This window comes from Cupressus sempervirens, chromosome 1 (genome assembly GCF_028749045.1).
Source record: "Cupressus sempervirens isolate cs-2001-9-10 chromosome 1, ASM2874904v1, whole genome shotgun sequence".
In the NCBI taxonomy this organism is placed as follows: domain Eukaryota; kingdom Viridiplantae; phylum Streptophyta; class Pinopsida; order Cupressales; family Cupressaceae; genus Cupressus; species Cupressus sempervirens.
In genome coordinates this window covers 95,631,733-95,703,821 of record NC_143118.1, presented here as the reverse complement: position 1 = coordinate 95,703,821, position 72,089 = coordinate 95,631,733, and the positions used below count along the sequence as shown (strand labels likewise).

General features: G+C 36.4%; 1 protein-coding gene and 3 long non-coding RNA genes across 4 annotated transcripts; 1 reads left to right on the top strand and 3 right to left on the bottom strand.

Annotated features, from left to right (window-relative positions):
• Window positions 1-22,785: 22,785 nt before the first annotated feature.
• Window positions 22,786-24,852, bottom strand: LOC149576398 (uncharacterized). The gene is made up of 2 exons (XR_016361499.1): window positions 23,929-24,852; window positions 22,786-23,796 (listed from the first exon to the last, which is right to left on the bottom strand). It is a non-coding gene; the product is annotated as an uncharacterized LOC149576398 (long non-coding RNA).
• Window positions 24,853-25,100: 248 nt separating this feature from the next.
• On the top strand, window positions 25,101-27,869 carry LOC149576397 (cyclin-dependent kinase inhibitor 5-like). Its single transcript, XM_089817149.1, has 4 exons — window positions 25,101-26,246; window positions 26,342-26,391; window positions 27,085-27,312; window positions 27,414-27,869. Exons 1-4 carry the CDS (start codon window positions 25,671-25,673, stop codon window positions 27,484-27,486), a joined length of 927 nt encoding a protein of 308 aa, XP_089673275.1. The 5' UTR covers window positions 25,101-25,670; the 3' UTR covers window positions 27,487-27,869.
• Window positions 27,870-31,079: 3,210 nt separating this feature from the next.
• Window positions 31,080-65,450, bottom strand: LOC149576395 (uncharacterized). The gene is made up of 2 exons (XR_016361497.1): window positions 65,243-65,450; window positions 31,080-31,367 (listed from the first exon to the last, which is right to left on the bottom strand). It is a non-coding gene; the product is annotated as an uncharacterized LOC149576395 (long non-coding RNA).
• On the bottom strand, window positions 35,097-57,240 carry LOC149576396 (uncharacterized). Its single transcript, XR_016361498.1, has 2 exons — window positions 56,420-57,240; window positions 35,097-35,731 (listed from the first exon to the last, which is right to left on the bottom strand). It is a non-coding gene; the product is annotated as an uncharacterized LOC149576396 (long non-coding RNA).
• Window positions 65,451-72,089: the final 6,639 nt, after the last annotated feature.

Genomic DNA, 72,089 nt, shown 5'->3' with positions numbered 1-72,089 from the left:
TCATTTCCAAACTTAACACTACTTCCATTATAATGTTCTATCTTCTCAAACTTACTTGTATCACCAGTCATATGATGTGAGCAACCATTGTCAATTATCCATCTATCATTCTTACTCACATCTTAGATCAATGCATTTTTCTCATCTTTGCCAGAATCATCTTTCACTACAACATAAATAACTTCTTCTTCATGATCATTAGAATTACTATCAAAACCATCTTCTTCAGCAATGTAACAGGATTTCTTACCTTTATCTTTATAGACTTTGTTACCTCAATTTTATCTATTGTCTGTCCTTCCTTTGTACCTGAAGTCTTTCCTTTCCTCCTTGTCATCTTTATCGGGACATCTGGCAACAATATGGCCAACTTTGTTACATGTAAAAAAAATTATAGGAAGTTTACCTTTGTATTTTCCTTTTCCTCTAGGTAGTCCTCTGGCCAGTAATGCTTCAAGCTCATCAAGATCATCATCGGATCCACTATCATTTTCCATAGACTTTCTTTTCTTCTTTCTCTTAGATCCTTCAAGGGTCATTTTTGTCTTAAATACAAATTCAACACTAGTAGGGGAATAACTATCAAAATTTGACAATTCAAATGTAGTGAGTCTACCAGTTAGACTATCCAAGGTCAAATCATTACCAAGTGTACATTACAGTTCTTGAATTGTTGATACTCTAATTGCATAGATAAGAATTAAAGTCCTCGATACCTTACTTATCACAGTTTCATTAGATATTATTGATATGAGATTGTTTTGAAGAGAAGAACCTGTAATGTTTCAATCATTATTTTGTCACTGATGTCAAACTTGCTACTTGCTAGTAAGACAACTGCTTAGTTGATTTGAGTACTATCATTTGTTTGACTAATGAGGAGGATTTGATCAAATGAGATAACAAGAGCACCTAGAGGAAAGATTGAGTTATAGTATGAAAAAAGTACAAAGATCAATTAAGACAGTGATGTTATAGTGTATTGACTATCTACTTAAGGTTGCAAATGTTGGATACATTGATTAAGTCTAGAAGAACAAGTAAGAAGAATTGAGTCTATCAAGCTTGACCGAGTGGATAGTAGGTGTCGAGAAAAGTTAGTGCAAGTCAAGCAAAAAATCAATTGGAGCCAAGCAAAGTGAAGATTCAATGTATGCCAAGTGAACTTAGTGTAAGCCAAGTAAAGTTTAGTTGATGTCAAGCACCAATAAACTCTAGTGTTTGCTGAGATAACCAATTGAAGATGAGTGGAAGAACAGTATGGAAGCCGAGTAACAACATATTGATGTCGAGTGCCAGTATTCATGTTAAATCATAGATTTGATGAATATGAGCCGACTATTTTGTTTTCTTGAATTATGTGAAGTGTGTGGAAGATAACAATGATGAGTCAATGGCACAGAATTCAAGGTAAACTATTTTGAGGCAAATTCAAAGAGGATTGAGGAAGAATTTTCTAGAGGAACCAAATGGAAAAGTGGATAGATTCATCGTATCCTACCTAACCCTAAAATGGATGATTGAGCTTGAATGAAAAAATATCTTAAATCTCTATTTATAGAGAGAGTTGGTCAAAAGCAAGGGTTGTCATGTGCGAGAACCAAAGGAAGACAAGGAATCTAGGGTAGTGCTTCATTCAGTGGTCGAATAGAAGAGACTGCTATTGGCAAGCAAAGCAAGAAGGCTTAAGAGTATGAATGCTTGAAGGGTGAACAAGCTATTAGAGCTTAAGTGTGTGAAAGCCAAGCAAAATGAGAACTGAAATAGAGATCTATAATCTACAAGTGAGTTATAAATTGTTATCAAATGAAGCCTTACTATTACTTTCTAATCATTGTATTAGTCTAGGGTAAATCCTTTGGATTAAGGTTGACCTAATAGTCATTTGTAAATCCTTTAACTGGGTGACATTCCAAGTGAATGGTCTAAAGTCCTCTAACAAGTCTCACTCCTAACAGGGTGATTGAAATCCTCTAACCAGGTCACATTTAACAGTGTGTATTGTAACCTTCAATAGGGTTGACCTTTCATAAGGCATCACTTCATAAGAGTGAGAATTAGTAGCATGTTACTAGTGGTTTTTTCCAAATTGGGTTTCCATATAAAATCCATGTGTCAAATGTGTTATTAAATCTATTATGTTTTATGTTTACATTTCTACAAAGACGTTTTGACCTAGGACAGTAACCTACAAAATTTAAGCATTGTATGATCTAATGGATGCATGCATAATAAGTTTTTATGGATATGGGTTCACTAAGCTATGAAAGGGTTTTTGTACATCTGGACCTTGGATAACTGATCCCCCCCCCCCCCCCCCCCGCCTCTCATTTATTCTAAAGAATTCCAATAGATATTTCTCCTCCAGATCCTCCAATACCATTGACCGCTTCTTTGATTCAACCACAATATTGTGCAATAGTTTCACCTTCTTTCATTCTCATGTCATCAAATTTTCCTATCAAGTTTTCTACTTTAGCTCTCAACACATTTTTATATCCTCCGTGGATTTTTGTCAACTTATCCCATATTTTCTTTACAATAGTGTATTCCTTCACATCATCAAATTTGGCATAATTTAGGGTTGTTGCAAATTCAATCATTATTTGTTTGTGCTCCTACTTCTCTTTCATTTGTTCAATTCTCATAGGTTTGAGTACCTCAATGTATTCATTGTCCAGGTAGTATGATGTGGAATATCCAATACCAAATAAGTGTAGTCTCATTAGTCTTTTCCATGTTGGAAAGTTCTCCTTGTTCAGCTTGGGTATCTCTCTCTCATACATCTTGGTTTTTGGCTATAAGTCCTTCAAACTTTCCTTACAAGCACCTATGCTTTGATACCAATTATTATAATGATTTAGAATATCTGAAAGGGGGGGAGGGGTGAATCAGTTTTTCTCAAGTCCAGATGTACCAAATCAACCTTTAACAATCTCAAATAATCTCACAAAACAACTCTGCGACTTAGCATTCTTTAACTCTTTGTTTCCTATATGTGTGTCAACTAACAATAAATAAACAACTATAAAAATAGCCCTCATAAATTAACATCCACATACAAATAACACTTTTACACCAATATTTAACATGGAAACCCAATTTGGGAAAAACCACCAAGTAACATGCTACCAATTTTTCATTCTTTTGAAGTGACTCGATTAAGAGCCAACCCTGTTAAAGATTATACAACACAATATTAAATGTGACCTTGTTAAAGGATTTCATCACCCTATTAGGAGAAGCCTTGTCAGAGGAATTTGGATCATTCCATTAGAATGTCACCTTGATTAAAGGATTTACAAAATGACTATTATAAGGTCAACCTTGATTGAAGGATTTCAACTATCACAATGGTTAGGATACATAACAATAGGTTTGATCTGTAAAACATACAACTCACTTTGCAAATTCAAATCTCTATTCTCTCATCTGTTGGTTCATTGACTAGCCTCCATTATTATCTATATCACTAATCTGCTTGGCATCCCTTAAGAAATCATACTTCATCAAACTCTTCACACTTCTCCTCTACTACACTGCTCCTCATATCTTCTCCTCCTTAAGATTTCCAATCAACTATGAACCAACCTTAGAAAACATCTCTTATGTCTCCTTAAATAGGTAATTTTGATATATTTCTACTTAAACATCACTATAAAATCTTAGGCTTAGGTCAGATTCATTGAATCCTTCCATCATTTTATTCTCCTTCTCTTTTCTTAATACTTCTAGAAACTTCTGATCAAATCCTTACCTTTGATCACATAACAAACTCTCTTCATGAATTAAATACTCCAAATCATCAATCATTATCATCTAGCACTTTGACCAATCCAAAATTTCAACTCTATCAGCCTCAAACTTGATTCTTTTATAAACTCTAACCTTTTTTGTCACTTGGCAATCACTATGTGCTTTTTCTCGGTCATCATTGTATAACTCAATATTCATTGGCTCGCTCAGCCATTGCTACACTTGATTGCTAGTAACCTTCCTTCATCAACTTTCTCATCAATATTTATCACTTGACTTGAATTGTTTGTTCGGCTTCTACTTAAGATCCTTAATCTTCTATTCAGCTTCTTTGTTGACTAAACAACACTGATACTCGATTATGCTTAGAGTTTAACTAAACTCTTGTCATTTTACTTATACATTAATTTTATTTGTCTTCTTCACTTCATGTATTGATTAAACAACACTTTATCCTATCAAGGACTAACATATCATGTGCCCATTGTAATTCCATAATACTTAACTCCACATCACTAATCAACATCACTAGCTCACCTTGTTATCTCTTATTTTCAAATTCTCTTCATCAATTAGTAGATATGGCACTCTACATTGTTAGTAAATGTCTCTCTAGTGGTTAGACAATGTCTTACCAATAGGTTTGACATCAATGACAACATAAAAATTGTTCAAATTGTAGTTTCCAATAGTAGAGAATGAAGAGAAGCTTCAAAGGATCATTAAAATTTTGAACCCCTATTGAAGAACAAGACAAGACTATTCTAATCATGGGAAGTAATTATGAGGAAGTTAATAAAAAAAACTAAAGAGGTTATTGTAAAGGTTATGACAAAACTTTAGAAGACAAGATAATGTCTATTGCTGAGCCAAGCAAAGAAGAAGAAAGCACTAACTTAGGAGGAACAACTTCCACTCCCACTCCTACACTAGCAGTAGTAGAAGCAAAGATAGATATAGTGATGAGTGTAGTAGAAGCCAACAATTCATCAGAAGTGCCACAAATTACAATTGGTAAAGACATAATGAGCATTGACAATACCAACATTATTTTTGATACATCTGAAGATCCTTTTAAGGATTATGGCACAAAGATTGACAATTTGGATGGGTATACTAGTTCTAAGGAAGAAAAAGAGGAGGAAGAACGAGAAGTTGAGAGGAAAGAAGAAGAGAAGAAAGGTGAAGTAGAAGAAGAGACGAAAGATGAGGAAGGAGAATAGAAGAAAGATGAGCAAGAAGAAAATGAGGAGAACAAGGAAGATTAGATAGTGATAGAAAAGGAAAGGTTGAGCACAGAACAAGAGAACAATCAAAATCTGCAATTATAGTTAGTCACTCCAGCCAAGGAAATGAGCGAAGAAACAACTAATCCTTCTAAGTCACCACTGAAAATTATCTTGATTGCAAGCATGATGAGCACCACTCCACAAGCGGTAGCAGAGGACCCTAATATATAAATGCTCAATAAACTATCAACTTTGGATACAAGAAGAATCATTGAAAAGAGAAACGGGAATAAAGAGACTCATAAAACTCTTGTGAAAATGACAAAGAAAATGGAGAACCTGATAAATATTCATATCAGAGAGGACAATCCACAAAAGAAGGCAGTAAAAGTCCTAGAAGAATTTGATAGTCACTATAAGACTATGGTAGAAGTAGCTACAGTCAAGGCTCGAGCAAAACATGATGCAAACGAATTTAGAAAGGTATGCTTGAATATGAAAGATGACTTAGCTAACTTAGATATTTGTATTAAGGAGTTAAGGAGATGTATTCATGAAGGCAAGGAGCTATATGAGAAATGTGTGCTAGTGCATGAACGTATGAATACCCTTACATCTCAGATCAAGGCAAAAGAAGATGAATTGAAGAATCTAATTAGTGAGCTAAAGAATGTAAATGCTCAAGTGATTCACTTAAGACAAAAGATCAGTAAAATTTATGATGAAAGGAGAATAATGGAGAGTAGCAGAGAGCATATATTGCAAAGGTTCTCTTTGAGAGAATATCTATCTTTGAAAATAAAAATAGTTTAGAGATAGCTTGAAGATTATTAAAAGGCAAAAACATCATATGAATACTTCAGTTATCTGGATCTTTAATCAACTAAGTTAGCATCCTACGGATTGTGCATGCTTTGTATAGTGTCAAATTTAGTAAAAGGAGCATGGAATGATGGACTAATGAGCTTGAAGAATATTTGTGTTGATTGTATTGCATTGTTAAACAATTCATTAGCATGAAGGAATGAAAGGTAGATCCAAAATTTTGATTTATACATAATTCTTTGCTCACCTTTGTCATTGATGTCAAAGGGGTAGTATGGAAAATTGTATATTGTATATTGGATATAAGATAAAAGCATAATCAAAGGGGGGTAATATGAAAAGATCTAATTAGAAGATATAAGGATGAAAATATGGCATAAATAGAAAATGATCTATATTTTAAAATTTTGTAATGGTCGTGTGAAGAAAATCACAAATTTTGAGCTTTGGAGTTTTTGGGACTTGGCCAACTTTCGCATATGTTGTCATCAATGCCAAAGGCAGAGATTGTTGGAAATTTGGCTAGGTAGGTATTATGGAGTTATTATTTATGGAAACATATATTCATTTTTAACTAAGTAGATTATGAAGACGAAGTTTTGGGTTAAAGACTTAGAAAAATGTCTAAGTGTTATGAAGTTGATCTATTAGTACAGTTACAATTTTTGCTTGCAAAGTTGACAAACAACAAATTGGCACATGTGAAGTTACCTAGTGATAGTACCAACTATCGAGATACTATACATGAGTGCATGAGTCAATATGAGCAGTACGGATAGAGATATGAAGGGTTTATAAGTAACAAGTATGCACAGGCAAAACATGATAGAGATAAGGAATTGGATATTTTAAGTTAAGGAATTTTTTGTTTAGCAAAACAATTACTTGACTAATTAGGGACAGCATCCTAGATGTTAACCCTAAGTGAGGAAAAGATAGTTTTGCATTTTGGGACATGTGTGAAAGTATGAAGGCTAATAGAACAGAAAAATATGTTATAAAGGACAGATCTTTGGATGTGAAGTTTTGCAATTCTTTTATGATGGTTATGTTATTGTTATGTGGTGTGAATTTGATGTTGAGAGCAGTAAGATGCAATACATGTGAAGAGTGTGTAGTGTGCTACAAAGGTCAAATCGGATATTGAAGATAGCAGTATTAGCAAGAGGTTTTTGTATCTATACATTTTGTACTATAGATGTATCATTAAATACTACATGTTTGGGCAATGAGCTCATCTTGTATACATTATATAATTATAATAACAACTCCTAACAGGGGTTGAGGCTTTTAATAAGGCCTAGTCCTCTAACAAGGATTTAGACACTATACATATGTAATAGACTCCTAACAGGGTCAATATCTTTCACAAGATAGTTTTGATTAGTGAATCATTTTGTGGGTACCATCCACACTAGGGTTTTCCCTTGGCCAAGGTTTCCCTAATCAACAAATAATGCTGTTATGAGTTGCATTGTGTTACTGATATGTTTACTTTTCAGATTATTCACATGTGAATATTTTAAGACTATAAATGATATTCATAGTTGGGCAAAAGTTTTTGAAATACTAATTCATGCACCCCTTGCCCCCTCCTGCTCAATATTTCCTATTTCTAATAGACCACTAGTCATGATGACAAGTTTTGGTTAGCCTTACATGTGTTTGTGTGTGTGTGTGTGTGTGTGTGTGTGTGTGTGTGTGTGTGTGTGTGTGTGTGTGTGTGTGTGTGTGTGTGTGTGTGTGTGTGTCCAAGAAGGCTTTGTAGAGTATAGTTGGAAGGTTTTGATCAAAGATGACTAAAGAAATAATCAGATGGGTCTATAATTTCAAGGATGTGATATATGGGATGTATATGGTTTAGTATTATGCTTGTCACTTATGTTATGTGATATAGAAAATGCTATTATATCATGAAGTACCATAGGTCCAACAAGGTGGCAGTAAAGGGCAATTTTTTAAATTAGAATATTTCGCTAATTACTTAGAATTAAAGGGGCATCATCCAATGTCTTAACTGGTCTTATTTTGTTATTTGATATGAACATGGATGTGTTTGATTAAGTCCTACTAGAACTATCTAAGATAAAGAATTAAAGAGGTATAGAGAAAAGTATTTTGGCATATGAGGATATGTAATTGTGTTTCTACGATGTGTGAGCCTTTATGCTTGTTATCAGAGCATAGTAGATGCAAACTTACACTAGAACTAATCAGGCATTATGATGTTGTGTATGGTTCATTGTATATGATTCAAACTCTATGTAATATTTTATGTATTGGACAATGAGTCCTGAAAGGTGGCTTTAACCTTCATCCTCGAGCGGTAAGTTCCATTTTCATTCTCTTAACTCCTAACAGGGTTGAAGAACTTTAACAAAGTCTAATCTCCTAACATTGACTTATGTATTAGATGTATTGTGTCAAGTCCTAATAGGGTCAGGTCTCCTAACAATGACACTTTTATACTAGTACATTATCTTGTGAGTTCAATCTTCACTGGGATTTTTTACTTGGTCAATGTTTCTTCAAGAACAAAGAATTGTTTTATGAGTTCTCTTGCTGTGTATGCTTTATGATTTATGCTTGTATATGGTATTTGTGGTAAAAAAGAGTAATAATTTTTAAAAGTGTGACAACACTAGTTCACCATGTTAAAGGTCTGTGTTATGTGTAACTTATGTATTTAATGTTTATCTCTTATTTGGATGGGTTCATGTTATGTATAGTCTATGATTTGGTCTGGCTTCTAGCATGGGACCTTGTTGTTTGTTGTTGATATGGTTGGCTTGTAACTTAATTGTAATATGTTTTTTGCATGGATGACCTTGTTGTAAACTCTAACATTTGATCTATCTTGTATATAAGTATAGTGTGCATTCAAAAAGTGTAAGAAAGTGTGCAAAGTGAAGTACTAGAGACCCATAAATAGAGTTTCAAAATATCATAATTTAGTTTATGTAGTTGTGTTGTAGAGGTTGACAATGTTGTGTAGATAAATTGCTTTATCAAGAGAATCCCTCTTTATCTATTATGAAGAGTCGTATATGCCTTGTCCCTAGTATAGTTAGGAGCTTCCATCAAGTAGTACGAGTTAGGTGTGTCTTATAAGCAATACGAACTAGTACCATATTACTACCACCATATGTGTAATGTCCCCATTTTAGCAGTTGACCAAGTGTGTGTGTGTTAGCCTTGTTCTACATGGTCCTAAGGGCTAACGAAGGGTTTAATGGGATCTTGAAGTGTTTTGGCCTAGTCATTTCCAGTTTGGGCCAAAATGAAGTTGATTTACTCAGTTTCAGGCATACTTACTATTTTTAGTAAGTTGGCAGGACACAGTGCAGGTCAATTTTGATGATTGGATTCGATGCTCCTCGGTGAGAGCTTTTCGATGAGCTATCACTCGCATTATTCGGAGTCCGATTGCTAATACATTTTAATGCCTGAAGTTTTATTAAAGTAATGTCTAATTTAATTGTAAAATATTAAAGTGTTACTTTAATATTTATTTTATGGTGATGTGTACCCAAGGGAGACATAAGGGGTATTTTAATATATGTTTTATATTACACATCTTTTATCCCACATTGCCCATATGAGTTGAGCAGACCCGTGGGAATAGAATAAAAGGAAGCATTTGTGGCTTCATTAGGCAGGTTGAATATGAGAAGAAATTGGTGTGTGAGTTGCAGCTTTGTTCTTGGCATTTGAGGACGTCTATCCTCTCTTGTAACATTCTAGACGTCATTCCCTTGGGGTTTGGCCTTTGGAATTCTTTCTTATTGGCTTCATTATCAGGCAGTTTAGTTGCATTTTCGGCTACAAGCAGATTTGATATTTTGCTCATATCTTCTTCACTACTTGTCTGACGCTTATGCCGCTTGGAGGGAAGGGTATTATGAAGGTAGTGGACTGATTGGAGGACAAAGTATTGTAGCAGCAAGTTCGTAAGCATGGGCTGGAGTATTATGACAATATTGCTGAAGTAATTAGTGAGTTGATAAATCTGCCATGTATTTGGTTTTATGAATTCTGAAAATAACATTTTATTAGCAGCAGTTCATTTCCACTTTGCATATTATTGTAGTTTCTTTCTTGTTTATGTTGTACGATACCAATTCCATGCACGAAACACAACAAACAAATAAACGTTTGATTTTCGGAGTTATAAGGGATTTTAAGAAGTTGAATGCAAACTGTTTGACATAATTCCTTTCAGCAATTTGGTTTAGTTTTTTGGGACATCCAGGGGTGTCCATTACAGTGGTATCAGAGCTATAAGTCCTGCCATCCTGTGGAGGTCTTATAGGGAATTTGGAACAGCCGGATAGAGGGAAACAGTGTTTCACGAAATGTCAAAACACTAAAATCAAAAAAAAAAAAAAAAACACAGGCTAAGCATTTATGTTTGAGCATGCGACAGGGGTCTTATAATTTCCGCGATACTAGAGCAAGAAAAAATAGGATTTCAGACTTGCAAAGCAAACAGTCTAGTACATCCGTGTAGGGGGACATTGAATCCAACCATACAGACACAGAGGAGATATTCTGTGATCAGGACAATAATATGGGTGATCAAGATGACAGGAATACAGAATTAGGCGGAGGCAGAAATGCTGGTCCAGATCAGGGGGAGGTACTGTTTCGACAGTTACTGGATACATTAGAGCAGGGGCAGCGTATGCAGCAGGAGCAGAATAGGCGAATGGACATGATGTTGCAGCTCATGGCTAGACAGATGGGTGTCAATATTAATCCAGGTGATGCCAACAACAGAAACAATAACAACGAGGGAAACAATAACAATCGGGGAAACAATAACCATGAAGGCCAAGGCAACAACAATGGTCTTGAGAATAACATTAATGGTAATAATGGACACGAAAACAATGGGAATGAGGCTGATAACTTTAGACACGTTGCACGCCCAGCACAAACTGTGAGCTCGAGACCTCTTCTACCCACTTTCCCACCTAGAGATCTGGTTCAACCAGTAAACGAACCGCAAATTATCGAGTTACGGGATCAGTTCAGGAGGGACTGGGAGGCTAGTGGACCAGAGTTTCAGGCGGATATTTCTCTTAGATATTATATGGACTTGAGGATGAGACACATGCCTAAAGCAGGAGGGAGGAATCAAAACTTTGAGCTGAGGAAGAAACTTGGAAAACTTTCTTTACCTTATTATGATGCTTCGGGGAAGATGACTGCACGAGCTTGGGTGCAGAAGGTAGATACATACTTGCAGCTAAATCCTATGCCTGAGGAGGAGGCTATCAAGTATGCGGCTATGCACTTGGATGGCGTTGTACATGAATGGTGGCATCATGGCATGGTGACTTTGGGGCATAATCAGATTACATCCTATGAGGAATTCACCGAAACATTGATTGGGAGATTTGACACTAAGGATCCCGAGTTACATTTCAAGGAGCTAGCACAGTTAAAACAGTCAGGTTCTGTGGATGCTTACATTGCCGAGTTTCAGCGCTTGTCTGTACTTGTTACTGATATCTCTCCTAGGAGATTAGTGGTGTTATTTTGTGATGGTCTTGCTGATCCATTACGAGGTTGGGTGAAGGGACATGATCCACTCACATTAGCTGAAGCAACTAAAAAGGCACGAGATTTAGCCCCTTCGGTATACAAAGGAAAAAATCATTCAACAAATTCTTCCTACCGCAAGGACAAAGACAAAAAATCGTTTCAGAAAGAGTATAGCAAACCCAAAGAAGGATCAAAAGGACTAGACAATGAAACCTTGAAAGAACTTCGAAAGAAGAAGTTGTGCTTCCATTGTAGAGAGCCTTGGGACTTATCTCATAAATGTTCTCTCAAGGCTAAGGCAAATCAAATGGAGTATTTTTCAGTAGAAGAGTCAGAGTCAGAAGGGAAGGATCAGCACTCCGATTCAGATGAGGGTAACACTATAGAGGAGAGCAACATTCCTAAGGATGATAGATCATTGGCACGCTTGACAGGGGCCCAAAAGGCAATCACATTTAAGGTCAGGGGTACTATCCAGGGGCAGAAAGTGATATCTCTTATTGACACTGGGGCTACACATAACTTCATAGATGCACAGTTGGTAGCCAGGAGAGGGTTACAGATAGAGGAGCATGATGGGTTTAGAGTCATGGTGGCTAACGGTGATAAGTTATTATGCACTTGGAAGATATCTAATCTTCGCATCGAGTTTGGAGATGGCTACGAGTTGGAGGATGAGTTCTATGTTGTGGACATGGGAGATTATGATGTCATCCTCGGCATGACATGGATGGCTTCACTAGTTGAGTTCACACTCAATCTAGCGAAATTGGAGATGAGATTCCAGCATGAGGGTAGAACTGTGGTACTTAGAGGGCTTTCAGATGGAGGTTGCAGAGTAGTGTCCTTGAGGAGAATGCAGAGACTTTTTCGTCATGATGACATAGAGTGGGCGGCAGAGTGCCACATTATGCCAACTTCACCAGAGCCACAAGAAAAGAGTCATCCACTAGATGTCCAGAAGATACTTGATAGACACGCTAAAGTATTTAGCGATATTCCTCATGGGGTTCCTCCTGACAGAGGGATGGAACATGTTATTGAGCTCGAGGAGGGAGCCAAACCAGTTATGATTACTCCCTGTCGTCATCCTAAGAAACACAAGGATGAGATAGAGAAGGCGATTAAGGATTTGTTGGAGATGGAGCATATCAGGCCCAGTAAGAGCCCCTTTGCTTCAGCAGTAGTATTGGTAAAGAATAAGGATGGGACGATGTGCATGTGCATCGATTATAGGGCACTGAATAAGAAAACAATTAAAAACAGGTATCCCATTCCTAGGATTGATGAGCTGATTGGTGAGTTGCATGGGGCATGCTTCTTCACCAAAATTGATTTGCGATCCAGATACCATCAAATCAGGATGAGAGCAAAGGACACTGAGAAAATAGCTTTTCGATGTCACTATGGCCACTTTGAGTTCATGGTTATGCCATTTGGTCTAACCAATGCACCTGCTACATTTCAAAGTTGTATGAACCAGGTATTCAGGAAGCAGCTGAGGAGATTTGTCTTGATCTTCTTTGATGACATCTTGGTCTTCAGTAAGACCTGGGAGGAGCACTTACATCATCTGGAGGAGGTGTTATCTATTTTGGAGAGAGAGTCATTGTATGCCAAGGAATCTAAATGTGAGTTTGGCATGACTGAGCTCCTTTACCTGGGGCATATCATTAGTGCAGATGGCGTTCGGGTTGATCCCGAAAAGATTAGAGCTATAGTAGAGTGGCCTACTCCCACAAACCTTACACAGCTTAAGGGATTCTTTGGTTTATGTGGTTTTTATAGGAGGTTTGTTAAGGGATTCTCACAGATTGCTACACCCTTGACAGATCTTACAAGGAAAGGAGCCTTCGTGTGGATAGGGGCAGCACAAAGGTATTTTGAGCATTTCAAGCAGGTAATGTCTTCATGTCCAGTTCTAGCTCTACCGAATTTCACGAAGCCTTTTCAGCTTCATTGTGATGCATCAGGTGATGGAATTGGAGCAGTATTGATGCAGGAGAAGCATCCCATTGCATTCGAGAGTAGGAAGCTCTGAGGAGTTGAGAAAAGTTATTCTGTCTATGACCAGGAGATGTTGGCCATAATGCATGCATTGGCCAAATTTCGATCATATTTGGTAGGTGGACGTTTTGTGATCAAGACTGATCACAACAGTATTAAATACTTCATGAGCCAACATGATCTTAATGACCGGCAACAAAAATGGGTGACTAAATTGCAGGCTTATGACTTTGACATAGAGTTTGTCAAAGGTAAGAAAAATGTGGTGGCTGATGCCTTATCTCGGAGACCTCACTTATGTGCTCTGGCAGAGATTTCAGGAGATTGGAGAGATCGGATTATAGCAGAGTATGTCGGAGATGCTTGGGCTTCTGGATTGATTTCAGGTACCATACAGGATGATCGCTATGAGGTGATAGATGGATTGATCAGAGTTCAGGACAGGGTTTATTTGATTCCGTCATCACATTTGAGAGAGGTGATACTGAAGGCATTTCATGATGCACCCACAGCTGGACATCCGGGGGTCTTCAAGACCTACAGGCAGATCCGAGAGTGGTTTTCATGGAAAGGGCTCAAGGATGATGTTCAGAGGTATGTCAGGGAGTGTGTGGTTTGTCAACAGAATAAGAGAGAGCACACATTTCCTGCAAGTTTATTACAGCCCTTGCCCATTCCTAATAGGAAATGGGAAAGTATTTCGATGGACTTCATCACTGGTTTACCACGAGTGCAGGGAAGGGATTGCATCTATGTGGTGGTGGACCGCTTGACGAAGTTTGCTCACTTCTTTGCTATTCCGTCCACTTACACAGCAGCACAGGTGGCAAATCTTTTCTTTAAAGAGATATTCAGGTTACATGGGCTGCCCAGATTCATTGTCAGCGATCGGGATAGTAAGTTTATGAGTGTTTTTTGGCAAGAGTTGTTTAGGTTGTGTGGTACAGATCTTACACCTAGCACTAGTTATTATCTGCAGACAGATGGGCAAACAGAGATTATGAATAAATGGGCGGAAGGATATTTGAGGAACTATGTAACTACACAACAAAAGGCTTGGATCATATGGTTGCATATGGGAGAGTATTGTTATAACACCACTTATCATATGTCCATCAAGATGACTCCTTTCATGGCACTCTATAGTTATGAAGCACCTAGCTTCATGGATTTAGTTTTGGGGGACAGTAGAGTGCACAAAGCCAAAAACTTATTGCAAGATAGTCAGGACATCCTGAAAGTGCTCAAAGAGAATATACAATAGGCCCATAATCAACAGAAATTGTATGTTGATCAGCACTGAATAGAGCATAGCTTCGAGGTAGGGGATATGGTTTACTTGAGGCTACAACCATATAGACAGTCATCGCTCAAGAAGAGCGGAGCTAAAAAGTTGAAACCTAGATTTTATGGTCCCTACAGGGTGATTCGCAAAGTGGGCAAAGTCGCCTATGAGCTTGAGCTTCCAGAGGGCAATCGAGTGCACAATGTGTTTCATGTGTCTAGGCTTAAGAATGCCATTGGTCAGAGTGTAGTGCCTTCTGTAGATTTACTCCCTTTGGATGAGGAGGGGAAGCTTGTGTTAGTACCTGAGGCTATTCTGGATACCAGAGAGAGGAAGCTTAGAAACAGGATAGTGAAGGAGTATTTGGTCAGATGGAAAGACCTGCCGAAGGAAGATTCTACATGGGAGAGTGAGTAGGTTATTCAGCAGGCTGGACTGAGATTGCTTGAGGACAAGCAATTTCAAGGGGGGCGGACTATAATGTCCCCATTTTAGCAGTTGACCAAGTGTGTGTGCGTTAGCCTTGTTCTACATGGTCCTGAGGGCTAACGAAGGGTTTAATGGGATCTTGAAGTGTTTTGGCCTAGTCATTTCCAGTTTGGGCCAAAACGAAGTTGATTTACTCAGTTTCAAGCATACTTACTATTTTTAGTAAGTCGTCAGAACATAGTGCAGGTCAATTTTGGTGATTGGATTCGATACTCCTCGGTGAGAGCTTTCCGATGAGCTATCACTCACATTATTCGGAGTCCGATTGCTAATACATTTTAATGCCTGAAGTTTTATTAAAGTAACGTCTAATTTAATTGTAAAATATTAAAGTGTTACTTTAATATTTATTTTATGGTGATGTGTACCCAACGGAGACATAAGGGGTATTTTAATATATGTTTTATATTACACATCTTTTATCCCACATTGCCCATATGAGTTGAGCGGACCCGTGGGAATAGAATAAAAGGAAGCATTTGTGGCTTCATTAGACAGGTTGAATATGAGAAGAAATTGGTGTGTGAGTTGCAACTTTGTTCTTGGCATTTGAGGATGTCTATCCTCTCTTGTAACATTCTAGACGTCATTCCCTTGGGGTTTGGCCTTTGGAATTCTTTCTTATTGGCTTCATTATCAGGCAGTTTAGTTGCATTTCCGGCTACAGGCAGATTTGATATTTTGCTCATATCTTCTTCACTACTTGTCCGACGCTTATGCCGCTTGGAGGGAAGGGTATTATGAAGGTAGTGGACTGATTGGAGGACAAAGTATTGTAGCAGCAAGTTCGTAAGCATGGGCTGGAGTATTATGACAATATTGCTGAAGTAATTAGTGAGTTGATAAATCTGCCATGTATTTGGTTTTATGAATTCTGAAAATAACATTTTATTAGCAGCAGTTCATTTCCACTTTGCATATTATTGTAGTTTCTTTCTTGTTTATGTTGTATGATACCAATTCCATGCACGAAACACAACAAACAAATAAACGTTTGATTTTCGGAGTTATAAGGGGTTTTAAGAAGTTGAATGCAAACTGTTTGACATAATTCCTTTCAGCAATTTGGTTTAGTTTTTTGGGACATCCAAGGGTGTCCATTACAATATGTATGAGCTAGTACAAGCTAGTCGTGGGTCACAACATCCTTATTGTATCTTGCTACTTTGCTAATGAGCCTTTGTTTGTAATTTTGAAGCAATAAGCTTGTATCCACATTCAATGTTGTATGTCAATGAGCCTCTGGTTGCAAATCTAGAGCTGTCACCTCCTACTATCTTTATAATCAGGTTGTATACATCAAGAAATTAACTTTGTGGACAAGTGTTCACCGTAGTTTTTCCTAGTTTGAGTTTTTCACATATAAATATCTTAGTGTTCATGTGTTATTGTTTCAATTCATAGTTCACTGAATAAGTTGTACAATGAATAATATTGATGGCTGATTTTCTTAGGTTTTTAATTTATGTTAATTCATGCTCTACCTTCCCCTTTCCCTTCCCCACTCTCTCTTGAGCATTCGTTGTGCATTCAACAACAATTTGTAGAGGAATTTATAGTGAACTTGTTGTGCACAATTTTTGAGATGGTTGTAGTGTACAACAATTAGAGAAATGTGTATTGTATTAGTTGTGTTGATTTTTTAGTTGATTGTAGTGCACATAAATTGAGGCATATGTAAAAAGGTATTGGGTGTCACTCTAAATGACCATGTTTTTGGCAGTATCTACATAGACATATATTTAGCAAAAGATGTCAAGGAGACCTCCTTGTAGAAGGCACCAACTTGTACTACCAAGAGACATACACAAGCTACCCCTCTAATATTTAATTAAGTCTTTAAAGAAAAAGAATAATAACTTATTGGCCTACCACAAAAGAATTTTAAAAAGACGATAAATCCAATGTACCATCTAAAAACCTAGCGTCTAAGCGATTAATTATAACAAGTGTTGGGTATCGAGGTAGGAGAAAGGGACTTCCCAAAAAAGTCTCAATCAAAGGATTCGATGGGATTTAATTAGGGTTTCCCAAACAAAACCAAGACGAGCTATCTGAGATGGATAGAAATGGAAGGAGGAAAGTAAACGCTTTTATGACATAGGCAAGAGAGTTGAGATGAGAAATTTCTGCGTATTTACTTTACCCAGCCACGGTTGACTCCACTCGCAAATCGATTTCGTCTTCCTCTCGCTCGTCAAAAAATGCTGTTGAAAAAGCTGGTTCGCTTTTATTTTTTCGTGCAGTAGTGAAGGCGGCGACGGCAATGATGGCTCGGAAGGCACGGTGAAGATGAAGAAAAAGTGATGAAAATGAAAAGGGATTTACAGAAAAAGTCAGGAGAGTGGGACCAAATGTCAGTTCCTCCCTTGCTACACGTAATTTTCTCCGTCCTTCCTTTCAATGTATGTAATGGCTCCAATGTTTTATTGCCCGAAGCCAAACACATCCGTTCATGGCGGATATTTTGTGTGACAATAAATTTCGCTTGATTTCGTGGGACCGGCAGTTGAGGAGGTTATTCGCATCTCGAGGAAGCGGAATAATTTCCAAACGACTTTTAGCTAAATGTAGCGGAAGCTTTTTAAATGGTTGCAGAGACGCCAAATTCTAACTTCTCCGCCAGTGGATCGAGGGCTAAAAGTCTCGTTGCCTTTCGGCGAAAATAGCGGAGAAAACTGGCAAATAAACGGCTCTTTTGAACAGCTTCTGACATAGGACTCTCAGAATCTGGCAAATCGGGGGGCAATGATAGAAATGACTTTTATTTGACACACAAATTCGCGGATTCACAGGGGTTTCGAAGTTTTCTTGCCATGCACGTAAGGGTATTTCACTCAGAGCACAGAAATACACGGTACCTTAAAGGATTCCAATTATTCCGAGATTTCATTTCAATTCGGCTCGTTGAAGTGGGAGAAAATTAGGGTTCGGACATCGTTTGTTATTGCTGCACGTTGCTTTCAGACATGAGAGCTTTTTTCTCAGGGCACTGCAATTTAGTTATGGCGCCCTGAGCGACAATCTAGCGGATTTATTTATTAGCCTCCAGAGGTCCAAGATTCGTACAGCCTTTGCCGTGTTTGTGGCCTGTATACCCGCTGATTGGAGCACATTCATTGACAATTTCTATGATTTGGATTTGAATTTGGACAACAATTTTAGGGTTTGGATTCGAATTTGTACAGAGACCTTCCCTGTCTTTGACATCATAACTGTTTTCTCGTTCAAGAGAAGAGGGTTTTTCCGATCAGGTTGACTCTTAATCCTGTTTGTCCTCTGGATTTTGAGAAATAAAGACATATGCGAGATTTTCTCTGATTTTGTCATCATAGAATTAAAGAGAGCTGAAGAAAAATAATAATAGTTCACTTTTTAAATGAAAGATTAAAAATTTTGTCACAGTTATCCAGAGATTCAATTGAGACATGCGTTCCGGTTCCGGTCTGGATAACATTGGGAAACTTCCACCTGTTAAAAATGAGAAAACTTTCTATAGAACTTTTTGGAATGCATCTTTTGGATTCTATAGTGTTACAAATAAATAGATAGTTGACAAACTTAGAAAGAACTAAATAAATAAGGAAATTTTATTATTAAATCTCCAATAAATAAGAATGTAAATAAATGAATAAAATAAATAAATAAATAAAACTTATTATTAAATTTCAAATAAATAAATAAAATGAAGTCAAATGATACTAAGATGTGATTTTACATGTGAATATCATTGAATTTTAATTTGTTTTATAAAATTGATCTATTTTAATATTTTAAAATGTTAGTTTTATTTTGAATTCAAATACTTTAGCATTTATCCAAATATTCATATACATATTTATTATACTTTTAATAATAAATATGATTTTATATTTAGAAGGAAAATTTATTGATTTTGAAATTGGACAATATATCAAAATATAGGTTTCAAAATAATTTGATTAATAATATATTTTTTGAAGTCAAAATTTATTATTATTATGTGTTATAATTAATTATTGTTATTATTTATTAAAGCTAGTACAATTCAACTCAAGATCTCACAATTTATCATTGTGTTGTAGAATCTAATATTAATATTGTATACCATTATTAGATATCAATTATATGATATAATTTAAAAGAAAATATGGAAAAAAATTCCTTGTTATATGGAAAAAAACATCATTTTTATAAATTAAAATATAAAAATATATTTTACATATTTATTATTATATCATTTTAATTTGTATATTTAGATGAATTGTGTTTATGTATTATTATTATTGTGGTTCTCATATTCAACATCTATGAGCACTCCAAGCCAAGCAAGGGTCTAACAACCACGTCATGATGACTCCTTACGATTCGTCCCCCAATTTCATGCAATTCCATCGTCCCTTGCATACATCATCTAACTTAAGTGTGATTCTCGTGGTTCGAACTTTGAATCTCCCTATTACAACCGTTGTTTATTCGTTATTTAATTTAAATATAAACTATTTTTTTTTAATATTATATCATTTTGAAACTTTGAAATAATTAACACTTTAATTTATTTAAATAATTAATATTGATTAAAAAAAACTAATAAAAAAAAATTCAAATAGATTTGTTTTCACATTACTAATCAATAAAGTTGAATATATGACCAACTACAAATTTAATAGCAAGGGGCGCAAGCCCCAAAGTTCCTGCCTTTAATGTGGTGAGTTTTAGGGTAAGAGTTGAGTTAAGTTGTACATGTAATTGTGAACTTGGAACAAAAAGTCAGATGCCATGAAGGCTTTTTGAGTCTAGGTTGAGGATGTATGAAATATGTGCAATTAATTTAGATTGTGATAATTTGAAAAAAATAGGCACTAGACTTTGTCAAGGACTACATTTGGGAGAATTCCAAAATTCTAATTCTTCATTACTTTGTTTAGGTCAATATCATGTTGTGGCCTTTTATCATATACTCCATGTGTTTAGATACTCAATGTGTTTTGTTTGTGCCTCCACATGTCTTCATTCATGTAAATGCAGCCTACCTAAGTAAAGGGAAGTTGGTTGACAAAAAAGTTCAAAGCTCTTCTCTCCCCAAATTTCTGCTTTGGTCCTCCTTCAACGCTAGCTAAATTGCTTTCATTATTTTCCTTTGAACTTTGTTGTTTCTTTGTCCATGTCAATGTTAACATGTAATTGTTTACTTTCACAAGAATCAAGTGTGCGGATTGCATTGAAACATTAATTCCTTGCACCACTATTTTATTTTGTATGTCAAACATTTTTCATGAATCATAAATAAAATATATATAAGTAAATCATGAAAATATTTTATCAAATTACTAAAATCATATATTTGAAAATAGAACACATGTCCTCTAATAATCTATAAAACTCATAAAACTCCTCATTAAGAAAAATATTCTATCTCTATGTTATAAACATTTAATGCGTACAAATATCTTTAAATTTTATTATTAAAATTTATTACCTCTCAATTTTAAATTCTTATTAAATAGAGAATAAGCAATATTTAGAATTGATTTTATTATTTTGAATTATTATTAAAAAATTTAATCAATAAGCAATCTTTACAATTGATTTAGTTATTCTTATTAAAAATTTAAAGAAATTTAATAATAAATTTATTATCACAAATATTAAGATTATAATGACATGATAATTAAAAATTCATTATTATAAACATAACAATTTTTTTTGAAAAATTACTTAGTTTATATATATATATATATAGAGAGAGAGAGAGAGAGAGAGAGAGAGAGATTTGAAATTTAAACATATTGAAACAATAGCAATTTTAAAATTTCCATTGTTTCACTTTTTTTTACTTATAACATATTTAAATATTACTAGAATTGTTTTATATATGTTGCTTTACTTATAACATATTTAAATATTACTAGAATTGTTTTATATATGTTTCTTCTTGCACCGCTCAAGTTGGTCAATGATGTTGTCAAGTGTGAAATGGACTATACACATGTAATTAATTAAGATTGTGACTCATCTGAGTTGCCTCATACAACTAGTACATGAAAATTGTGTAACTATTCAATAGACCACGTGGATAGCATGATTGTGAATGCATTGAAGAAAAGTGGGAACCGTTATTGTGGCCTTACCCTACAACAAGGGTTATAATTAAAGACATCAATTTTCCACAATCCACCATGTGTAGCTACAGCTTCTGGAAGAGATTGTGTAAGGGTTTTTTGTGTCAATGTTTCGGATCACTTTGTGATCCATCATTAGGACAAAAGAGAGCTAAAGGATGAGTAAGAATATAGATTGCAAACCATGGTGGGGGCAATGGGGGTTAAAAAGAAGGGAAGGACCAAGGGCTCAGATCAAGGTCAAGGAGGGGGGAGAGGACAAAAAAGGATTTAAAAAATAGATCTAAAGGACAACTCAATTTTAATAACTAGAGAACTAATTAAAGAAAAGAGGGTTGCAATGTTCTTAGGGCGTAATTGATGGTGTTTTTGCATAGTTTTTTTGTGGTTTCAAGTTGTAGGCATATTATTTCAACACATATTTTCTTTCAAGCCTGGATAAGCAAGGGGTGATTGCCTGAGAGGAAAGAATATTTTTGGCATGGACAGCGGGGTTGTTGTTGTGATAATAAATGAGGCAGAGAGAAGAAGAAACAACAAAGTAGGATGAGGATCTTCTTCTAAGAAAGCGCATTATTTGATATTATTATCACTTTTTCCATTGCTAATTGTTGATAGTCTTTGGGGGTTTGTACATAGAATTGTTATTCATTGGCAAGGCAAGGGGCAAGGTTGTTGATATGAGATCATGTTGTCCTCAACTATCAAAGCAGATAGCATTATTATTATAGCAACAAAATTGTGAGCAGTGGAGATAATGGTTTGGAATCTCCACAAATGGCCAAAATAATATATGTTGATCCTACAATCTCCAAACCCCTAGTTGGGCCCTGCCATTAGAGTGTTTGACAGTCTCTAGGGCCCTGGCTTCACTATTCTAAAGTTAATTTGAAAAGCTCTGTAAAAATTTATAAAACCTCTTATTAAATTTTGGAGAGACTGTGGAAGCGGAGAGGTTTTTTCACAAGAAATGGAGTTAATTTTACTCTGTAAAACATCTTTGGTGTATTGTTAAACCCTGCAAAACATAATGTTTCGATTGAGTTATATTCTAGCTAAAATAATAGAGAGAGCTTTCTAGAAGAGAGTTTTCTCGAAGCCATGAGAAAAGCTAGATAGCTAGAGATTCATTGGAAATACACTAGTTCCTGCTAATTAATAATCATAAGGAAAATCTTTTTTCTTGTCAATTGAATTGATTACTTTTCTTATTCTATAAGTAGCTTCCAAAAAAGCAAATCTAAAATAATTTTGCATGACTAACGACCATAACGTTTATTATTATTAAATTTTGTTTTAATTGTTTCCAAATATTATTTTCCTTCCTTACCTTTTTTGTTGTGAGCCAATAAGAAAATAAATAAATACCATTTTTACAATTTAATAAATATGATAAATTTTCAAACCTATGAAAATAACAAAAGTCTTTAAAAATTTGTAAAATATAAATGCTATTGCATCGGTTAGATGCGATGCACTAAGCACCTGTTGACGACAGAACTAATAATCTTCGAATTAAGAACTCGATTTCTCCCTCCAAAGGAAGACAAACAGAACACTAAATATGATCCCCCAAGCTACAACTTGCCACCGACGTTTGAAATAGGTGAAACAAATAATCTAATTTAAAAGAATCTTCTTTTAAATCGAAGGATAAAAATATTGTCGTAAGGAATAAAATAGTACGTTCTTTATAATACCAGAGTCCAAAGGCAATCTATGGGAGGATAACTTTTACAATGAATCCAAAATTTCCACTCCCAGAAACCAACTCATTCGATCATTAAATTCAATTGTATAAAACTGTGTTATCCTTGAATGGCGAGCAAAGAGGCGTATTGGATCGCATTGAAATTTAAAGAATAGGTAGGTAAGATAACCCTAAATTTAGCTGAAGCTAGCCTACATGGCCAAGAGAAGCTAAGTTTATTTTTGACGTCATCAGAAGACTGACCTTGTACTGAACGCATTCATGAGAGAGTTGAGAAGCACGGGCAGATTACCAGAGATTTTCATCGGCCGCAAGAAGCTAAAGACCGATGGATTCTCCCTTCTCCGCTGATTTCAGCTCTTTCGTGTCATAAAATCTGCTGCCAGGGAAAGGAAGAGGAGGTTCGAACTTGTGACATGACACGGTGATATCACGGATCCGATATGACAGGCTCAGATTTAACCTAGGACGGCGAGTGAGACGAACTTTGCTTTGACATGGCAATTACGTGTGCAAGTAACGTCGATTCCTTCATTCTCCTACCATGTGTAGTCTTTTGCTGAAACCCTAGCGTCACTATCAACGGCTACCGGTTTTTCTCATAACCGATACATTCTTGTAAGGTAACTTAAGAATGACGCCAAGGCATCTCCATCGAAAACCAGCACTTTGCGCAAAGCTGATGCAAATCGATCCATCCAACCTCCATGAAAGCAAGCATATGAATATAATAATAATCGAATAATTCCTAATGACGCCAACGCATCGATAGATTCAATTAAGCCAGCACTTTGCGCGAAGCTGAGGTAAATCGAGTCAATCAAACCAGCATTTTGCGCAAAGCTGAGGTAAATCGATTCAAATAATTAAAACAGCATTTTGTGTGAAGCAGAGACAAATCATTTCAATTAAGCTCCATTGAAGCAAAAAGAGTTTAATAATAGAAGATAACTCCTTGAAAAACGGGATCTTTACCTAATTGCAGCTTTAAAATGAAACTTTGTGCAAAGTGCGTTAGCCGAGGGTTTTGCTCGCAGCTGGCCTTCGCAAGAGCATTTTCCGTTCGGTAAAACTGTTTGTTCTCCCGTTACAGTCAATATGCGTGAACATTTATTTACCTGGAAAGAGAGGCGCGCCGGGAGGTTATGTGTTCGAATCGCGGACTGACAACTCCGACAATAAAAAAACACGAGGTGAACTGCAAACAAATCCAAAACTTTGTTGCGTAGTTGTTTGGAGATGGATGCGGTGAATCAAAGCAATTTGTTACCATATTGAGCTCAAAAATAAATAATCCATGAGTGACCAGATCAAATTTTTTGTTAGGCGGGGTTTCAATCAATTTCTTTCCCTGCTTTAAACGCACTACAGATGCGAGAAAAGAAAGAAAGCCCTGCCTCAATGTGATCTGCGCGGTTAGAAAAGCCTTCAACGTAGTTGCAGGCTGCAGGTTCTTCATTTTCATTATTGATCTCGATTGTTTTGCAGGTAAATAGAGAGCAAATAATTTTTTTTTTTTTTTTTTTTTTCACTTTTTATTTTTATTTTTTATACATTTAACAGAGAGCCGTGGAATATTCGAAAAGCAACGAGAACATTCGGACCACGCGAATATGCTCGAATAATTAAGTGGTCTGTATTTTTACCAGAGTATAAAATGCTGGATGTGTAAACTTATATAGTTTTACTTAAACTAGGGTTAGAACATAGTGCTGACAAGGTTGGGTCAAAGCGCACAAGTCAGCTCGATTTGCAATTAGTGCAATGTTTGCGGCCCGGATCGATGACGTCATCAAAAGATGCCTTTTCAACGGTCGCGATGCATTCGCCTCCATTATCGCGAATCTGTCCGTCCAAGGTCGTCGGGCCGACCATGGCTGCGCTTTTGTTCCCCCAATTTCTCTAGACTTGAAACTCGTCGCCAAATGTGGCGGAACAAGAGCGAAATCTAGCGGGGTCCTCGTTTTTGTGTCTACTTTTTAAGGACACTGGCTCTCTAGTATTTGGACAATTAAGATAAAGTTAGCGGAGAAGATAGAGTAGAAGAAGACACAAAGCATAGAGAGTATCGAGGGTTAAATATTGAATCACGGTTCCCGAGGGGCGGAGGGCGTCCAAAGAAAAGGTATCCAACCAAACCGAAATACATGCTTTTTGTTTTTCCTCTTTCAACCTTTGGCCCTTTTTTTCCTCCGTTGCGTTTTTAAGTTTCGTCTTCCCTTTCTCCGTTGGTTCGCTTTCTGACAGTTCCGTTGTGCGACTAACAAAACCCGTTTCGGAGGACAACCAGGCTTCAAGCTTGTTGAAGACGCTTCTGGTTACAGATGTTAGAAATAAATTGTTGGGTGCAAGCTGGGCTAGTTCTGGTTTTGTTTCCTTGCCCAATTTCCTTTGGGCTTTCAAGTATTTGATTTTAGTCTTCAGAAGAAAAGATCACACGCCAAATTTTTTTGGGTGTTCCGCAGATTTTTTAAAATTGTAGGAGGAAGAATACAGGGGCAAAAAATTTGGGCAATTTTGAGGATTTGTGCGGCGGAAATTCTAGAGGAAGAAAAATTTAGGGCTCTGCAGAAAGCGGGGAGGAAAAATTGTTAAGCAGCAAAAGGTGAGAATAGGAGGAGTTTTTATTTTCCTCTCAAAAAATCTTAACATGCAGTAGGCTGAGAGCCGCGCTGTAATTGTAGTTAGTTTCAGCCGTGGCTCCGCGGGGTTTGAAAATGGGGAAATACATGAGAAAAGGCAAAGGTGTGGGGGAGGTGGCTGTGATGGAGGTCTCTTCGCAGGTGTCACTTGGAGTGAGAACGAGGGCCAGGACTCTGAGAGAAGATCACCACCACCGGCGGCTGCCCGTTCCCTCGTCAAAGACAACGAAAACGCACCAGCACCACCACCATCACCACCACAACCACACCGCCTCTGCGCCGGCGTGTTTTGACGGGTCCTCCATGCAAACAGCTTACCTTGAGCTACGCAGCAGGAAGCTTGAGAAAATTATTTGCAGGTGCCATGAAGAAGCAGCAACGCACACTGACCAGGAAGGGTCCAAGAGCTTTGAGGGCGAGGCTTCTAGAATGGCGCTCTCCGAAGGGGGAGCGACCGTAGGCTTAGGCACAGCTAGTGACAAAAGCAGCAGGAGAGTTCAGCAACAACAATCTTCAGTGGCGCATTCGAGGAACAATTCTGCAACTTTCTCCAACGCCAAGCCAGCTAGACTTAGAAGAAAAGATCAGAACCAGAGACACCACAATCAGCCGGCGCAGCCTCCAGAAAATGACCCCGAAGACGCCATGGAGGTGTGCAATTCTCTGAATTTCAATATTTTTTCAGCTTTTCCCTCTTCGTTGGTTGCCTCTTTGTTTCCCTTTTAACACCACGAAAAATTGGGCAGGTGGAGGTGTCGTTTGGGGAAAATGTAATGGATCTAGATTCCAGAGAAAGGTATCAAATTCATTTTCTTACTTCAAAAAATGTTGTTTTTCACTTTGATTCCATACAATTCGGGCAAGTAATTTGTATGCTAAAACTAACAGGCAATGTGTCGATTTTTTTATTTTATTTTTGGTAATAGGTCTTTATTCTAGTTTGAAATTTAATTTTCCACTTTCTTTCGCCCAATTTTATGCCCGTCTATTTGGGTTGAAAAGGGGTAAAATTCAGGAATTTGTTGAATTGTATTTGATTTCAGGAATATTTTCCACATCGAGACAGTAAAATTACCGAAAAATCCCCTGCGTTAGCGCATATTTTATCTCGCTGCTTTTGATTTTGTTTTTTTCGCTTCAAATGCAATGTTTTACTCTGGGCTACAAAACGTTAAGAAAGAAAATCATTTACCAGATCCCAAAAGTTCATGCTGCTAAATTTATTAAAAAAAATCCCCTCCAGAAACTCTAGTAATTCTGACTTTGGAATCCCCAAATTCGTAAAAGACGAAACTAGTTCCTGAGCCTAAAGAAGCAGCTGTAATTCGACCTCAAAATTGTGGAAATAAAAGGTTTATAAGTTGGGATATAAAAGCTATTTTTGGAAATACAAGGATATGATTCAGCTGGTTCCAGATAATTATCAGAAATGTATTTGCTTGTGCAAATCTCAAATTTATTCTGCGGTTGCTTTGTTATTTTTCATCAGGCGTACAACAAGAGAAACAACGCCGTCAAGCCACATGCGCGATGTGGAGGCACCGGGATCAACGACGAGGCCGGCCCCGCCTACCTCAGGAAGGAGAAGGCTACAGAATGAAGGGCACAGTCGCAGCCATAGTACCAGTCATCAGTTCCTTCACGTACCAACCTCCAACGAAATTGAAGAATTTTTCGCCGGTGCAGAGCAGCAAGAACAGAGACGATTTACAGAAAGGTAATAGTCTGTTGCTTAAACCTTGTTTTTCAGATTTCTGTAGCTATTTTTACAGTTCCACTGCTGAGAGTTTATTTTCGTTTCGCTTTTTTTGTCACCAGGTACAATTACGACCCTGTAAGTGATTCGCCTCTACCTGGCCGATTTGAATGGGTTAGATTGAGACGGCCTTAAAAAAGAAAAAATCTGTTTGTAAACAAATAATTGTGGGGCAAGCTGGCAGGCAGGCAGATGGGGATATAGTTTTTTTCAAATTGGACCATCAAAAAAAAGGTCAATACTGTTATGCTCTATTTCGTTGGGAAGACAAGGAGCCAACCCTTACAGAGAGTCGAAGTGCCTCAAGGCCATTTGGGTTGTGTACTGCTCTAGTGCAGCTTGTACAAATCGTTGTAAATTGTAGCCTTTGTAAAATATGAAGCTGGCATTAGCAAGGCTCCCTTGCAAGGGCACGTTTTTCCTTTTTTAATTTCCAACACAAATTCATACAGAAAAGCTTATTTTTGTTCTTGTTGGAATATTTTTAGGAACCTTATGAATCTCATGGTATTTAACAAGATCTTACTTTTTCCTACTGCTGCAGAAGAATATTTTTCATTTATCAGTGTATGCAGATGTGATTTCCTTTAATTTGCTAATTTTCTCTTAATAAGAGCTGGGGATGAACATTGAGGAACGGCTGATTTCTTGCTATCGTTTTTTGCGATGACACACTTTAACACAAATCGTGCCACGAAATTGTCTATAATAAGAGCTTAAGTAAATACTATTGGCAATATGTTGGAAGTGTGGTGTCTGTGATTTTATGTGCGGAAAACAAGCCACCGTTTCGGAGGCATATAGCCTTCTGGATTAGATTGTCTATATAATTTTTGGATCAACGAGCCATCGTTTATTTTCCTTTTTCTGAAGATGCCCGCTGGCTTTTTTTTTTCACTTTGATAATAAGTTTTTCATGGATTTTTCTTAAGCCTTTAAAAATATTGCCGAGGAAGGATATATCACGACATGGTCAATTAACTAAATCACATTTTAGTGATCCAGCGAAACAATGTGAATTACGCAAAATCCACGGTGTTGAGCTGCCCAGCAAAATGCAATATTGAGAATACTGAGCAAACAACTTTTGCGTGTGGAAACCTGCAACCGTTTTTATTTTGTTTGTTTTTTAAACCATGTTAGCTTAGCTTCGAAAATTGTTGAAACGTAATGAGTTCTCCAAAATCTCCCATAACACCACATTGGACTCGATCTCGATGTTATATTGAGAGGCACGTGTGTTTCTGACTCTGAAGCAACAGAGATACAGATAGAATTTATGACTTTACTGCGTTTATTCTTTTCACAGATGTCATGAGGGTATATGTACAACCGTACAAATTGTTTCCTTTTTCTTTCGATTGCTTATTAAGATGTCCTGATTGCAAATTTGGGAACGATTCTGAGAAACGTTGCGTTCAACTATGTGTTCGTCGACTTCTTAGACCGCCTTTAGGTGAGAATGGAGACAGACAGCAATCTAATGATAATATTTGCACATACCATTTCATTCACTAATGTGTGTTGTTGTATAGAAGAAAGTTGTGGAGAGAACATTAAAAAAAATGCGCTAGGAAATTTGTCATTTGGGCCCTGCTCTTTGAGTTGTCCCCATACAGCCATAGTAACTGAAAGCTGCTGTGTGGTGCCAAAAGCATGTTAGAAACCACTTAAAGAGATGCAAAATCATGATTATCTTTAAAATATGTTTAATGTTTAAAGTTTGGTAAAAATAAGTAATCACAGCAGCTTTTGGTCTTTGGCCCAAAGTAGAATTTTGTATTTGGTCAATTGACATCTTATATTTTTCCATTGGCTCTATAGTTGAGAATTATCATTCCTTTAAGTTTTTAAAGTAATTATTCCTTTTAAGTTATGAGCTTGAGGTACAGGACCCTTCATCACATCTCTGTTCACACTCGCACGCAGTTTATTGCAAAAATGGTATCAGCACTTAATCTATTTGACATGAGCAGTTAAGACGCTACATCTTGATGCAAAAGACATAAGGGGCTATTTTCCCCACGGATTGGGGCAAACAATTACATATATTCTAATTCTCTAAGTAGCTTGAATCGGATAAAATATCTTATTAATAAGAAAACATAAAAGGAAAAAAACAGTTCCTAGGTGAAAAACAATAAAATATCTTATTCATAAGATAACACATAGAAAACAGAAAAAAAAAGCAGTTCCTCCGTAAAAAGGAATAAAATATAATAGAACAGTTAGGGTTCAGATGTCTCAAACAGAATGTCAACAAAAAAGAATGCGTCATACTAGCTGAGTGTGTCTTGCAGTTTCTTACAGAAGGTCTGTTTTTGCTAATCTTTGCTTTCCCTCATCAGCACTATGATAAACTCAGATGATTTTGGAGTAACGGATACTTGGATGCTTTGTAGTATTATCCAAGATCATACTTAGATGCTTCCCCTCGTTTCATATATTTCCATAACCACTGGTCTGGGTGCAAGTCAAAGAAGACAAACGGAACCACTTGAGTAGTAATTATTAAGTTTCCCTATCCCATGCAAATCGTTCAAGGGTTTATCAGTTGTCAAGTTTTGACTAGTAATTATTAAGTTTCCCCATCCCATGCAGCAAATCGTTCAAGGGTTTATCAGTTATCAAGTTCCAAGTGACTGAATATTAAATTATTCATGGCTTTATCCCTTGCCAAGTGCCAAGTGACTAAGGATTAAACTGCCTTGCTACCGGAGAATGTCACTTCCAAAAATATTGTGTATTTGATAGCTTTAGATCTATAATATGGATATAACTAGCAAAGCATCAAATTCCAAGTCAAACAATGAATGGTAATCAATAACTACTTAAACTCGTCAGTGTGAACAGAAGAAGCAATGTGCTGAGGTATAAGACAATATTACAATAACATAGAAAGCATTCCAACTGGAGACTAAAAATGGGAAACCAAAGTTTGTTTCATATATTTATTTGATATGTTTGGAAACTACCAAGAATTACTGACAGGTATGAAAATGTTAACATAGCTTTGTCACGTAAACACTGTAACTGTATGGGGCTGTATAACCAGTTCATAGCTGCTCAAACTCTTACTGAAGCAACAAATATTCAACTCTGGCATGAAACATGAATTTAACTTGAAAAGGTATTGTTTGTCTGAAAATCTTATGCAAAAATACCAAGGAGTTCACATTGACCTGTTGCTGATATCAAGGCATTTATTTAAACAAAATGCATTTTCACTACAGCTGTACCATATGTCATTTCCTATACTTGGTCAGATTTTCAGATCAGCAAGGATGACTGATGGTTGGGTTAAACACTACAGTAGTTGCAGAATATACAAAACATGATCTTACATTCAGACCATAGTCGTGAATTAAATTGACAACGTGCTCACAAAGCAGCAGTTATAAGGCATGCAGACATTAATGAACATAATATATGACATTCTCCACAGTGTTTAAGGCATATAGAATAATGTTCAGAAACCTGGAATTATTGAACTGTGCGGATAATATTTATTCGGTTAACAGGTTGAAGAATGCGTCCAATCCAATCTAATTTTAATTTCTAATAACTGCTAAACCTTGAAATTTGAATCCCATTGTCAGACGGTCGCACCTCTTTAATTTTTATAACCAAATTATGTAACTAATACGATGCTGGATTTGAGAACTTAGAAAGAACAATCATAGTCCAAACGAAACTACAAAAGATATTTATACAGCCTGATCCAAAAATTGAATTACTAAATGAATTCCCTGGCATTATTTGAAATATTATAATATGATGGAACAAGGAGAAGAGCCAATACAAAGCTTTTTAAGTAAAAATGCAAATGAATATGAAAAATTTGGGACCCAATAGTTCCTTGCCAAGATGATAATTCAAGTTCTGTAAGCATATGAATTCTACGGGCACATACTGTTATACTTGGGACCTAACTATATGGTGCATAGGAAGAAGACTCGTCAAGAGAAACTAAAGATTTGAAGCCGCTCAAAAGCTTGCCCAGTCCCTCTTCTTTTCTGTTTAGTAAACAATGAGTAAGGTTAGCAAAAGATCTCTTCCTAATTTATTCACAGCTTCATACCTAGTATTTATAAGCCTTATTGTTATAGATCGTTAGAAGTTTAGAATATATTCAGGAAAATAAAACTAGAAAAAAATAGTCCATGCCATAGGGAGAGCTTTTAGAAGTTTAGAACATATTCAGTAAAATAAAACTAGAAAGAAATAGTCCATGCCATAGGGAGAGCTTCAAAATACTAATTCCAAGAAAAGAAAAGAACATGTAGTTAGACAAATTTGTTGAGCTACTCCTCGTTTAGGCCAAGCTAGGACTTGAACCTAGGACCTTCCAGTTGCTGTTGGAGTGCTCAAGCCACACTGCTGGCAATTGATGGTTGAAACTCCTAGCCAAGCTCTAATACAACATGTTGAGCTACTGCTCATTTGAACTATAGGACCCATCAATTTGCTGCTCGAGTGCTCTACCAACCAAGCAGCTGGCCCCTCTTGGCCAGCACATCATCAGTTTGGATTGGCTTATTTCCAATAAAATTTGGAAATTAACTTTATTTAAATACTAAACATTTGTCACTAAGTTTACATTATTGCATATACAAAACGATAATCAAACTTGGGGGTTAAGATGACGAATAATCATGAAATCATTCAAAATAGGCCAGAAACCCTTACCAAAAAAGGGGTTAAACATTCCTCAGATTGGGCAATGTGTTGACGAATATATGACATGATGACTCACTAATATTCTATTATTGTAAATAGCAAGCTATTATCCATTTAAGGAATTGGGCTCACAACTGATCCTGTCATTAACAAGCATACCCAAGAAATATCCACCAAAAGGAACAGTATCTACAGATTGAAAAAGATAGGACAAAGCATAAAAGTATAAAAGAAAGCAGTCCAACTGTCGAGAGTACGCTTATAAAATTAACAATTGATAGCTAGACATCTAGCAAGAAAGAAATCTTATGGTCGAGGAGCTTTCTTGGAAGAATTCAAAGATGCTTTACCTAGACAAAAAAAGCATATTATACATAATCCTCACCTCTGAGTTTTATTTCCATAGAAATGTGGAGGCCACATTAATTTGTTTTATAAACAAATACTAAACGGCAATGTTGTCAGCAGCATCTATAACCAGTAAATAAGTAATAAATCAAAATGTTTAGAGTTGTGCTGCATACGCATTTCTTGCAAAACTTATTAAGTCAAATGGCATGGTGTTCTAAAAATATGGTCTAGTTGCAATGCAAATAACTCACAAGGTACAAAACAGTAAACTGATATAAGACTTGTTAAATATGACCTTTATAACCAACACAAGCCATGGACTCGTATAACATTAAGGATATTTGACGAGAAACAATAGTGTATGATTTGCCTTCAATAAGCTCTTATGTTGCATTTGATTACTTATTCTACCATGCACTGCAAATAATTAAAAATTACATTGAAATATTGAAAATAGCTTAAAAAGTTTAAAAGGGACTTTAGATACTGTAAGGTGTATAATTCCTCCTTACAACTTACGAGGAACTAGACAGACAGAGAGAAACGTTGCTAGAAAAATTGCTGCTCAACTGGACACAATGATAAATTTAACTGGGACGTAACAGGTATAATATATTTCATGCATACAAGTACAGAACCTTACTCTTTGGCTGTTCTATAATAACTGTTAAAATTAATATAGCCAGATAGAAAATGCGTGCCATATCCAAATCATGCATTAATGTATCATATTGCAATCAGTGTTACATTGCCAAGGAACCAACCTACATTTTCCATATTTCGGGAAAATGTGAATCGGAAATATTTCCCACGAGTCCCCAGTTCCAGGGGAGAAGATAAGGGATAAGTTTTTTATGGACAAAGGATGGCCCAGGTTCATCAAGATGATATTGTCCGACTGCACCATGGCCTGGCGAATAGAAAGACAGCCTTCAACCGTAAAGGAAGCCTGGGCAATCCATATGGCTGGGAAATGAAAAACAAAACACAAAAAAAAAAGTGTAGAGAAAATAAGTTTACTCAATTGTAGAGACTTGTTTTATGTTTTTATTTGCTTAATGCAACTAGATGGACCAATTTTATGTCATGGCTGTGACTGCACATTGTATATAGTAGCTGACAAGCTGGAGTGGCCCAAAGTTTAATGTTATTCGGTTGAGGAGAAAAGCACATCATTTTCACTAGAATATTTTATAGGACCTCCTTTTTGTCTGAGCGAAGTAGCTAGTATTCTTTATAAATAGATAATTAAACTATCCTACTTTACAGGCACCCTATCATACCTGCTAAATGGAATGTTGCCACTTGGAACACCCCAATTGTCCTATCATGTACTAGCAGATCATATTGTATATAGTGGTGTAACACAGGGATGCATCCCTCAGGGATCCAACTTCATTTCCCACATCCTGGGAACATGGGATGTGTGGGGAATGTTCCTTACCAGTCCTTAGAATTTTCCCACAGAGAGTTGGCCCATATGCAAACCCCAAAATGATTGCCTGGACATCCCCGTGGCTAGGAATTTAAAAAATATAACACAGAAAAAAAAATTCAGAAACAGTTTAGTGCACCGGATCCCATCAGAACTCCACATTTATGCACACTTGGGCCAGAGTAGTACTGGGATGCATGACCTCCCAGGAAGTCCCAGTGTTGCACTCTTTTTTGTGTTGTAGTTGACGGCTTCATAGAGAAGTTTGACATTACGTCAGATGAGCTACAGTCAGATTCCCCTCACTCGCTGATCTTGGTGCCAGCATTAATTTAAATAAATTAAATTCTTACGCAAAGATCACGTTATCTAAATATAAATATTTTCTTCTTTTTCTTTAGCACTGTAAACCTCTCAGCTTTTGAACTTCTATCTCATTTACTATGTTTAAGATCTCATTGTATGTATATTTTCTTAGTTACCCGGGTTCAGCTATACACCCTCCGGACCAGGCCTGGGTTCGAACTGGTACCTGGTCTGGGTACAGTTCGAACATGGTTAGCTCAGGGTTTGAAATTCTGAGCCCAAGTTCAAAATGGTTCACCTGCTGATTGAACCCAGGTGAACTGCTCATGCATAGATCAAACCATGTTTCAAACTTGGTTGAACTGGGCCCAGCGAACAGCAGAAAAGTGGGTTTTTTTGCATATTTAATTATATTTTGACTTCCTAATGGTTTTACTTTTTCTTCATAATCATATCTTAGTGTTGAGGAGATGAGAAGAAACTGAACTCTCATGTCCAATATTTTTGGACCTAACGTCTACCTTGAGGTCAATTTTCAGAAAGAATACTATCATCTCCCTCAAACTCCAACCGGTATCTAAGCTGTTGTCTATTAACTTGCAGAAATTTAAGTCTCTCTCTCTCACTACACACACACACACAATCACCCGGCCATCCCTGAAACACCATGGAACTTTGTCCATCACAAAAAGTGAATTCAGCCACACCTGAAAAATCGTGGAACGTAATTTCTGACCCATTATAAAAAGTGAGTTCAGCCAATCCTGAAACACCATGTAACATAGTTTCTGATCGATCACAAAAAGTGCATTCATTATCTGACCATTTCATGAAAACCAGTTTATAACTGCAATGTGCTCCTTTGCAAAATAAAATCACCAGACCTGAAATCTCTTATAACTTCAATAAAAACTTTGCGAATCAATAGAACAAGGAAACTAGCTTCTAGGAATAAACACTGAACACCCCAAAATTGCAACAAACTTCATTCAGATGATATATTATGAAATCTCACTGATGTGTATTATGGACATACATAATAGTTGCTGTCATAATCTGTTATAAACAGAAAAATGCATCTGCTACAAATTATCCCAAAACTGAGAGCAAATATGAAGCCAGAAATGCACTGCAAACTCAGCTCTCAAGAAAAGTTTTTAAAACATAGAAGGGTTTCTTACTTTGATAAAATGACTGATTTTACAATGGAACAACAGCAAGCTACAGAAATCTGTCATAAATATCTGCAACAATTGAATACTCAAATCCCAAAGAACATACTTCAAACAAACTGCAGAACTGAATAAAACCTCTACTATTCAGCACACTGATGATCTCTGAATGAGATTATACTTTGTAATCCTTTACTCTCATCCTTAGATCACCTGGAAACAATGAACATCCCATCCAATGGTCTCTCTCTCCACTGGTTTGTAAGCCATTGAAGAACAAGCAAAAGCATTGAACGTAAGCCAAACATTCACAACTGGTAATCAATGTCATGGTCAAAGATAGCTTTCCCAATTGATGGTTGGAGAACATCCTTCAAGAAACCCCCCATCCTCACATTAGGATATTTTTCCAATGGCAAGGGTCCCAATGAAAACCCTTATTCCAAAAACAAAAATTACTCATCAGCTCTTTACTGTGTTGAGATCAGTTCAATAGCCAATAAATATCAAACATATTACACACAAGAGTTCAGTATTTGCACTCATGTGTATTAGCATAAGAAAAAATTTATAACATTAAGAGAGACACAAAAAGAATACCAACTTACGCTTTTATGGGAATGGACAATCTAACCAACCATAATACATCCACCACACTTCCAGTTTTTAATTTTAGATCTACTCAAAATTTAAGATTTGTTAGTTCTAGAGCTAGGTTGGAGCTTACAAAGAAGTTGTGACTGCCAATTATGAATGATTTATACAATAAAATTCACGTAGAATCTGTCCCCAAACTTTAAACTCGGAGCTTTTAGTAATTGAGCAAAATATACAAAGATAACTTCATGTCACCTTTGTTGATCAATGTAGGGATCTAATACTTTTAGCAATAGACAAGTGGGTGTATTTGAAACTATAAAAAATGCCTCAATTTGGCATTTTCTTTTCTGAAAAGTGACCAAAGACATAAAACTTAACCTATTCTAAGATGGTTGACTTGGCTCAAGAATGAGTTGAAACTTTTTTCAAACATTAAACACAAGATGTTCAGCAACTAAGAAAAACGTCAAAAGAAAAATGCATACCAACCTGATCAACCAATATGAGCCCTGATACACTTCTAGAAAAATATTCTTAACATGTTCAAATTGAAAGTCATCTAATAATTAAAAGCCCTCAATTTTGAAACATTTCTAGTAACCAACCGAATAGATAATAAAAAGAACATGTTCAGAAAAGGTTCAGTAGGCTCAAGGCAATCAATAATACTAAGCAAGGCTCCATCAGATTCGTGAACATTCAGCTTTCCAAAAAATCTCTGCAAAACCTTTCAAAACTCAAACATGCTAAGAAAATTAAAAGGGGCATAATGGTTTGCTAATATTTACATCAACTATGATGCTCGAGTCTCATTTAACTTTTCTACATCTACCAAAGTTGACACTTATGATCACTTTCCAAGACCATGTAAATTGACTCTGATAAAAAGATTACAATGGGAATGGAATCATAGACAAAGGGTCAAATGGACTATCCAATTAAGCAGCCCGTGCAAGAGATAATAAGACAACACAGAAGGAAATTGACCCAAAGCACAAGACTCTTCCCTAAGAAGACCTTAAATGAGGGAAAAACCCAACCTCCAAAAGATTTCCTATCATTATTTGATTCCTTAACATAATAATCAATATTCCACAATGGTTTCTTATAGACAGTAAAACATTACTTTGGAAACACAACTTCCTAACTTGCAAAAGTGACCACATAATGATTTCCAATAGAAAAACTGCCCTCCTACATGCCACTTTCACATTGAACCCCACAAATACTTGTTGTTGCTTCACTTGGCATCTCAATCCTCACCCGTTCATTGTTGTCCTAACCTACTACATCTCTACTCTTTTACATTATTCTTTGCTCACTCACAAATGACTTGAAACCACATGTATACCCTTCCTCAACTTCCCACAATCTGTATTGGCCTCAAGGTAGCAGAGAACTCAAAAGCACCTGAAATGTGTCACTGAATGAAATAACAAACTTGCAATCCAACAATGGTGAATCTACATGCAGTACAACACATCCCCCCTATTGGGACTCAATACTACAGTACCATTTTTTTATTTGGTCCCAATTTCCTTGTGCACTTAGGCCTCATCTTGCCCTTAATTTATAACTAATCTAAGACATTGTTTTGTGGTCTTTGTGATTTTTGGCCTAGGTGATGTTCTCTGTGTACCCTTCTAGTGTTGTTACAAAAGCTTCCAAACTCCGAAGTGTTGGGTCTATTGGGCCATTTTCTTAAGTTTCTAAAAGTTGTCAGAAGTTTCAAACTTGGGTTGTGTCCTAGACTTCCATGTCATTCATTTTTTTTCCTTCCCCTTTATTCTCATTGATTTGTTGGCCTTCTCCTTTGTAATACACATTTTCCCTTGCCCTGACCTCCCAAACCTTTACAATTGATTTTTTTGAAGTCTTTTGGACCATGCTTTATTTGTGTACATCATTTGGATATTCCCTAATTTGCCAACTCCAAACTCAATGTTTTCCTTAAATGGGTTATCACAATCAAAGTTGCAAGCTTTCTTCTACCCAAGTACCTTTTCCATGTCATCCCCAACATCCCAATCCACCACCCTCTAAAAGTTTACTAAGTCTACTTTTAGGACATTTGGATTTTCCTTTTCTTTCCTATCATAAGGTATGTACAAAATTTCACCTTAGATCTTTGCCCCTTAAAAATATCATTTTATCAACTTCATGAATTTTGGCACTTGAAGAAGCAATTTTTAAGTTTCTAACCATTCTAGACTCGAGGATGATGTTTGTTTCAATCTAGGATGAGCCATTTTTCCCACAGGTCAGATCTCTCAAAATTTAGATAGAAAGCTACAAACCTAGTGCTTTGATACCATGTTGGAGTTGATAGTGAACCCAATAGCTCCCAAATCTCACCTATAACCAAAATACCTATCACATCTAAAGAGAAAAAGCCATGATAGTGTTGTATGCAACCCTGAGAATAGATCTGATCCAAATACAAATTGTAGTTGTATTGATTGAATAAATCTGGATGAATACATCTAAATGATTAGAATGTACAAATCATAATTGAAAAACTTAGTCTCGGCAAGCCCAAAACTTTTCAAAACTTGAGACTCAACAATTACTCGAGGAAAAACTAGACGAAAAACTGAACAATAACTCGGCAGTCTTACCAAACATTTTAAAATAAATCTTTTCCATAAATATTCTCTAAAAATACATTACTAAATTACAGAATATATTATTTATGTCCATCATATATAAATCAGATTTAAAGCTAAATATATATCATAGACCCCAATGAGGTTGAGGGGTAGTGCCCTTCAAGAGGTTCTAGGGACAACGTATCCAATAAGGTTGAGGAAAGCCCCTCATGGGGCCTCGACAAGGTCAAGGGTCAATGCCCCTTATGAAGGTCTAGGGGAAACACTTCTAGTGAGTTTGAGGTGTAGTGGCCCTTGCGAACTTTGAGGCATTCATTTTCACAATTTTATCACTCAAGAGTAAAATTATTTGTTCCTTGCTTCTTTTCAAAAGTGTTTCCAAAATCATATTAATTTTTAAGATTACAAATTAAGGTGAAAAGACCATGTACAAACTAATTTAAGTGAGGTGTTTTGTGAAAAAACGCAAAGTTATTAGCGAGTTTTTGGCCAAAAAATCCAGCAAGTTTTTAGGTGAGCAACTTGTTGTGGCTTTTGGCTCACGAGTTTGGTAAGTGTTCTAAGATATTCAACTATGGTACAAATGAATGCTTATAAAAGAAAAACCATAGATGAAACCTTAGGTGAGGATTAAGTTAGATCATGGCAAATGTCCTCATTTTATGCTATTAGACAACATGACCTGAAAGTAGCTCAATCTAACTATGAAAAGCATTCCTAAGTTTAGCTAATTATAATATAGTAAAAGTGGAAATGGGGATTCCCTCTTTTCACTTGTTAGTTTTAGAGCTTTGATAGTAGGGTGCCAATTCTGAGCTTCAAGGATTGGGGAATAGTCAGATTTTCAAGTTGCCAGGTTGCAAGCACAAGCAAGTCTTAATAGTACAAGGTCATTAAAGCCAAAAAGTAAATAATTGTTAAATTCAAAGGGAAATTTCTGTAGTGTTGGGATGTTTTTGATTAGTTAGTTGGTCACCATGATGTATCAATGCCCTATTTCACTTGTGAATCTAGACTAAAACGATAAAATCTTGCAAGTACATTGCAAAGTCCCCATGAGAATCGATTTTCCACTATCCGTATGGAAATCGATTTTTCACAAAGTCCTGATAAAAAGTTTCTATGGAGATTGACTTTCCACTCTTAGGTAGTAAGAACAAGTGAAATTCAAGATGAAAACCCTTAGTCCACATGGAGGTTGATTTTTCACTCCTAGGTAGTGAGAAAAAGAAAAATCCATAAAGTCCCCATGGAGGTCGATTTTCCACTCCTGGACATGAGGATCAAGGTCAAAATTCTAGAAGTCTCTATGGAGGTTGTTTTTCCACTGGCAGACACTTAGAAAAATTTGGGAAAGGGTTGAGGAGGAGATTCCCTTATGCAAGTAGAATTTCCACTATCTTTATTTGGAAAAGAGTTGAGGAGGAAAGTCCCTATGCGAATTTCCTCTTTGTCTTTATAGGGATCTCCGCTTTGTCCTTATAGAGCCTAATTTTTCACTTTATATGCTAGGACCAAATATGTACAACAAATATGGATTCTCCACTTGTCCCTATGAACTTGAAATTTCCACTAGTCCCTATGACCTTTGATTTTCCCCTCGAGGATTAGAGTGAGCAAGAAAACATGGATTCCTATGAGAATGGATTTTCCACTCCCCTCCAACTATGTGCAAGAATAATGAAATTTCATAGGGACTGATTTGTCCCTATCCCAATCAAATTACCACTAGTTGGAAAGAGCAAGAATTGCTTTACTTTCATGGAACTATCTCTATGACCAATGATTTTCCATTGGGGGACTTAGCCAATTTTTGGATGGAAAAACAAAAGCAAAGTGAAGAATTTGATTTGCCCTTACGCAGATCAGTTTTCCACTTGAAGGACTAGGTGAAATTTTGAAGGCAAATTTGAAGACAAGCGTAAAGATCTAAAAGTCCTTATGTATATCAATTTAAGTAGAGAAAGGCTCAATCTAATTTCTTAAGGAAGCAACTCTAGAGACAAAAGGAGCATAGGAGGCATAAAACCAATGTAACAAGACCCGAACTCTGCTTGGACCCTGCAAGCTGACTTTTCACTCGAACTGGAACTCGGCATCTAGACTCATCAAAAACCTACCAAAGACTTGGCTAATCGAAAAACCTCAAAAATTCAAAGATATTTTGGGATTTAAAACTTGTTTCATGCATCATTTAATAAATAGTCTTAAACACGCAACAATCTCAACAAATAGAAGCTGCTTTGAACACACACACACACAAGTTTATATTGATTATATATGTATAAATGTGAATTCTAGGCTTTAGCTGGCTGAAGGAAATGAGTTAAACTAAATAACACATTAGAAATAGAAGGCGTCAAATGTCTACAATGTTCATGGACTATGAAACAATGGAATTGAAAGTTCAAAACAATATCAAAATAAAAGCTAGAGCACAGAAGACTAAGGCTTAGAGGAGCACATATTAGTGACTATTTGACCTCAGAACCCTCTTATGTGTAGGAGGTGGGTCCTAGGTCATTCTACAGCCATGATATCTGCCAGTGTCTCAGGCTCAGCGTCAGTGGCATCCACATCCTAATTTACGTCATCCAGGACCATATGTATGAGCTTGGTATAGATACAGATTTGAAGACAGTTAGAGGCAGAGAATTAAATTATATTTAGGACCTCATATTAGTTTCTTTTGGGTTATGTTGAAGCATTCCTTTTATTACCTTTATTTTGGGCAAATGGCATAATTTCAAAAGTAATTTTTATGATAAAAGGAAAACTAAAAAGAAGGTGATTTCTTCTGATTTGGAGTGCAGAGGCTTTCCATCTTAGTACTGATTATACATAACCCAAAAGAAACTAATATTAGTGCCTCAATATGGTTTAATTCTCTGCCTATAAATAGTTTAATTCTCTATCTACAATAGTCTTCACATTTGCATCTGAATTAAACTCCTATATATGACCAGTTGAGGCAAACATAAACATAAGATGGACAAGTGAAAACAATTAAATCTTTTTCTTACCTTTATTTACTTGCAGTTGTAGTAGAGTCTTAGGCACAGGACTCGAAAAGTCTATCCAGACTCACCCAAGGCCGAGTCCGAGTCCAAAGCTGAATAGACTGTGTAGAGTTGATTTGGCTTGGGACTCACAGAGTCCACACCAGACTAATAGAATCTCGCATAAATCTGCCATTAGAAGAAAGAAGATGAGAGCAGACAAGGGCAGAACTAAAGGTGAAAAATTGATCAGGAAATGAATTTGTTTTGAGATGTGGATTGCATTTGATGAACTCTTAGTTATTGCTTCCAAGCAAGGTAAAAAAAAAATAATCAGAGTGGGTCATCTTACATGCAATTAAAGCTGACCAGCCTCGGAGGAAATAACAAAAATATAGTGTACAAATGCAAAAATATAAGCAAGACGGCTGTCATGACAATTGAACAATAGAGGTTCAATCTCCATAAATGGAGAACTACAAGACAATGTGTCTAAATAAAACAATCGTTAAGTGAGTACAAAAAAGGAAACTAATAAAACTAAACCTACTAAAGATTACCATTAGAAACACTATATTAATATTCTAACATCCTCCCTTAATGGTCATCTTACTAACTACAGAAAAGGCATAGAATGTTGTCCCCTTCTCTTAAAAAGAGACTGCAACATGAGCCTGCTACTGATACCATCCCTAAATCTGTAGAACTTCTAGAATAGACCAAGAGTATCAGAATATGCCAAATTTGATGTTGGGTAACAAAACTATCCCTTTGAGATAAGCTGTTGAAACCAACAAAAACCTCAAACAATGATTTTGAGGAAAAGTTGATAAACCCTCTGTTGGTGGTTTTACACTATCAAGCAACAAAAATACTTAACACCAAGATGATAAAGATCACAATAACCTAAGGGTTAGCTACTTCCCATAAACAGTTACAGGTTCTTCAGATCTAGACCCAACTTCGACAAAATCATGAAAGATTTTCTACTCTTTTCACTCTGCAAAACCAAGGCGGGTGCACCTGAGGGATAAAAGATTTTCAAACTGATACTACATACACATTTTATTCATTCCATGGCATTTTATAACAATACACATCCATTATAGCAGATTCATCACAATTCTTCTTAGATCTACAGGTAATTCTAGGTAATAGCAGCTAACTAAGACTCAAAAATTAAATGTAAACAAGTGCTGACCAGCTTTGACATTCTTCAAACATTAAAGTAAAATTGATTTTGATTTTAAGATTGATGCTTATTCATGATTTCTCCATATGCAGATTGAACTAGTTGATCAGTGCCTCATACATTGGAATTCAGAGTCTATCCAATTTCTTGACCTAATTGATTGCATTACAATTAATATTATCAACAATTCTCACTGAAACTCATTCTTACACATATCCTCCCTACTACCATGGAAATCCTATCATATTCACTGAAGCATTTACCTAATTCATTGAATTAAAAGCAATAATGAAAATGATATACAACTTATTCTAATTGCATTCAATTGAACAAGCTTTGCTCATGCAATCTCAAGATAACCACATAATAAAAATGGAGACAAGATTCAAAAAGAAAAGATATGGGGACAGTTCGTCTTTGTATTAATTCTCTTTGAAAATTGTATAACAACTGAATTAGAACTCAAAATGACTCAAGATAAGACATTAAGATCCTGTAGCATTAATGTATTCTTAAATACTTGCAGAGAAAATACATCATAAAGCTTGCACCAAGGACTGGACCGAACAAAGCTTAGTAAAACTAAAATTATACAATGACTCAAACCCTTTCTCTAGCCTTGGGATCTCACTTATATAGTGTGAGATGCAACAAGCTTCAGGCATAGAGAAACTGACAATTGTCCTTAAGACAGAAAAGATATTTACATTGTTACTATCATAAAAGACAAAATTTTGTGCAAGAGAATGTCTCTCATCATGAATATTCTTTAGTGGGGACCAATTTCTGTTGCACTCTTTTATTGCTGAGGATTGCATGATTGGCTTTGTTGTTGTTGTTCTTCCTCTGAATGTGGGATAGTTGGTTCTTCATGTGATGAACCTAGCTCTGATTTTTGTAGACTTACTTTAACTTGAGGCTCTCCATCCATATTATCATGAACTGACAAGACAACAGTTATATTTGATTCCTCTACTGCTAGGTCATCAGTTTGGATTGTTGTTCTTGCAACTGCAATTGTTTGCTCACCTTTGTCCTCCTCTCTTTTTACTAATGTGTCAATTATTTGTACTTCATTTTGTTCCATTTCTTCATCATCAATTTCACCACATTCTAACTGCTTAGCATGAACAAAATCTGCCATCCACTTGTCAAAGAGTGTGTCATCTGGCCAATTAAATTCCAGAATATCATGCTATCTCTTAATCACATATTCTCCAATTTTGTTAATCTCAACAAAATCTTTGCCTTAAAGAATCAAAAAATAATTGAACTTTTACAACATCTTCAGTTGTAACTGCCCACCATGCGTTTCCTTTTTCATTTATGACTCTACTCATCCTCAGACACAATAGCTCATCTAGTTCTTGGGCCCATTCCTCCTTATTTTTTAATTTATCCTTTTTATCTATAGCATGTGGGAACAGTTCAAAGTTAACACTCTTATACTTATCAAGATAACTTATGATCCTTCTTTGCAATGCAACTCTTATTATCAAATTATGATAAATCACTAGTCAAATCATAAGTTTTTTCTATGTACTCACAGGATACACTAATAATAGAAAAACATAGAAGAGTAACATTTTTATTTCTTCTACTCCATTTGTTGACAATTGGCTTAAGGGCATCATCACTCGCTTTCAACTCCTCCCATGTATTTACTACCTTTGCTAATTGCTCATAGAAAGTTGGCCAATCAATTTTACCTATTAAATAGATAATAGCTTTCCTTAACTTATCCTCATATTGGACATCATATTTGCTCTTTTCTTCTTCAAAATCTTCTGCAGTGTAATATTGTGGCCTTTGTGATGTGTTTGGGATTTCTATGAGAGGAGCGGATTTAAAAGGCTCCACTAGTGGACGAGGATAGGTGATTCTTGGCCTAGTGGATTGTCCCCTGAATTTATTTTCCAGTTCAATCCTCATTTGAACTTCTTTATTGTATGCAGCCAAAACTTTCTCATACTTGTCTTGCAACTCCAACCTTTCTCTTTTGTCTCTCTGGGTGGTGGCTAAGGTGAAATTGGTCGTTCCAACACCTAGCTTTGCGGCCTCTTCACTTGTAGTTTCCTCAACTCTTTTCACAATTAAGTTTCCCATCAGGCCAATGTCATCAGGCTAGGAAGAGTCAGTCCTAGACCCTTTTCTCATTGACCATATTATCAGTGTTGCATGGTCCTCACTAAACTTAGCACCTTTCAATTCTTTCTTCCCTTTTTCCTCTATACTCAATTTCTTTGTAACAGAATTGAAAATTATAGCATCTGCAATATCCCAATTGGGTAGCAGCAAAACCCCAGATGCTTTTATCATTTGTCTCCCTTCTTCAGGGGTCAAGTTTTTGAATTCCTACATCATTTCTTCTTTTATTTGATTTTGCAAATTTGCATCCTCCATCTCGGGATGCTATGTTTTCAATTTATTACACCTTTCTTCAAACAATTCAATATTTGTTCTCCAAGCAAATTGATAAAAGGATTTAACAAAATTATCATCAGAAATGAATTCATGGCAGGCCTGTTCTACAACATGGTCCAACTCCCTTCCTCTATAGTCTACAACAGTTAGGTCAAGGCTTGGCATTGGAGTTTCCTGAGGATTTCCCTTTTCTAATTCTGCTAAAGTAATAAAAATTCCCCCTTGGGATCCCAACTGTTCCACCTGCTCCCTAGTGAGTCGTTCATCTCCTATGTGTAATGGGGATTGGGTGGGTGAATATTCCTCTATTTGAGTTGCTTGTCCCTTTTCTATCCTCTGCCTCTTGGGCGTGGGCTCATTGGGTCTCTCCTCCAGAATGACACTGATTGACACCATTATTTGTTTTCCTTTATCTAATGTAGCCCTTTTATTTTGAATTATACTATAGCCAGGCGTTTTTTGAACAACTAATCTCCCTGATCCTACCGCAAGGGTGAAAGACAATCTTCTCACGACCTCTCAGGCCTTATGAGGAAAAGAATTAATAAAGAATAACTTCTTTTCATTCATGACCTCCATAATTTCAGGAAAAGTGGTCATTAGTTTATTCAATTTATCTGCCTTTGTTTTTGCATCATCTAGAGGCTTATATTTATCATCAAAACAGTTAATGAATTCAAAAATTCTAGAGTAAACTCTCCACTTTTTCTTTTTGATCTCTTGCTCTTGCAGAGAGAACTCATTCCTTATTATATCTTCGGGGAAGTAGGGTTCATGATCTTTTGAACCAATTTTAGCCCTCTTTCTGAATATTTTAACAAATCCCTTGCTATCACAAAAACAGGGATGGGAAACAGCCATCTTGTACTAGTCCAAGAATTTATACAAAGATACCCAACCACCCTTGGTGATTATAAATTGGTGAGCCACAGTACAAGTGGGAAAGAGTGAACCTCTAGATCTACCAGCCAACTGTGTTTCCTCCAATGCACCTATCTGCCATATCATTTCAGCTATCCCTACCTTCAGAGGCACTTGGTTGGGCAGTACATGGGGAGTCCCTTGAAAACCATAAACCCTAAAAACTATAGAAATAGGATAAGTTATAATATCAGCACAATTGTGGGATACTTTCAAATCAAAAGGATTGTCCATAGGCTTGATAAAATCCAACAATGCCTTGGGAATTCTAGGATTGTCACTTAATATGAGGCTTCTCAATCTAGATGCAAAATACCTATCAAATCTGACAAAACTGGCCTCCTTTGCATCCCAAGTCATATCTGCACTCCACAACTGGACTGGCAGAGCTTCTCCTTCATATTCTTTGTTCAAAATCATTTCCTTTTCAAAATTGATCACTCCTTTAAACAAAAACATGTGCATCAACAATGAATAATAACCAAATGCCTTCTCCACCTTACTCTTTGCAATCTCATTCAAACCTATATGAATTTCCTCAGCTATATAAGATGCAAAGTCAAAATTGATATCCACACCAAAAGAAGAAATTTGTGTCATCATATACATAAACTTTATTGGCATAAAATTCTGCTCATCCTCACAAAAAACCCTACACAAAGTCATATATATATCCATAGCCCTAGTAGTGAAAAAATCCTTCTTAAATGGCTCTTTAGTTGATGTTGTAACAAAAGTCAAATTTCCAATTGAGGTCAAGTGTGCTCTCAGTGCACCTTCCCTGACTTGATCTTTCTTAGATAAGTATTCCTTTTCCAATCCTAGTAAGTCAATGTCCACATGATAGTCTGTGAGTGGCTCCAAACCAAAAACCTCTCTGATTTCTTCAGCATTAATACTTACCAAAGGTTCCCCATCTGCTCTCCTTACTATCCTGGTTATGGGGTCATAATTATTTGCTATGGCTATAAGAAGGTCCGAGTCCATGAAGACCCTAGGGACAACTAGTTTACCTAAATCAAAATTCAAAACATTTCCATGGGGGGCAAACAACTTCCTCTTTGAGAACCATTTTGTGAAAAGCTGGAGTCTTGTTTTTTAGGTGATATCATCCCTAACCCAATTCCCCTTATCATATAAACCGTCTGCAATCTTAAGCCTAGGATTCACAGGGATTAATTTTTTAACTTGAGCTGATTCAGTCGCAAACTCAAGTAACTGTTCCAAAAAAACATCATGTATGTTCCTACTGGCATACTCTACCTTTCCGGAGAAACCCTTCTTTGGAGGCATATTTAACAATGTTACAAAATACCAAAATGCTTTTACACTGTATGATGGATTAAGAAACTTACTTGGTTCTTTGTTATCCTTTTCGAAGCTATGCAAACAGACAGCAGATATAGAAAACTCTTATGCAATTGAACCAGGCGGGAACAATTCTTCACAGGCTCTTAGCTCTCTGAAAATTTGAAATTTGTTTGCGTGGAGAAGAATTCGTGAAATCCTGCACTATATCTCTGGTTCTACTCCGCACAGGGAGTCTTAAATTTCATAAATGGATCATAAGGAAAACAGGGTGGCACCAGCTTCTAATTTTAAAAACAAGTTGGCGTTCAAACCAATTAAATTCATCCACATAAGCTCTCCTTTTCACTGTTGGCGCTTTACACTGGACCCACTTATGCCTCTGGACACGTGTCATGCTCTCGCTATGTCGCTAAGCATAAACATCAAGCAACTTTCCACAGCAACATAGCGACCATCATTGATGCTGCCTTGATCGGACGACAATACTTCATGATTACTTTATTGCAAATGTGGTGGGTCCTTCTATCTTTCCTTTGGTCACCATGTTGCGAACACTAAAGATCGAGCAAGTTTTTATAGCAATATGGCGACCACCATCAATCTAGGAGAGATTTGATGGCACAAATCAACAAGTATATTTTTTGCGGGCAAATCCACAGTGGCATGTGACATCAGATAATTCTGACACACTGACCTGGCTACTAATGACTTACAATCTTTATGATGCCGCTTTTTTAAGATGTGGTACACCATATTTCCTTTTTCGGAGAGGTCGCCATGTCGTTAACACTAAAGATATGTTATTTCTAGTAACGACATGGCAACCACCGTCAATCTTGGAAAGATCCAACGGTGTGGCTCAATAACACTTTCCTATTAGTGTGTCTTTAAGTACATCTGGCATTTATGACAAGTTGTCATACAGACGGGGCTCACTAATGGTAAGTGACTTCACGACGCCGCCTTTTGAACTTGGACCTGCCGTATTCTATTTTCACGGGAGGTCGCCATGTCGCGATCGGTAAAGTTCATACAATTTCCGATGGCAACATAGCGACCACCGTTGATGCTAAGTAAATATGACGGTGTGAATCAACAACATTCTCTTGTCTTTAACTGCGTCTGACATTTCAACGTGCAAACAAGGCTCATTAATTGCAATTAAAATTCTGGCACCCGTCTTTGGAGTTGGTCCCGCTGTGTCTCTTTCTACGATAGTCGCTATGTCACCAAGGGTAAAAACCTTGCGACTTCCGGTAGCGACAACACGACCACTGTAGATCTTAAAAAGATTTGACGGTGTGGGCGATTCACCTTGAAACCATGCACAAGCTTGGTCCCATATGTAATACTTACTTGGTCGCCATATCGCTAGAAATAAAATGCATGCAAATTCTGATAACGAGAACGCGACTACGATAGATTTTAAAAGGATTTGACGATAAGGATTATTTCCGAAAAATATGGAACAAAATGAAAAGTCTTTTAAAAGGTTCCCGAAAAAGCATATATTATTTCAAAAATGATTTTCCCACTCGATTATAAGGTAAAGGCATATGACCTAAAGGGCTTGCTTGGGGCACAATTTTACTAATTAGGGTTTTTCTTAGGGTTAACCAATTTAAAAAGAGATGAAACCCTAATTTGCACATAAAAACCAGGAACATTCATAGTAAAACCTATTCAAGAAAACATGACCAACACCCTCTGGACAGAATTTTGTGAAAAAACACCAAAAACAAATGCAACAACTCCAAGAAAAACCCAAAATAAACTGCAAGAAATCATGATTTTGCGAAAAAAATTGTCAAACCTTGAACTTGAAGTTTACAAAGCATCATTTTTTTGGAAAAACAATAAAAACTCTAAAACATGAACACCTGACATTAATTTTTGTGGAGAAAATAAGAAAACCCAACAAACCCCCAAAATTATAATACAAAATCCGAGACATGGATCATAATACAAAACTTCCTTTTTGAGGAAAAATGGTAGAACCCTTGTACAAAACAATTTTGAGGTAAAGAAATCCATAAAACCCACAAAAAAATTAAGGAAAATTTATAAAAGTTAAAATAACCCACTAGAAAAAAATTTAGGCAAAAAAAATATTAAAAACCCCAAAATATTTTTTTTAGGAACAAAATTATAAATCCATCATCACCATGACATTTTGCGGAAAAAAAATCAGAAAACCCACCACCACGATTTCTTGTGGAAAAAAAATCAGAAAATCCACAACCATGATCTTTTGTGAAAAATATCAACAAACCCACCACCATGATTTTTAGGACGAAAACATGCAAACCCCTTTGCACTAAACAAAAATTGCAATAGTTGCAGCAAATGAAACAAGCTATCATACAAACCTTCATGCAGCAAAAGATTAGACTTTGCATGGTAAAATGCCCCAAAAAAATGGCCAAACTTCATCACACGATAAAACAAGAAAACACTTCACATGGAAAACAACACACGCAGATAACATGCAACTCACAAGAAGTACATGCAACCCACATAACCTTGTGCATCCCATGTGGGAGTTAGACCCAAACTCAATCCAATACCATGTTATAAAACTTGATAGTTTGATATTTCGATATTAGACAATTGAGAATCGATTTCCTTAAATGGAGAAATACAAGATGATGTTTCCAAATGAAACAATCATTAACTAAATACAAAAAAAAAGTAACTAATAAAACTAAGCCTACTAAAGATGATCATTACAAATGCTACATTATTATTCTAATAGCACTCCAACCATGCAAAAGCTATAATAAAAGAGGGACTCACATAGATCAAATTCAATTGCAAACAATTCCAATGACTAATCTAGAAAACATCAATGTGGCACCAAAATGAATAAAGATTTGCAATGGGCAATGTAATGTCCCTTTAGAGAACATTCCTGATTTTTCCCTAAAACAATAATTCCAACTTAGAATCATAATTATATTATTTCAAAAGCTATGAAATTTTATTATAATTTTCAACTCATGATTCTATGAATAATTCTTAAAATTGAACTTAAATTATTTGGATATGCTTCAAAATCTGTTGAATTTGAGGTTTCCATCCCTGACTCAAGCAGTGGCAAGATTAAGGCTTTTCATCCTTAACTTATCAAGAGTTTTTCAGGCTTTCATTGTTAAAACTCTTAGTCGACCCTAGAGGATTTTCATCCTTAAAACACTTATCTAACCCTTGGAGAGTTTTCATTCTATCCTTAAAACACTTATTTAACCCTTGGAGAGTTTTCATTCTTCAAGGCTTACCAACTTTTGGATTTTCATCCAAACTTGACAAGGAGAAAAAAGAGTATTCATCCTCATTATTTGCAAGTCACTTCCTAAAACTCAAGAATGATTCTTTTGTTGAACGATTGATTCATTTATTGCTTGATTGTTGAATTGATGATTGATGAGCTGGTTTGCACTTTATATCCATGTCTTAAAGGAGTCGCCACCCTTCACAAGAAATGAGTCACCATCCTTCGTCGCAGCTTTTTGAAAATAGTAATTTATTCCAAATTGATTGATTGGTTGATTGGTCGGCTGATTCACTTCTTCCTTTTATACTTTTAATCCTCAAAAATGTTAATGTTATTATAGCTTTGATCGGACTTCTTTAAACTGACATAGATAACATAAATTTCTTATTGGCCTATCGGCCTTACAAATTTATATGAGCCGATTTGTTAATAATTAAACAATCACTAAATTAGTGGGGCCGACTTGGAAGAGTGGCGACTCTTGGTGAGGGGGCGCCACCAATAGGTATAAAGGAAGATTGAATCGGATATACACACAATTGGCAGACTGAATCTATCCTACAGTAGATCTGAATTATTTAGAAGAGAAGTGCTCGGGGGAGATGATAATTGTTTGTCATTTATGATTGGGAAAGCAACAATGATCTGAGTTATTGCTCATGATTAAACGAGCACACCAAACAACATGGTATCAAAGCAGCTCAGTCTTGGGGATTTTTTAGGTCCTGAGTGGTTCCTATATTTTGGGGCAGTTTGCTAAAAACAACACAGAGAACATTTCTTATCTTGTTTCTGGTCTTCACTGGATTGTTCAAACTAGGAGATAGAAACATTATGTTAGTTATGCAAATGTTGGGTTTTGGAGACCGAAGGGTTGTGATAATTGTTAACACCATTGGAAGAATGATACTCAAACTCTTATCACTATTCAAAATATCGTCTATAACATCCTCTGCTTTTATCGGGGATTAATATTTGTGTCATCTGTATATGAGAAGTTATACGTTGTAAGTTGCATCCTTGACAATCTGCTAATATAAAAAGTATATTGAAACAGAGAATAGGAGGCAACAATTATTTATGAAGATCAATAATCATTAGTTTCATCATTTAGTTGTTTACATGGCAGATATTGTATGAACCAAGTTTATGTTAATCAATAGCAGTTGGGAGTTGAACAACCGATGACTAAAATGGACAATTTCTAAACCAACAAAAGTTGAGATCTTCTATCATAAGAAAAGAATGCCTTATATATGTGAGTTACATGAAGTCACAAAATAAGGTGATGTATCAGGTGTTATTTTGTTGAAAAGAAATATGAAGAATGTGTAATATGTAAGGTGTGACACATGAAAACAAAAGTGTAGATAACAATCATAAATGATACAAATACATTCAAAAGAGATGAAGAGGATGCTTATATGACTCCGATCAACCTTGCTAGGGATTGATTATTGCGACTAAAAACAGGACCTTCATTGGATGAAAGGACCAAACTGGAGCTTCAAGAAGACTAATACTCGGAAGGAAGAGGCAAATTATATTAGGAAGGATGTTAATGTGCGTTTGCTCCAGAATAATAAGGAAAAGAAGAACGATGCATTAGAAATGTTGTTGAATGCAGGTGATGGCAACATCTGGGATTACAAAGCAAAGTCAAGACAAGAGGGCTCTCCCAATGAGAGGGAGCAGACTGCAAGGGGTTTTTGTTCTAATCTCAGGATGGTCATATTCTTGTCTAGTCTAAGACTCGATCTTATGACAGTAGGTCCAAGGTGGTCTTGGATCTAGCACTTCCAATCATATGTAGATCATGCCAGATGATGAGTCCCTTGGAGCAAGATTTCTTTCACGATTGGGACCATGTGAGCAGGGTACGCTTTTGTGATAGAGGAAGCAGCTAGACGATCTGCTTCAACTGACTTCCAAGGATCTTGGTCAGACAAAGAGATAATTTATCTAGTGATCAGGAAACTATAGCAGTCAAAGGACTCAATGATTCATGGGATGAAGTCCCATATGATATTCATGGATAGATGGATAACTCTGATGGGATGTGGTTGTCGTCCCTGGGACATGAGGTTTTAGACTTGGTTGCATTACATTACTTCGCCTTAGTAAAATATTTTATTGAGGGCAATTTGAATTTGTCAGTTTTGAGGAGCCTTTCCTAGCAAATGTGAGGCACTTTCTTAGAAAAATAGTGCATTGATTGCCTGTGTATTCAGCATCCTCCAACACTGTTGTCTAAAGCGTGAAGACTCTGTTGAATCGATGAAGATTATGATGTGTATGAACATTCTAAACTAGCCACCCTTGTAAATCCAACACTATACTCAGAGGTACATATATATTAGATTGTGGGTTGTCAGTTTCTGCTGTGTGAAGATTGCTACATGAAGCTGGGTCAATGAAGAGCTGGTTTACACACCTAGAAGTTTAAATTGGCTTTGGGAGTTTCTACTGTTGCAACCTTTAACAGACCAGCAATATTGATTCTGAAGTGTATGATGAGTTTGGATCTTTGGAGTGTCTGTTCGAGGTGTCTTCTGGCTTGGATTCTATCTATTATTAATTTGGAGAGGTTTAGGAGCAACCACAGTGTGTTGTGTGCTGTCCATGCACACCAAGACATTATGATTCCAAATTTTGAAGATAAAAGTATCCGAGTGTGGCATATATCCAAGCGTATAATTCTTAAAACTCTTCATAGAGAGTATGATTGGTCCTGAATTTTTTTGAACATCCTGAAGTGAGTCTTCTAGCGACTGGGCCAGACAGTGATGACTGTAGAGTGTCTAAACATGTTGGAAGTTTGAATGAGCATTTGAACAGTTCATTTTCAAATTACTGGATTTTGATGGTTGAATAGTTTTGAGTGTTGACAAATGGTTGGAATTTGGAATGACAGTAATGACTCATTTGTGGTTGTTCTCTTTATTTTGTATTGTTTTTATTCTTGTTTTTTGTTTTAACTATAATGACCAAATTAATCTATCTACAAGAATTGATCCAATTAAAAAGCTTAAATTAAACTGTTTTACTTTCTTTGTTTTGGTTTTTATTTTTTTACAGATGACTTAATAAACTAACCAAATGACCTAGTTAACATATAAATAATTTTAGAAAACTACTAAGTTAAATAATTAGATGCTATTAATTAAAATAATTCATCTAACTCGCTCTTTTTTCAGGAATGTAAAGCCTTCTTTTGTATATTTTTAGAAAATAACATAAGCAATGAATACAAAATTCATGACTTTTCAACAAAGCATTAAATGAACAAAGGAAATGAAGAAATTTCTTCTCTCCAATTTCATAGAAGCAAATAAAATAAACAAAGAATCTTTTCAATAAGCTCCTCGGAAAAGCACAAAGTCGAAATTTCTTTTCTAGCAATTGAACTGCCTCTTTCAATGTAAATGACAAAATGCTCAGTTGAAGTTTCTTTGATTCTATGGTGCAAGTTGTTGAATTGATTGAAAGTATCTAGATCAACTAAGAATCACCTAAGGCTTCCTAGAGCTTACCTCTGATTTCTCATAGGGTTCCTAGGAAAAGCATTACAGTGAAAGCCTCTTGTGAAAACTAAACATCCTTTGTTTTTATGATTTCTTCCAGAGAAGCAATGGCAAGAGATTGAATGAAGGGCTTCTAAATGTAATAACAAGAAGAATAAATAAAATCTAACTTTTGTACACTAAAAATTCCTAAATCAGCCAATGAGATTCAGGCTACAGAGGACAATCTTATACAAAAAATTCCTAAGAAACTAATATTTTCACACTTAAGCTTGTATTGATTTTGATGTCAAGCAGGATTGAATGTAGTTAGCAATGGTGTCCTCAGCTTCCAAGTTTGACAGTTACTTCTTCCTCTTTTTGTAATCTCCAATCAAAGGGTTAGCCTATAGAGCAAAGAAAGGGATTTGCAAATTGGGATAGAAATGCAGAGAATAGAACAAGAGATGCAAAAGTAGACTGATACTAGAAAGCCACTAGAAAGCCACTAGTTGAACAGTAACTATAACTGGTCACAAAAAATAAAGCTTCACAAAGTACTCTGCAAATTTCTTCAAAGCTTGGACCCATGCAAAGACTAAAACTAGCTTATTTGAAGAAATCTCAGTCGCTTGGATTCGAAAATGTGACTGGTGTATCCAAACTGGGCAGAACTCGGCCAAGAGCTAAAATAAATACTCAAGCTTTTGGATTCAATTAAACATATGGAAAAGGGGAACGAGTTTTCTGATTTTAATGAAATTTTGGCAGTAAAAGATTGCTGCGGGGCCAAATACGTGTTCACTTCTGCGGTGAAGTGACAAACTCATAACTAGGGGCAGAAAACATACATGTTAGGCCAAACGAACAAACAGGCACTTAGCAAATATGAGATGACAAGTGTATGAGGGGCACACGGGAGCATTCTACACGGTGTAAACATGATGCTCAGACTAGAGATGCCAATAGAATATGATAGTTTTATGTTTCATGTCATTAGGCTTATTTGATAAGTAGGAGTAATTTCCACAGCAAGTCAAATTGTGATATTGCTATCAAGATTTAACTGTGTGATTTTTTGAGTCAAACTCATTGACCCATATTTCATGAGTAGTGATTCAACATGAATCCATCTCTCATGAGAATAAATGGAACACTTAGCACTCATTGGATCTAGGTGATGCTCACAGGGGTGAAGCACCAGGACTTCCCGGGAGGTCACCCATCCCAATACTACTCCAACCTGAGCGCGCTTAACTACAAAGGTTCCTCCATGGTTAAACCCAAAGAATCTAAATGGGGTTGCAAGCTTTGGGTTTAACCATGGAGGAAACTCTGTAGTTAAGCGCGCTCAAGCTAGAGTAGTACTGGGATGGGTGACCTCCCGGGAAGTCTCAGTGCTTCACCCCTGTCCCAAATGGGGTTGCAAGCTTTGGGTTTAACCATGGAGGAAACTCTGTAGTTAAGCACGCTCAGGCTGGAGTAGTCGGTGCTTCACTCCTATGATTTGCAAATGGGTTTGCAAGCTTTGGGTTTAACCATGGAGGAAACTCTGTAGTTAAGCGCACTCAGGCTGGAGTAGTACTGGGATGGGTGACCTCCCGAGAAGTCCCGGTGCTTCACCCCTATCAGCATCACCTAGATCCAATGAGTGCTAAGTGTTCCATTTATTCTCATGAGAGATGGATTCATGTTGAGTCACTACTCATGAAATATGGGTCAATGAGTTTGACTCAAAAATCACACAGTTAAATCCTGATAGCAATATCACAATTAGGCTTATTTGTTAATCTTTGGTTATCAATAGACTTGCCATGTAGACCTATTTGATTTTGGACACTTACAATTACAGGCAGAAAGCCTTCCACATCAAGAATCCATCGGATAAAAACACATCCTGTTATAAACTACATACACTACTATCACTTAAGCGGATAATCGCCTCTATGGTTTCATGCTATTAGCATAGTTTGGGTAAAAGGAAAAGAACACAATAGAAAATGCATCAATCTTCATCTTCTATTTTGCACCAACATCAATCTTCATCTTGTATTTTGCACCAACTGATTGTAATTAGCTCACAATCATATTAAATGCATCGAGGTCCTCAAATTAGAATCACCATCATCCATTGTTGAAGTGTATAATTTATTCTATGGAAAAGGCTTGTTTACCAAGGATAGTGCCTATTATAAATTCCCCAATTTTGTTCAAACCCTTTCCATAGTGGGTTCCTACAAAACATTCAAGAGCACCGAATCAGCTAAGCAAAATCTTATAGGACTTCTCACCTTCTGATCCAACGCAACCCATTCTTCTAGTGACAAACAAGGGTTTCAGTGCAGATACTACAACTGATAAATCTCAGATCTATGATAAAGTCCGTTGTGCTTCAAACAACATTGGCATCAAGCGCTACTCTGATTGGATCACCCCAAGTTCGTCATCATGCAATTCCAAATGGCCACCACCTGCAAGGAGCATTGTGCACCATTTTTGGTAAACAAATGCTTGAGTTGAATGAGATGCCCCATGAACCGACCAAACTCAACTTTGCCTTCAAGTCTCTATTCAAATATAGTGACTTAGAAGTCATACCAAAAAGAATGATAGATTGTGTAAAACTGATTAAAAACTCAATTCAAATGAGTGGTATTTTTCTTCCTTTACATGCAACAATTGAGAGCTAGCAAAACAAAACTGTCAAATACTTTGGCCAGAGACATCTGTCAAATTCAAACATGGGATCTTTTAGATTAAAAAATTTCACTTCCTATGATTAACATCAGAAAATGGTTATGAACAGAACTAAGGAAATATTTTGAACTAATAGATTGGTATGCCTTAGCCGCTAAGGCTGCAAAGTGAATAGAGAGAGCAAACCAGTCATGAGTAAGATATGTGAAAACCATGTAAGTTTCAAGCCAACTTAGAAGCCATGTAGTTTCTAGGCATGAAGCTTTCTTGTTCGGTCTTATCAAAAGTGTTTCTGAAAACATCCTGCACACTGCTGCAGATGTTGAAACAGATTCGAAGGTGGATTTAAGAATGTTGACACAAAGCTTCCTGAGATCAAGATCATCCAGTCACTGTGCCTAAATGGTCCAGTTTCAGAGCCCTTATCTCAGTGGCACACATAAACTCCAAAAAGACATCTTTCGAGTTCCTTTACAGTATCATTTCCTGAAGGAGATGGTTTCTAAAAGTGAATGAACAAAAATTGTACTGAACATTAGTGTTCTTTCCATCATACCAATACTCTAATGTTTCCTAAACACCCTTGATTTCCTTACTAGCATATCAGTCTCAAGATATGGCAATTATTTAAAAGAATGCCCCATAAACATTACCCACAGTTTGAGTGACTTTTGCAACCCTTGCACCAGCATTTGAAAAAATAAAATGGAATAACGAGATCCATCTAGTAGAGAGCAATTGCCTGGAGTCTGGACTAATGTGTTCCATTTTGCAACACAACGAATATGCATACCTAATTGATAGAGCATAAGAAGGAAGTGTTTTAGATTTTTGCTTTGTGGGTTCATGTGTCATGTCTGTAATATGAGAATGAAATCGTGCCTTAAAATGAAGTCAACCTGTACCTATAATTACTCTCCATGCTATGGTTTTGGCAATACAGTTTAATATCGTGCCTCTTTTAGGTTTTTAAGGTTTACTTTCTTTGGTAATTCCTTGTATATTTTGTATTACAGTTTGCACATATTTTCTCTACAAAGATAATTTCTAGCCATCCCATCAATAGCACTATCTAAACGGCTTGTACTTTGCTGTCTAATTTGTTAAGTTTTATGCCCAGAAATTAGATAAACAACATTAAAAAAAAAATTAAATAAAATGCACAAAAGACACACAAGATTTATCCTGGGAAAACCCTTCCACTTGAAGGGAAAATCCCAGCCACACCAACAAAATATCCCTTTTATTAATCATAAAAATGAAATGAGTACAAGGCTTTTCACTTGACTTAATTTACAATATACCAAGCAATCATATAAATAGATTGCATAAGACTCTTCATGTTCCATATGAATGTCTCTTGGAGTCCCAAAAATAAGACCCTTCATATTTCCACATATTCAACACTTAACATTTCCATACGTATGCCTCTACACAACGTATGACTCATGTCTTTTTGCATAATGTTAACTTGAATATTATCACAAATATCTCTTTCAGCTAAAGATTACCATAACGATCATAACAAACATATTTCTATCTCATAAAATCAGAGATAAAGATCTCTATCACAGCTACAAACTTCAACACTCCCTCTTAGCAAAAGAGAGATCTTTAATGAGGCAGACACACATAGCTGCAAGCATAAGATAATTCACCATAAGCACATAAGATAAGAGCCATGGAGTTACACACATAAATTTCACCATGTCTTCTCACAGAGGACAATCCATCATATCTACTCGTAGAGGGTAGAACAAGGGCTTTCATCTCAAAACTTCCCCCAGAGAAGGATACATTTCCACCATGCCTACAGGCAAAGGGTGGTCTACCGTACCTACTCGCAAAAGGTGAAACAAGAGCTTTCACCTCAAACTTCTCCCAAAGAAGAATACATTTCCATCATGCCTACAAGTAGAGGGTGGTCCACCGTACCTGTTCGTAGAGGGTGGAATGAGGACTTTCACCTCAAGCTTCTCCCAGAGAAGAATGCATTAATAACTAAGATTTTCTCTTAACAGACACTCCCTCTCAACAGGAACAACTTTAATAACAGAGGTTCCCTCTCAACATGGACAACTTTAATATTAGGGGCTCCCTCTAAGCCAAGATCAACTCCCTCTAAAGTTGAACATCTCCCTCTATCATGCAAGCTCCCTTTAAAGCTTAGCCTCTTGACATCTCATTGCGTCATACAATTAATAAAGATCTCTGATCAATGTCATGCAAGGCTAGATCAATGCAATGCAATCTCCCTCTGAATCTAAAGCTCAATCTCTCATTGTTGCTTGTTGCATCTTTGCATGCTAACAACTTTGCTCCATTAAGCAACTTGCAGGTGAATCATAAACATAAATATATCCCCATAATTGGTTCAACTTTATTTATGGTGACAAATGCAAACCAATTCACTCCCCCAATTAAATTGCAAGATTGGATCCATCAAACCTAGTTCTAGAATCCCAATCTCCAATTGTTCCATTCAAAGCAATCTTTGGAGAAATATGAACACCCCAACCTCTAGATTTTGACTCCACTTGATGCAAGAGCATCCTGGGTTTCCTTGCTATCCTACTCATCTTTGTTCATTTTGCCTGTTATTGCCAAGTTGCAGTTAGTACCGAGTTCCAGTGGTTGTCGAGTTACGGTTGTTGTCGAGTTCTTTAGTGTTGGCTGAGTTGCCCAATATTGACCGAGTACTTTGTGGTCGAGTGTTCCTTCATGCACCAAGTGAACCTGATGTTTGTTGATGCTCGGTTCCTTCTTTGACTGAGTTTGTCTATGATTGCTTTTTAGTGTGAGCCAACTTGTGCATTTAATTTGGATCGTGAATTTAATGTAAGGATCTTGTCTTGGGATGTGTGCAGACCGTTTTAAGGTCAGCCTTCTATTTTGTAATGACCTAGAATCTTTTGTAAGCCATTTTGGCAAGTATAAATAGGGGTGTTTAGGTTAGGTTAGGCATTCTGGAAGAAAGGGGGGTGTGAAGTTGAAGAGCTAGAAGTCCGAATTAAGGACCTGTGAAAATTCAACTCTGGAATTTTGTAAATCTTTTGGCTACAACCCATAAGGCCTTACAGCTAAGCATGTAGGTTGATAATTGGATGAATCAATAAAGTATTTTTTTCCTTCTCTCCTAGGTGTTGTTCTCTATGTTATTTGCTTTCGTTGTGTTTACTCAGCAAGGTGATTGGATAGTTAGGTGTGCCTCTGGCCCTAGCTTTTTAATCCCTCTATGCGTCACTACTTGAATGCCTTCAAACATCCAACCCAATCCAACCAAAACTACATATTCTCCAAAGGATTCAATGGCATGCAGTCAATGTCCATTCCAGATTCAACTCCCAACTCTGGCATGACAAATTGAACTATACATCTATTTCAATCAATAGTCGAAATATTGCCATCATGAACTTCCCATGTTCTTGAATGGCATGTTGACCTTTAGATAAAGGAAGAGATAAATTGGTTGGTAAACTCTCACGAATGGCATTTCGTGCTTCACTATAGTGACTTTGTGCTTGGCAGGATCTATGGCAACGAAAGTAGCTATGGTAGGATCTCTGAAATTTAGCAGAACATACTCCAAATTGATGACAATGGCCCGCTCTCAATCAAGCATCGAAGATGGATAAGAAAGTAAAGAATCCAAAATACGCAAAACAAGAGCAGGAGGCCTTGTGCAGTGCATGATTGCATGTTGGATTTCTTTGAATCAATCACCACAATAATCACCGTGCAAAAATAAATTCCAACAATTCATTAGAAACTTTTTATTGTGTCATTACATCAAAACGAAAGCTTTCATAACGTGGTGATCACCACCGAGAATATATAACGCCCAGAATAGCATCTTTCCCAAGCATGTCAAATACAAAATTGAAACCTAACTTTCGTAAAGTAAATCTTAACAACTCCCCTACTTCTTGCTTTAAAACATTAAAGACGATATGCAATCTTCCAACAAGAAACAAGCACTGACGATGCTCCTTCTGATTTCTTTGAGTTGTCCGACCATATTGAAATCTTTCCAACGGAAAAACAATAGAGAGAGAGAGAGAGAGAGAGACGACCATACCCAATGGATGACTATTGATACTAGAAGGAAAGACAATTACAGTGCTCATCAGAAATTTAAATGCCCAAAGACCCCTGCTCAAAACAACACTTGACTTCTTGGCATAAAATGAACGATGCCAGAAGAGACCAAAATGGCATATGCACACCAGAATGAATCTTCTCGACATGTCAAATACTGCTCATTCATCGAACACTACTCTAGAAAAAATGCTCTCAACTATTCACACGAGAATAATTATTGCAGCTCATGCAAATGATGACTACTGAAGATCACACCAACTCAAAAATAAATTAAGCCCTTTTGTAGCACAAATACACATTTTCACTGAGAACTAATTAAGAACTCTTGGCACGAGAATGTCGTTACAGGATTCTTCAAATTCTTTAAACGAGAGATATCAAAAGAAGGGAATCTTAGCTTTGAAAATTGTCATCAATTCCTTTTCAAACCAAGAGAATAAATCATTAAGATCTTTGATAGCATTCTAATAATAATATAACCAGAACATGCAAATCCTCATATGCAAATAACTTGTAAAAATAAAGCGTATCTGTCATCCAAATATGCAGATTTCTGACAGTTCTTGTGCGATAAAAAGAGAACTTTCTGCCACAATAAGAAACAATTGCATTGGAAAACACACAACGCAAAGTATCAGATGCAGAGTCTCCATGTATATCTTCACATCACCACAATCTGAATCTTCTCCAAATGTGTCAAAATGTTGGTCAGTTCTTCAGTCACTGAAAACTGTTATCTTCCTCCCACAAGATTAAGATTTACACACAGTGCATAGAAGGATCATGATACACAGAATATAAAACAGATACTCAACAAAAGACATCCATTATGCTCAAATGAACTTCATTGCATAAACAAGAGAATCTTTCTCACTGTTGTTATCTAACCTGGCTCTGATACCATGTTAAGTTTTATGTCCAGAAATAAGATAAACAACATAAAAAAACTAATTAAAATGCAAAAAAAGACACAAAAAATTTATCCTGGGAAAACCCTTCCACTTGAAGGGAAAAACCCAGCCACACCAGCAAAATATCTCTTTTATTGATCATAAAAATGAAATGAGTACAAGGCTTTTCACTGGACTTGATTACAATATACCAAGCAATCATATAAATAGATTGCATAAGACTCTTCATCTTCCATACGAAGGTCTCTTATTAGAGTCCCAAAAATAAGACCCTTCATATTTTCACATATTCAACACTTCACATTTCCATATGTTTGCCTCTTCGCATGACATGTGGCACATGTCTTTTTGCATGATGTTGACTATAATCACAAATATCTTCAGCTGAAGATGACCATACCGGTCATAACAAAAATATTTATATCTTGATCTCTATCGCAGCTACAAACTTCAGCACAATTAACTGACTTGGTCATTCATGGAAAAAAATAATTTCTTGTTCTTTTCTTATCTAGCTTAAAAGACACCGTAATATATGAATAGCTAAAAAGGAAGTAATAGAACTTGGCATATTAAAATCAAAATACTGTGTTGTGAAGATTGACTATCTACTCTTAGCATTGAGGGTCAGTCCTTCAACATGTAACTGAAAAGATATGCTATAAGCATACAGGACTGATCTTCCAATTGGCACACAAAACTCCCATATTAGCTGTAAACATTATAGTTCCCATGTCTTCAATACTTCATTTCAACAGTGCAATTTATAGTTTATACGAAATACATCATCTTTCCAACTGCTGTTTGATATTTCTGCCTGGTTCCCGCTTTCTACAATAATTCAAAAGGGTACAAGTTTGATGCTAAACCCAGTAACATATGATTAAAAATCATATAAATGTTAGATTTTGAAGAATAAGTTCAAGAATTGCAGGACAGCTCCCTTTCTAGGAAAAACCATATTAACTTAAACAAAGTGTAAGTCTTTCTAATAAAAGGCAGTGCAATTATACAAATAGAATGGTTCAATCAGGAATACTGACAAGCAGCACCTGAAATTTATATCAAAGTGGTCACTAGATGCAGCCCGCAAAAGCAACTCCAAAAATGTCATTGCAATGATGAACAGTAAAACCAGATAAGAGCACAGAAGTGATCCTATTTGTGTCAATGTATACATGTAATCAAAATACCAATCTTTTGCATGGAGATTATAGGCATAATTCCTCAACAAAAGAATCAGAATAGGAATTGGTTTTCAGTAAGCATTCCAAGGTGCATCACTTGATTGGATCAAAGAGAAGGAAGTTACTGCTCGGTTCTGAGTGTTCATTACCATAAAGAAAAGTTTAAGATGAAAGTATCATTTTAAGTTTTTATTGAGCATTCTCATGAACAATCTTACACATCTAGACTTAATTAAATCGTTTTAGGTTTCAGCTGATCCAGCCAAGGATTATGAGCAATAGCTTTGTTGTTACTAGAACTTGTGACACGATTGTCTAATTTCCTCTGGTGACAATCATAGAATCACAAAGGATTTGATCAATATGCCTTAATGAGTTTTAAGTTTGAGGCACACTATGGCGACAGACAAGTTGAAATTATTAATCACTTGAATCAAAGATAAAGCAGATGAGCTTGTAACTGATTAATACGTGCAAAATTGAGAACAACATCTGGATAGATATTAATAATTATAGTCCAACCTTGTGTTAATCATATTAGAAAATGGCATCAGAAACATTAATGTATTTAATTTTCAAGCAAAACCATCATTGTATCTTCACTGCTTTGAGTTTGAGATTAACAAATTTATACAACTAACCCGTTCCTAATGGCAATTTATGGTTGATTTATGGGGAAGATGACCTGAGATACATGACCTCTCGTTTCTAGGTTAGGAATTCCATCATTTACATATTTTACCTTTAAAAATCATGGTTGACGCAATGATACTTCATTATTAAATCAAAATATACGTCCAAAGCAGTCACTTTTATACTCGTGTATCCTTGTGGACAGCCTGAATCCAAATCCTCATACAATTTGTTCCAATACATGAAAGGCAGGAAAATCATATAATAAAGTAAGGACACGTCACAAAATAGTCACAGCTATGAACCAATAAAGGCAAACAATTATTTATGATCAACGTGGCAGTAAGAAATAAGGTAGCAAACAGTCCACCCTTTAAGAACTCATTGCACAATCTCCTCTGCATGAACCCACAACTCATTCACATGACCTAGTGAATAATGCCACGTAATATTTACCTGTATCTCCATAAGATCGCAATAACCAATAGTCACAACTATGAACCAATAAAGGCAAACAATTATTTATGATCAACGTGACAGTAAGAAATAAGGTAGCAAACAGTCCACCCTTTAAGAACTCATTGCACAATCTCCTCTGCATGAACCCACAACTCATTCACATGACCTAGTGAATAATGCCACGTGATATTTAACTGTATCTCCATAAGATCACAATAACCAGATTGTGCTATTATACTCAATCCATTTCAATCGAGTAAAATAATGTAGAATGGCATGAAACATTAGGCTTGACAACCACATGGATTGGCTTAAAAATATTAACCTTAAAATGACGATTAGTAAATCTGAAGAAAGGGTGATTTTTATGAATGCTACAGGCAACCAAGATATCAAATTCAAATAGGATTTGGTATAGAGTATGCGATGAATAAGATAATCGTGATAAACCAAATCCCCAAATCTGAACAAGGGCTTCCTTATAGTGACTTCTGTAAGAAACATAATATAAAATAATCACATATAATGCAAGAGCATGAATCTAATATAAATTCCTTAAGTATCTAATCCGATGTCCAAGGAAAAACCAAATAACGGTGAACCCCTTAAAGATTCTAAACAGTCAATCTGAATGGGACCCGGATAACTTCCAAATTAATGAATCAATCTTCTATCGAAACTACCTTGAATCGTCTACAAATAAGAAATGGGTGGTTCGTCTTCAAATGTCCCACGAGACCAAACCCATTCATCCATAAAAGCAATGAAATCTTATTCAACGAAAGCTGATGATAGATTTAAATCTAAATGTGACCCATATCAGGCAGTACTTGTGTTGGATGCTTGATGGCAATGAAAATCCAGGGAAAAGGACCACAGATTCTCATACTAACCCTCTAGAAAAGGCAGGTCAGAATCCGCGGTAAATTTCAAACGCTTCTTGCCTTCATACTACAAAGGCAAGGAACCCAAATCAACAGGCCGATCTTCTGGTATCTTTTTTAGGAGATAATGCAATTTCTGATAGACAGATAGACCATAGTTTGGCTTCTCGTGTTAAGCACTATCCGATTGATTGTTGTGATAGACTGTTTTATTAAGTACATGTTAAGGATTAAAAACTTACCCGTTGAGAACCGAGCAAGTATCTCCGATGAATGAATGCAACCACCGCTCAGGATGCATCCCAAAATGGCTTTAGGCTTGAGAAAGCACAGAGATTTTTATATGATGCTAAAAGGGCAGTCAGCTCAATTTTGCTAATAAAATGACGCAGGATTTTACGATAACTTTTTATTATTAATTATTATAGTTACAAGCTTACCTTATCGAATCTATCTTCCCCACAAAATTTATTTCCGTCGCAAAACTCTTTATACATTCAAAGTGTTTTTAAATTAGTCATAATGGGAAAAAGAATTCTAAGAAATTGAAAACACACATATTGTGTTTTTAGTGTGAGGTGCAAGATTTTGTGGTTCCTTTGTTGGAAAGTGCTCATATTTGTTAAAAATAGGTAAATATCGAAAGGGAGGTAAATCAATATTGCAACACTTTTACATCAACTATATATTTCAAATCTTAATCACATGCATCCACAAATAACAATAGGAGAAAGTAAAGCACATAAAAAATGAGAAATTCATAACATCATGATTTGTTTTTTAGGAAACCCTGGTGGGATGGTACCCAAAAATATTTTGTTAGGAGTTTTGACCCTGTTATGAGTCCTTACATACATTTAATACATTAGAGATCTCAACCATGTTAGCAATTGTATTACAATAGGAACTCATTGCTCTACAATGATATATATAATCTATACAATGAGTAACAGAAACAATATCAAAAGTGATTGTACTAATATCTCAATATCTAATTAGTTGTTTGAATATCTCGCATCTAATTCTAACCATACATCAAAAATTTGCATTTGATCATCAATACAACATCATAGCATCATCCACAAAGCCTGCATATCATAAGCATACCATTTCCATACTTTGCATGTGAAAGATTATTCCTTTATATACCTTTCCAATTACTTTATCCAATTGACCTTCAAAAATGTTATGATAAAATGTCTAGCGCATAACCCAAAATTAAATATCAAGACTTGCTAATTGAGGGTTAACATCTAGGATGTCATCCTTACATTGTGATGCACAAGCATCCTGGGTGTAAGAGCAATCTTGCATCACCCAAAAATATTTTATTTTCACCTTTTTCTATTTTAATAAGGACTAGTAGATGGGGTGATTACTATTTATGGGAACTTGCTATTTTTAGGAAGTTTGTCATATGAGCTCGAAATGTTCTCATTTTCTACAGGACGGTTTATTTCAGAGTTGTAAGCCTACCATAAAAATCTCATTGATCAAGCATAAGTATCGGAGAAATTATTGTGGATTTTCGGTGGAAAAAATTGTAGAAAATCTTCAAGCTCATGTTGGAGGCCTTAGAGTGTTCGGATGAGGTCTGAAAACTCAATGGAATGGCGCTAACGTTGTTTCGAGCTTGTAGATCAAGAGTTGGTGTTTCCGAAAAGTGGTTATAATAGCCAATTGGAGCAACAGTTCGTGAGTTATGACCTTTCAAAGTTGAGCTACCCGAAATATTTAAAATAATTGTCAAAGATGCATTTGGCCGACTCTATATGTATTGTTAAGGTCTGTCGGCCCTAGGTATCAAGTTTCAATGTCTAGAACCTTCTTGGGTGGCATAAAATTGCCTATTTAAGAAAGGTTCGAACATTGTCTAGGACAACTCTGGGTGATAATTCGTAGCTTGTCTTGCAAATTATTGTGATGAAGGCACTCATGTGGGTTAGTATATTGTACTTGTGAATTTTGTAATTTCGCATTTGTGACGCAAATAAGAAGTCCATATTTTATTCTCGCATTTGCTATTATTTCTTTGTTTCTGTTATGTGGTTATGGTATTAAGGGGAGCACCCTTTATTACATTGTGAAATAATAATTTAATTAACAAGGCAATTCAATTCCTTGGGACTAATTGTTTGATCTAGATGTTACTTGCCCTATGCTATGTGATAGAAATGTCTTCATATTTTTCATCCAAAACATGTGCCAACTAACATCTTAACATAGGCGAACATATTTATATCGTTTCAAACATCATACTAACCACATCCAAATTGTGGCCAATAATATTGTTAGCATGAATGTTGATGGTATTCCTTTAGGGGAGTATCCTAAGCATTGGATAGCATTGACATGTTGCATTCATGACTGTATTTGTTATTGATGTCAACATAGCAATAATTCTATAAAGACTAGCAGAATAGTAGAGAGAGGTCATAATTGTACAGACAGAGTTTTGATGTACAGGTGAAGCATGGTTAAGGACATGTTCCACTCTGTGTTATGATGACAAGGATAAATGCGCAGAGTCTAAGTCAAAGATGTACAAATCTATAATTGATTTGTAGAGAGCAGTGCAGAGATAGAGTGCATGGAAAGTAGTTTCTAATGATCCAATTATATCTTCTAACAAAGATATAATCTAGTGATGCGTAGTTGGTCAGCGACAAAAGAGAGTCTGATGGTGACGTTAGTAAGTGTGCAAGTCCTGAAGCCGCATGTGTGAAGTTTTCAATAGACTGTGAGCCAACAGTGCTACTGTATTTGTGAATTAATTAATTATCTTATCATAATTATTTGGGAAAGCCTCAAGACCGACTCAAGGAATTATTTTGAAGATAGGGTATAAAGGAAATATGTTTTCTTTGTTTGTAGATATGGAATGTGAATGAAGTATCCAAAGTGATCAAGAAAGTGTGAATTAGAGCAGAGCGTTGTAGTAAATGCGAGTAAGTGGTCCAAGGGATTATTGGATGCAAAGTTCATGATCTGGTATCAAGATTAGAAGAAGCAAAGGTATGGTTGACAGGACAAAGAAAGAGGAAGGAAGTACAATTCAATTCTATTATTTTGCAAAGAATAATACAAAGATCATTTGGATAGTGGATTCATTGGTCTTGCCCCTAGAGTTGTTTGGACAGTGGGTCCATCTTCCTTCCACAACTCCTAATAGGGTTTGAATCTCCCAACAAGGATTCAAAGTCTCCTAATAGGAACTGATATGTATTGAATGTTGCTATAAACTCCTAACAAGGTCCATCCTCTAACAAGGAATATTTATATTAGTACATCATCTTGTGGGTACCATCCCCGCTAGGGTTTTCCCTCTGATCAAGGGTTTCCCTAGTTAACATATCTGGTGTTATTGTGCATGAGTATCTTGTTGTGGTGTCTAATTATATTGTTCACATAGTTAAAGTTTTATTAATGATGATAATTGTGATAATAGTTGGATAACTTATTCACCACCACCCCCACCACCCCCCCCCCCCCCCCCCCCCCAGTTATATTGGTGGACTATATATTGTAACAAATACTTACTTTGTTAAGCTCATTGATAAAAAATAATATGACTATTGACAGTCTTCGTGTGATATAAATGGTCATTTTTCACAATCAATTAAAACCAAAACTGGCCATCACTCCAAGCGACCTTACCAGATGATTATGTTGTCATCAATGACAACATTCATGCCCTCAATTTTGGTCACTTGCCAACAATAGCTCCATGTAGGAAAGAGTGAATGTTTCATCTTTTTATAAAGGTGTGTCTTTATAATTAATCTTCATTTCTTATAATTTTATTTCTTATAAACTAGGTCAAATATATATATTTTAGATTAAATGGTATTTATAGTTGCAAGTAATTTTTAGAAGTAGATTCTTGTGAACCACCATTCCTAAAGCATAAGTCGATGTGTTTGGTCCTCAAAAGCTGCACCACTTAATCTCAATAATAAAATAAAAATGTAATTTATTCTAGAAAACACCTCATACTAATAAATTGATGAGATGAAGAAGATTTTTAATGAATATTTCACAAGGCACAACACTTGTTGAAGGTTTTGTAAATGGGGTTGCGAGTTAAGAGAGCTTAACCTTGGAGGAAAATCCATGGTTAAGTATGATTGAGTTGGAGTAGTACTAGATGAGTGAGGAGGCCCAATACTTTACCTTTGTAAGCATTGCCTATGTAGTGCCTCTCCCATTTGACTTTTGTAAGTCGTCCTGATGGATGCACCCTTGCTGATCTTTTGTTGTGATGGATCATGATTGTGACCCTGAGTGGTCTACACCGTCGAGGTGTTTGGATTTATATATTTGTATCAGTTGCTTTATTTATGCTTTTGACTGATCTATGAGATTATGATGTTATCTGGTAATCTGGTATTTGGACATACCTCTGATTTTGTTATGTGATGGATTTAATGCTATGGTTATTTACTTCATTCCTGCGTTGCTATGCCTTTTGCAAACGTGAGTGATGTAAATAGATTATTTTAATATAATTAAATAAATGGTTAAATTAGGTGATTTAATACATTTATTGCTTCGGCTATGTTATTATATGCAATTGCACTTGATCATGTTGTTTAGTGTGCAGGATTTATATCCCTGGCAGTGGCACATGGAGTTAGTGATTCAGCCATTCATATTTTACCAATGTCGTCCTTGTATGGTCGACGTATCCTTTATTAAAATGTTTAAATTAAACCTTTCGATAATTATTAAATCCGAACTCATTTGCATTATGTGATTAGACCAGTAAGCGTGTCTGTGCATTTAGAGGTTCGCATTGTCGCAAAAGTTGTTAAGGTGATTTTTGTGTTTTTGGGTTTTCGGGCTTTTTAATTGATTTATTTTAATTTCTGGCAACTTTTCCATAGATAAATTCCTATTTATAGGAATAGTCTATTTTCGTTTGGGTCCATTCGGGGTTTAACTAGGTTGGCTGGTTATTTGCCCTAATTGATTATTCATTCGAAAAGTGAATAAATATCCAAAGAGGAATTTAATTCCTCACTTCTCACTTTCAAATTGGAAAGTTGGAGAGTAAAACCCAAAATCCTCTTCATGAGGATTTACTGTTTTGTTCGTTGTGGAAGCTACGGGCATGGGATCATCGCGAGGTTGGGCTCGTTGGATCCAGCTCGGGGAAACCTTGGATTGCTGCGATTTTCAGCTACTTCTGCGGGATATTTATTTTATGGTTCAGATTCCCGTTTTGCCCTTTTGGCTGTGAGGTAGGGCTTTCCTATTTTATTGTTTCTGCTTTTGTTTTGGTAGCCATTTGTTTGGAGGCTGAGAACTAGTGTTCCCCTCTGTTTCTGTATGTTAGTTCTACCCGGTTGGGCGAGTATGAACATTTCCCTATTTTTCGGGATGAGGGTTTGGAATTTTACGCCGTTATGCTGGCCGTTTTTGCATACGGTGTCCGATTCCATTTATTTTTGGATTTTTGGGGTTTTTGAACCCAAAGGCCAAATGGGTTTTAATTTTGAAGTTTTCCAAATTTTTGAGGTTTTTACCTCGTTTTGCGTGCTGCCATGTTTTCTCGAGTTTTCTTGGCACAATGTGGGTCGTAGCGGATGATCCGTTTGGATATCAGTCAGACCACTATTGTACCTTTTGTTGCATTGGGATGCGTGTCGCACCCGTACTCCCGACGTTGTGTTCGGTTGAGTGATTTTATATTCGTTACGATTTTCTTTTGGACCTTTGCCTTGTTTCATGGACATTGGGATTCGTGTAGAATCCATACTCTCGAATTGAGGCCGGTTGAGTAAGTTCATGACTTTTGGTCTTGTTACATCATTGGGATTCGTGCAGAATCCATACTCTTGGATTGAGGCCGGTTGAGTGATTTCATGATGTATGATTTTATTGGCTTTGGGATTCATGTAGAATCTGTCCTTCCTGTGTTGCTTTCAGTTGGGTGTTTTCTTTGCATTGTGTTCTCATTCCTGTCCTTGTGTTATGATCTTCGTGATGGTGGTGTGCCACACACGAGTACGTCCGCGTACATTTTTCGAGTGACTTGCGAGGCTCGATCTTCTGTGGTACTTCTGAAAGTTATGATCATTGGGGTTGGGATGGGAGTATGCATGCCCACAGGCACTTGTCGTAGGATGAGCATGGGTAGGGTAGGGTAGCATATGGAGGGGGCTTCTATCCTGTAATCTGGTGACTACTTCCCGGTTGGCAGAGGAAGTTTTATATAAGTGATAATTAAATTAAAACTCTGGGTGGTAATAAATACAATATAATTAAAATGTGTGGGTTGTGCGCCTTCCGTCGTGAAGAGTAGCTGCCCTAGGTTGTGCGCCTTATGTTGAGAAGAGTAGCTGCCTATACTAGCTTGGGCTTGTCGATGCCAAGCGACTCTCCATGATGTTAGCCCCTACTTAGCAGCCTTTTGAGTGTCTGACGAGGACCTTTACTCCTTGCATTGTCTTAGGTTCTTGGTTCAGCCATCATACTGTCTAGCGTGAGTGTTAGCCATGGATGTTCTTTTGTGTGTTTGTGGTTGGATCATTATCTCCATCAGCACGGTGGGTGTGGACCTTTGGGTTCCACGTGGTTGGGAGGCGTAGCTACCTTCACCACTACTAGGGACCGGTGTACAGAGACGATCTTTTGTCCTAGTGCGACCGTTGCTGGAGGTTTTCACTTGGTACTTCAGGTTTCAGAGTAGGCTTTCTTGTGATTTATGCTTTCATTGGAATGCTTGGATATCATGTTTAGATGATGTTAGTTTATTTGACGCATACCCTTATCATGATGTTTAGCATATGATTAGATGATGTTATTTGATTTAGTAGTATATCTGTTGCTTACTGCTATTTAGCATGTGATAGGTGATGTTATCTACTGTAGGATTATCTTATGCGTTATCACTAGCATGTTAGATTTCCTTATGCTTATATTGTTGCATGTTTTAGTAGTGATATCCCTATTATGATAGTACCGACGATTTGGTCGGTGGCTTGGGATGTTACGCGCAGGGGATGGCTAGGATCCACGATGGTCTTATGATGCTATTGACGGTTGGGAGGAACCGCGTACTTAGTTTGGTTGTTTTGTTCCTGA

Coding starts and splice junctions, on each gene's coding strand:
- LOC149576397 (XM_089817149.1), top strand. CDS start 25,671: ATGGGGAAATACATGAGAAAAGGCAAAGGTGTGGGGGAGGTGGCTGTG. Junction 26,247..26,341: donor ACCCCGAAGACGCCATGGAG/GTGTGCAATTCT, acceptor AAAATTGGGCAG/GTGGAGGTGTCGTTTGGGGA. Junction 26,392..27,084: donor GATCTAGATTCCAGAGAAAG/GTATCAAATTCA, acceptor ATTTTTCATCAG/GCGTACAACAAGAGAAACAA.